Here is a 72089-nt window from a genome sequence, read left to right as displayed (position 1 = left end):
GTAAGCATTCCAGCCTGGGCAACAAGAGCGAAACTCAGTCTCAAAACAACAACAAAACGCTAGGCATGTTACCACTCTAAATAAAAACAGAGTACTTTTGTAGAAAAGACACCGTGGAGTATGAACAATTGGCTAGGTGTCCAACAGTGTGGGCCTCTTCCTGTTTTACAGGAAAAGCAATTTCCCCACTTTTCAGTTCCTGGAAGAGTATAAGCCAGCACCACGTTCCAAATATCTACTATAATCTGGATGGAGTTCCAGGTAGTGAGAACAGTGTGTACAGAATTTCTGAGTGGACATGAGAAAGAGCTTCCCTGTGGCTGGATCTCCCAGTGGGCGTTTGGGAGAATAATTGCAGGTGAAGCTTTGTTTGGTTCCTTTTTTTTTACGTAATTGTTCACATCAACATTGCCAAGTTTAGATTTGAAGAGGGTAGGAATTGTGACTGCTTAATTTCTGCATATAAAGCCCAGGCTGCCTGAGCCACATGCAGGCAGTTACTAACAATTGCCCCTCACAGAAATGGTAATAAATGACGTGAAGCCACTTGGTTGCTTTGTCCTTTCTGATTAACGCATATTTATGACCCACATGTGGGAGACTGGAAATAGCTGCCAGGCCCATCCAGATCTGTGCTGGGTAATTGAATGCAGCAGTGCCACAAATGGCGTCTCCTAAACTATGATTTTTGCTTTAGAGAAATTATAACGAAAAGTGAATAATCCTTTTGTTCTCTCCAGAGAAGTACACAATGTGTATTTAGTTCCTAACCCGTGACATTCCTAAGCATCTGTGTGAGCATGACTTCCTGCCTCCCAGAAAAGCAACAGGGCCTGTTTAGGTTCCTTTTGCTTCCATCCTGTGTCCTTTCTCCTCTCCTTGCCAAATGTAGTCTTCAAGTTGAGGCAGCAGCGTCACAAATGCTGGCTTGAGAGCAGAGTTACTCTGTATTTTTCTGTTGCTGGTCTGCATTTCCTATTGAGCCCGTGTTCTGCTGGATAGGGCTTGAGGTGCCTTGCAGGTCTCACACTTTAGTCCAGTCAAGTAATTTATTCAGATTCAATAATTTAAACAGGCTTTTGAGGTAAATGTTAAAGGCTTAGTCTTTCGGATTTCTGCTTCCCTTCCCTTCGCCTCTCCAGATGGCATCTGGTGCATGTGTGTGGGAGGGGGAGGGAGGTGCTTATGGCAGAGGAAGGGAAACAGGGTTACAGGGTTGATGCACATCCTCACTGGCCTCTGCTGGGGTCTGAACTGCCCTTGGGACAGTGACCACTGAGATGCAACTGTTCCCAGTCTTAAGTCTTCTCCGGAGGTTGCTGCTGAAACCTGAGACATGATCACAGGCTCTTGGGTTGGGCAGGCCTTGGGAATCTGCCCTGGACAACCCCAATGTTGCCTGCTGTGGCCACTCTATCTTTAAAAAAGCTCCCTCTGGCTGGGTGCAGTGGCTCAGGCCTGTGATCCCAGCACTTGGGGAGGCCAAGGCCGGCAGATCACTTGAGGTCGGGAGTTCGAAACTAGCCTGGCCAACGTGGTGAAACCCGGTCTCTACTAGAGATACAAAATTTAGCCGGGCCTGGTAGCAGGCACCTGTAATCCCAGCTCTTCGCAAGGCACAAGAATCGCTTGAACCCCGGAGGCGGAGGTTGCAGTGAGTCGAGACTCTGCCTCAAAAACAAACAAAAACTCCCTCCATTTTTTTTCTTCCTTCCTTCCTTCTTCCTTCCTTCCTTCCTTCCTTCTTCCTTCCTTCCTTCCTTCCTTCCTTCCTTCCTCTTTCTTTCTCTTTCTTTCTCTTTCTTCCTTCCTTCCTTCCTTCCTTCCTTTCTTTCTTTCTTTCTTTCTTTCTTCTTTCTTTCTTCTCTTTCTCTCTTTCTTTCCTTTCTTCCTTCTTCCTTCCTTCCTTCTTTCCTTCTTTCTTTTTCCTTCATTCCTTCTCTCTACTTCCTCCTTCCCTTCCCTTCCCTTCTCCTTCCTCCCTCCCTCCCTTCCTTCTCTCTCTCTCTCTTTTAGATGGAGTGACCCAGGCTGGAATGCAGTGGAGTGATCTTGGTTCACTGCAACCTCCACTTCCTGGGTTCAAGTGATTCTTTTGACTCAGTTCCCCCAAGTAGCTGAGACTACAGGTACATGCTACCACGCCCTGCTAACTTTTGTATTTTTAGTAGAGATGGGGTTTCACCACGTTGGCCAGGCTGGTCTTGAACTCCTGACCTCAAGTGATCTGCCCACCTCGGCCTCCCAAAGTGCTGGGATTACAGGCATAAGCCACCGCACCCGGCCCCCTCCATTACTTTCTATTTCCTTACCCTGCTTTCTTTATTACACTTATCTCTCTCCATCTATTTGTCTCTCAGTTAACTTCTGCTAAAAACTTAAGTGCCTTTGAAGATTATCATTTCTGTTTAGAGGTCTTCTATCCTCTAGAACAGTGGGGGGGTTATTTCCTTATCTCTCTCTCTCTCCCTGTCTTTCTCCCCCGACCCCCTATCTACACCTATATGTATCTATATCTATGTCTGTATGTATCTATATTAATCAAATACATGAACTCTAAAATTTAACTGCCTGGATTCAAATCCCCATTCTGTTACTTTTTAGCTCTGTATACTTGAACAAGTTGCTTAGTTTGCCTATGCCTTAATGTCCTTATTTGTAAAATAAGGATAATAGCAGTACCTGTTGTATAGGTTGTGATAAAGATAAAATGAGTAAATGTGTAGAAAGAGTTTAGGAAAGGGGCTGGCTCATGGGAAGCACCATGTAAGTATTTGCTGCTGGTATTATGATTGACCGCTTACTGTTACTATTATCCGCAATTAGAATACAAAGTCCACAGAAGCAGAAGCTTTATCTTTTTTTATTGTTATATTTTCTAGTCTTTAAGCCATGCCTAACACATAGCAGGCACTTAATAACTACTGTATTGGTTGAGTGAATAAATAAATGAGTGTATTGAGAAACAAACAAACAAAAAGAAAAACACAGTATGTTTCAAAAAAGATGACCACCCTTTCACACTCCCTCTAGTAAAAGTTTATGTTCCTCTCAAGGAACTTCTTTACTTCTGCTTAGGGCTCTCCTATCCCTAAACTAGTGAGAATTAGGTCTTAGGCTTTAAGGGATTTTTTTCTACCCTCAAACTACGCCACTGTAGGACCACCAAGCCCGTTGGGTGACCTGGTCCTGGGGAAAGCCTCACCTCCTAACTCTCAGAAGTTCCTTCCTTTTCCTTCTGTTACCTCTCAAGAATTCCTTCTCCTGCTCAGAACCCAGCATGTGGACAGTCGAGGGGTTAAATTTTTTTTTTGAGATGGAATTTCGCTCTTGTTGCCCAGGCTGGAGTGCAATGGCACAATCTTGACTCACTGCAACCTCCATCTCCTGGGTTCTAGCAGTTCTCCTGCCTCAGCCTCCCTAGTAGCTGGGATTACAGGCATGCACCACTATACCCAGCTAATTTTGTATTTTTAGTAGAGACGGGGTTTCTCCATGTTGGTCAGGCTTGTCTTGAACTCCCGACCTCAGGTGATCCACGTGCCTTGGCCTCCCAAAGTGCTGGGATTACAGTCGTGAGCCACCACTTCCAGCCCATGGGGTATATCTTCTATTGCCGGAGGGAAGGACTTAAAGAAGTCTTGCTTTTGTGTGCGCGCGTGCGTGCGTGCGTGCGTGCGTGTGTGTGTGTGTGTGTGTAGTTAGGGAAGGCAGATGATAATGAGCAGCTCTCACCATTTAAAAGCAGCCAGTTTCCCACATTCTGTATGACTTGAGAGAGAGCTGTCCTGTGCTAGCTCTCCCCACCGCACTGTGGCGCTCATGACTGTCCTCTTCTGCCACGCTAGCGGCTGCTACTAGCTGAAGGCTTTCATTCTAATTTATCTCCCCAAATATGTCCCAGGTCACCCCACTAGTGGCAGGAGTCACTTTTCATGGAAATGAGCTTCCCCCTTTGACAGGGGCTCTGAATTCAAAGCAATCGCTTTGAGTTTGAATCAGACTCGAAGCATGATGAGTTCTAGTATGGCCTTTCCTCCATCTTTCTTCTTCTGACTTTCCTCTCTCTGCCTCAGCACAGCACCCCACTTGCAGGATTAGATTCAAGACCTGACCAGGTGCGGTGGCTCACAACTGTAATCCCAGCACTTCGGAAGGCTGAGGCGGGTGCATCACTTGAGGTCAGGAGTTCCAGACCAGCCTGGCCAACACGGTGAAAACTTGTCTCTACTAAAAATACAAAATTAGCCAGGTGTGGTGGCACACACCTGTAATCCCAGTTACTTGGGAGGCTGAGGCAGGAGAATCTCTTGAACCCAGGAGGTGGAGGTTGCAGTGAGCCGAGATTGTGCCACTGTATTCCTGTTTGGGCGACAGAGCCAGACTCTGTCTCAAAACAAAAACAAAAACAAACAAACAACAAAACAAAACAAAAAAACTTGCATTCAAGATTTGGCTACTTAGTTTGAATATAGAGAGTTATAATCAGCCCCCAGGGCAAAGAAGTGAGTCGGGCATGTAGCAGGAGAGGGATTGACTATTGTTTAACCCCACCCAAGTAAAGTGTTAGGGCTCCATCCCTTTGGGCATTAAGGCCCTTAGTGTTCAGGGATGCTGGGGTACCCAAAGATGAGTTCATATATGACAATTTGAAAGGGCTCAGCAAAGTCTTGGGGCGTGGCTGCGTTTCCTTTTGCTGGAGAAACCACAGGCACCATGCAAGCCCCTATTGACAGAAAACCCTTCCCCCACAGCAAAGAAATGGTTAAATCAATTGTCCAACCAAGTGCTCCCACTGGTGTACACTGCTCTGCGGATGTTGACTTCGTGTTTGGGTCTATCTGGCCAGAGAGGAAAGTCCCTCTTCTCCTTGCCAGACCTTTTATTATTCATCACTTGGTTCAGTTTTTTTTTTTTTTTTTTTTTGAGACGGAGTCTCACTCTGTCCTCCAGGCTGGAGTGCAGTGGCACGATCTTGGCTCACTGCAACCTCTGCCTACCGGATTCAAGTGATTCTCCTGCTTCAGCCTCCCGAGTAGCTGGGATTACAGGTGTCTGCCACTATGCCTAGCTAATATACTTGTTTCTTTTTATAGGGTGGCGAGAGAGAAATCCTCTTTGGGAGAAAGATATATAAATATGACTGCAAATTTTTTTTTTTTTTTTTTTTTTTTTTTTTTTTTTGTGAGACGGAGTCTCGCTCTGTCACCCAGGCTGCAGTGCAGTGGCACGATCTCGGCGCACTGCAATCTCCGCCTCCCAGGTTCATGCCATTCTTCTGCACCCGCCACCACGCACGGCTAATTTTTTTTTTTTTTGTATTTTTAGTAGAGACAGGGTTTCACCATGTTAGCCAGGATGGTCTAGATCTCCTGACCTCGTGATCTGGCCGCCTCAGCCTCCCAAAGTGCTGGGATTACAGGCGTGAGCCACTGTGCCTGGCCTGCAATTTTTAATTTTAATTTTTTTAGAAACGGGGTCTCACTCTGTTATGCAGGCTGGAGTGTCATGGTACAATGGACAGCTCACTGCAGCTTCAAAGTCCTAGGCTTAAGTGATCCTCCTCTCAGCCTCCTGAGTAGCTGGGGCTACAGGTGTGCACCACGATGGCTGGCTACAATTTTTAAAATATATTTTTATCTTCTGAGGAATTATGCATGCTTGCTACTGTGTGATATTTCTATTAAAAATAGAATGGTGGTTATTTAATAAGATGTTAACTACAGTGGCTTCTCAGCCCTCTCCTTGGGATGTTGCTTTTGTTTTAAAAGTCTGAATGGTGGAGAATCCCTGATCCAATCTGACCTAGTTTTAGCAGGGGCTTCTGTGGGGAAGCTCTGTGGATGTGATCTGGCCACTGCGTGCCAAAGGACAAGGTGACTCAACTTTCTCTTTTAAAAGGAAAGTTCCTGTCTGTGGTAATACCCAATTTCAACTTTTCTTTCTTGATTTGAGGCCCTGAGAGGAGAACTTCTTCTACCTTCCAGTAGAACTGTTACCCTGCAGCAAGCATGAAGAATTCCTTAGAATAGAGAGAAATGGGTAAGTGACATTGCAAAACATTTTATATTTTTGTTAGTGTTTATATTTTGTTATGTTTTGTTAGAGATAGGAACTCAGGTGGCAATGTACCCCTTGGTGTGTATTGTAGGTGTTGGAAAGGTCAATAAAACCAGGGAAATAAAACTGAGAGCAATGGGGGAAAGAAGTCTTATTTTACACAGGGTGGTTGGGGAGGCCCCTCTGAGAGGCTGATATTTATGAAGAGACCTGAAGGAGATGAGGGGCTGAGCCATGGGAGGAGCATTCCAGACAGAGGGAATGAAAATGCAAAAGCCCTGGCCGGGTGTGGTGGCTCATGCCTGTAAATCCCAGCACTTTGGGAGGCTGAGGCCGGTGGATCACCTGAGGTCAGCAGTTCAACATCAGCCTGGCGAACATGCTGAAACTGCGTCTCTACTAAAAATAAAAAATTAGCCGGGTGTGGTGGCAGATGCCTGTAATACCAGCTACTTGGGAGGCCGAGGCAGGAGAATCACTTGAACCCGGGAGGCGGAGGTTGCAGTGAGCCGAGACTGTGCCACTGCACTCTAGCCTAGGTGACAGAGTGAGACTCCGTCTCAAAAAAAAAAAAAAAAAGAAAAAAAAAGAAAGAAAGAAAATGCAAAAGCCCCGAGGTGGGAGCCTGAGTTTTGGGGTCATTAGGAAGGTGGGAACATGACCTCTTGGCATGAACCCCACAGGCTGATGCTTCTCAGCAGGCCCTTTGATGTGCATGGCCTGCATTCCTGGCACCATCTCTGACCTCCTTTTGCCCCTCCCTCATCCCTTCCCCAGGTCTCCTAGGAGCAGGGGATGAGGTCACCTCCTTCTCTTCTTTCCTATCCCAGGCTCCAGTCCTTTGGTGTTAGCTCTGTGCCCTGCTCATGACTTCCTCCCTGGGCCTCATATTTTAATTCATAAACCACTTATGAAAAAATTTTAAAAAGCTTAAGTGGACTGTTTCCACTTCTTTTCATTTCAGTGATAATAATTTTGCTTCTGTGGGAAGCAAAGCAGATGTCTCCACCTGACTGTAGTCACATACAAGGCAGCTGGGTAGGGGAAGAAATAAAGAAAAGAGCTTACTACATTGGTTTTTCACCCTCCACCCACTTAGTCCCTGGAGATCTGCTTATATACTTTCAATCCCACAAAATTGTCTTCCAGTATTGTGACTTGTGACTTCCTAATTTCCAAAAGCAGTGGTTTTGTTCTCAGTACTCATCTTAAATAATTTATCTGCAGAACCTGGCACTGTGGCCACACAGTGCTTCCAGGAACTAACTGCTGTTACGGGTGGAGGGTACCCAGGTTCTTGGTGTTTTGAACAAAGAATTGGACAAAATGCACAAACAAAGCAAGGAAAAAATGAAGCAACAAAAGCAGAGACTTATTGAAAAACTGAAGTACACGCCACAGCGTGGGAGTGGGACTGAGCATAGGGGCTCAAGAGCCCCTTTACAGCATTTTCTTGGGTTTAAATACCCTCTAGAGGTTTCCCATTGGTTACTTGGTGTACATCCTATGTAAATGAAGTAATGGCCCGCAATCAGAGCAACCAATCAGAGACTGAAGTGAAGTTACAAAGGTTACACCCTACACAAGCATCTGATTGTGGAAAGCAACCAATCAGAGGCTGAAGTGAAATTACAAAGTTACTTTTTCTTTATCTGTTTTTTTTTTTTTTTTGAGATGGAGTTTTGCTCTTGTTGCCCAGGCTGGAGTACAATGCACAATCTCAGCTCACCACAACCTCTGCCTCCTGGGTTCAAGTGATTCTCCTGCTTCAGCCTCTCGAGAAGCTGGGATTACAGGCGTGCACCACCACACCTGGCTAATTTTGTATTTTTAGTAGAGATGGGTTTCTCTATGTTGGCAGGCTGGTCTCAAACTCCTGACCTCAAGTGATCTGCCCACCCTCAGTGCCCAGCCTTTTTTTTTTTTTTTTTTTTTTTGAGACGAAATCTCAGTTTGTCACCCAGGCTGGAGTGCAGTGGCATGATTTCTGCTCACTGCAACCTCTGCGTCCTGGGTTCAAGTGATTCTCCTGCCCCAGCCTCCTGAGTAGCTGTGATTACAGGCATGCATTACCATGCCTGGGTCATTTTCATATTTTTCGTAGAGACAGGTTTTCATCATGTTAGTTAGCCTGGTCTCAAACTCCTGACCTCAGGTAATCCGCCCGCCTCGGCTCCCAAAGTGTTGGGATTACAGGCCTAAAATTGCTTCTTGATGTGTCCAGCAGAATGATTTTCCTACTAAATGTACTACCACAAAGGGGTCAACTTGTTGGATGGGTTCGTTATTATTACTATTGCTATTATTCTTTTAAGGCAGAATGGCTACCAAATGCAAGTATCTTATTTACCATTATTACTGTGTGGCATATCTTCTGATAGTCATTAGTGACTGGATTAGAAAACAGAAGGGCCCAGAAAGCCATATTATTTGTAAAACGAAAATAATATGGACTAGCGTGCAGCTCTTTTTGATGCTCCTTAAACTGAAATAGAATCTGTCATGAGATAAATCCTATGACTTCTGTGATTGTACACACGGTACACACGGGATTATGATACAACCTCTAGGTGAAAATCATACTTGCCAAATTTTTTATTTGCACAGTGAATTCAACTCAAATAAACAACTGTTATAGGTATCATCTCATTGAACACTCAACCTAATTGGGAAGTAACCAGGTGGTTAATCCCAGTGTCGTAGGTGAGGTAACCAAGACTAGGAGGCTAAGTGACATGCTCAGTGTCAAACAAGTAGCAAGCAGCTGGACTAGGAGGAGAACTGGGTGCCCCTGATTCCCTGGCCACTGCTCTTGTTAGAATTTTTTTTTTTTTTTATTATACTTTAAGTTCTAGGGTACATGTGCATGACGTTTATATCATGTATAACTCCCCAATGCAATCCCTCCCTCCTCCCCCCTCCCCATAATAGGCCCCAGTGTGTGATGTTCCCCTTCCCGAGTCCAAGTGATCTCATTGTTCAGTTCCCACCTATGAGTGAGAACATGCGGTGTTTGGTTTTCTCTTCTTGTGATAGTTTGCTAAGAATGATGGTTTCCAGCTGCATCCATGTCCCTACAAAGGATGCAAATTCATCCTTTTTTATGGCTGCATAGTATTCCACGGTGTATATGTGCCACATTTTCTTAATCCAGTCTGTCACAGATGGACATTTGGGTTGATTCCAAGTCTTTGCTATTGTGAATAGTGCCGCAATAAACATACGTGTGCATGTGTCTTTGTAGTAGAGTAATTTATAATCCTTTGGGTATATACCCAGTAGTGGGATGGCTGGGTCATATGGTACATCTAGTTCCAGATCCTTGAGGAATCGCCATACTGTTTTCCATAATGGTTGAACTAGTTTACAATCCCACCAACAGTGTAAAAGTGTTCCTATTTCTCCACATCCTCTCCAACACCTGTTGTTTCCTGACTTCTTAATGATTGCCATTCTAACTGGTGTGAGATGGTATCTCATTGTAGTTTTGATTTGCATTTCTCTGATGGCGAGTGATGATGAGCATTTTTTCATGTGTCTGTTGGCTGTATGGATGTCTTCTTTTGAGAAATGTCTGTTCATATCCTTTCCCCACTTTTTGATGGGGTTGTTTGTTTTTTTCTTGTATATTTGTTTGAGTTCTTTGTAGATTCTGGATATTAGCCCTTTGTCAGATGAGTAGGTTGCAAAAATTTTTTCCCATTCTGTAGGTTGCCTGTTCACTCTGATGGTAGTTTCTTTAGCTGTGCAAAAGCTCTTTAGTTTAATTAGATCCCATGTGTCAATTTTTGCTTTTGCTGCCGTTGCTTTTGGTGTTTTAGACATGAAGTCCTTGCCCATGCCTATGTCCTGAATGGTACTACCTAGATTTTCTTCTAGGGTTTTATGGTATTAGGTCTAACATTTAAGTCTCTAATCCATCTTGAATTAATTTTCGTATAAGGGGTAAGGAAAGGATCCAGTTTCAGCTTTCTACTTATGGCTAGCCAATTTTCCCAGCACCATTTATTAAATAGGGAATCCTTTCCCCATTTCTTGTTTCTCTCAGGTTTGTCAAAGATCAGATGGCTGTAGATGTGTGGTATTATTTCTGAGGACTCTGTTCTGTTCCATTGGTCTATATCTCTGTTGTGGTACCAGTACCATGCTGTTTTGGTTACTGTAGCCTTGTAGTATAGTTTGAAGTCAGGTAGCGTGACGCCTCCAGCTTTGTCCTTTTGACCTAGGATTGTCTTGGCAATGCGGGCTCTTTTTTGGTTCCATATGAACTTTAAAGCAGTTTTTTCCAATTCTGTGAAGAAAGTCATTGGTAGCTTGATGGGGATGGCATTGAATCTATAAATCACCTTGGGCAGTATGGCCATTTTCACGATATTGATTCTTCCTATTCATGAGCATGGTATGTTCTTCCATTTGTTTGTGTCCTCTTTGATTTCACTGAGCAGTGGTTTGTAGTTCTCCTTGAAGAGGTCCTTTACATCCCTTGTAAGCTGGATTCCTAGGTATTTGATTCTCTTTGAAGCAATTGTGAATGGAAGTTCATTCCTGATTTGGCTCTCTGCTTGTCTGTTACTGGTGTATAAGAATGCTTGTGATTTTTGCACATTATTTTGTATCCTGAGACTTTGCTGAAGTTGCTTATCAGCTTAAGGAGATTTTGGGCTGAGACGATGGGGTTTTCTAAATATACAATCATGTCATCTGCAAACAGGGACAATTTGACTTCTTCTTTTCCTAACTGGATACCCTTGATTTCTTTCTCTTGCCTGATTGCCCTAGCCAGAACTTCCAACACTATGTTGAATAGGAGTGGTGAGAGAGGGCATCCCTGTCTTGTGCCAGTTTTCAAAGGGAATTTTTCCAGTTTTTACCCATTCAGTATGATATTAGCTGTGGGTTTGTCATAAATAGCTCTTATTATTTTGAGGTACGTTCCATCAATACCAAATTTATTGAGCGTTTTTAGCATAAAGGGCTGTTGAATTTTGTCAAAAGCCTTTTCTGCATCTATTGAGATAATTATGTGGTTCTTGTCTTCGGTTCTGTTTATATGCTGGATTACGTTTATTGATTTGCGAATGTTGAACCAGCCTTGCATCCCAGGGATGAAGCCCACTTGATCATGGTGGATAAGCTTTTTGATGTGCTGCTGAATCCGGTTTGCCAGTATTTTATTGAGGATTTTTGCATCGATGTTCATCAGGGATATTGGTCTAAAATTCTCTTTTTTTGTTGTGTCTCTGCCAGGCTTTGGTATCAGGATGATGTTGGCCTCATAAAAAGAGTTAGGGAGGATTCCCTCTTTTTCTATTGATTGAAATAGTTTCAGAAGGAATGGTACCAGCTCCTCCTTGTACCTCTGGTAGAATTCAGCTGTGAATCCATCTGGTCCTGGACTTTTTTTGGTGGGTAGGCTATTAATTGTTGCCTCAATTTCAGAGCCTGCTATTGGTCTATTCAGGGATTCAACTTCTTCCTGGTTTAGTCTTGGGAGAGTGTAAGTGTCCAGGAAATTATCCATTTCTTCTAGATTTTCTAGTTGATTTGCGTAGAGGCATTTATAGTATTCTCTGATGGTTGTTTGTATTTCTGTGGGGTCTGTGGTGATATCCCCTTTATCATTTTTTATTGCATCTATTTGATTCTTCTCTCTTTTCTTCTTTATTAGTCTAGCTAGCGGTCTGTCAATTTTGTTTATCTTTTCAAAAAACCAACTCCTGGATTCATTGATTTTTTGGAGGGTTTTTTGTGTCTCTATCTCCTTCAGTTCTGCTCTGATCTTAGTTATTTCTTGCCTTCTGCTAGCTTTTGAATGTGTTTGCTCTTGCCTCTCTAGTTCTTTTAATTGTGATGTTAGAGTGTCAATTTTAGATCTCTCCTGCTTTCTCTTGTGGGCATTTAGTGCTATAAATTTCCCTCTACACACTGCTTTAAATGTGTCCCAGAGATTCTGGTATGTTGTATCTTTGTTCTCATTGGTTTCAAAGAACATCTTTATTTCTGCTTTCATTTCGTTATGTACCCAATAGTCATTCAGGAGCAGGTTGTTCAGTTTCCATGTAGTTGAGCGGTTTTGATTGAGTTTCTTAGTCCTGAGTTCTAGTTTGATTGCACTGTGGTCTGAGAGACAGTTTGTTATAATTTCAGTTCTTGTACATTTGCTGAGGAGTGCTTTACTTCCAATTATGTGGTCAATTTTGGAATAAGTGCGATGTGGTGCTGAGAAGAATGTATATTCTGTTGATTTGGGGTGGAGAGTTCTATAGATGTCTATTAGGTCCGCTTGGTGCAGAGATGAGTTCAATTCCTGGATATCCTTGTTAACTTTCTGTCTCGTTGATCTGTCTAATGTTGACAGTGGAGTGTTGAAGTCTCCCATTATTATTGTATGGGAGTCTAAGTCTCTTTGTAGGTCTCTAAGGACTTGCTTTATGAATCTGGGTGCTCCTGTATTGGGTGCATATATATTTAGGAGAGTTAGCTCTTCCTGTTGAATTGATCCCTTTACCATTATGTAATGGCCTTCTTTGTCTCTTTTGATCTTTGATGGTTTAAAGTCTGTTTTATCAGAGACTAGGATTGCAACCCCTGCTTTTTTTTGTTCTCCATTTGCTTGGTAGATCTTCCTCCATCCCTTTATTTTGAGCCTATGTATGTCTCTGCATGTGAGATGGGTCTCCTGAATACAGCAGACTGATGGGTCTTGACTCTTTATCCAGTTTGCCAGTCTGTGTCTTTTAATTGGAGCATTTAGTCCATTGACATTTAAGGTTAATATTGTTATGTGTGAACTTGATCCTGTCATTATGATATTAACTGGTTATTTTGCTCGTTAGTTGATGCAGTTTCTTCCTAGCCTCGATGGTCTTTACATTTTGGCATGTTTTTGCAATGGCTGGTACCGGTTGTTCCTTTCCATGTTTAGGGCTTCCTTCAGGGTCTCTTGTAAGGCAGGCCTGGTGGTGACAAAATCTCTAAGCATTTGCTTATCTGTAAAGGATTTTATTTCTCCTTCACTGATGAAGCTTAGTTTGGCTGGATATGAAATTCTGGGTTAAAATTCTTTTCTTTAAGAACGTTGAATATTGGCCCCCACTCTCTTCTGGCTTGTAGAGTTTCTGCCGAGAGGTCTGCTGTTATTCTGATGGGCTTCCCTTTGTGGGTAACCCGACCTTTCTCTCTGGCTGCCCTTAAGATTTTTTCCTTCATTTCAACTTTGGTGAATCTGGCAATTATGTGTCTTGGAGTTGCTCTTCTGGAGGAGTATCTTTGTGGCGTTCTCTGTATTTCCTGAATTTGAATGTTGGCCTGCCCTACTAGGTTGGGGAAGTTCTCCTGGATGATATCCTGAAGAGTGTTTTCCAACTTGGTTCCATTTTCCCCCTCACTTTCAGGCACCCCAATCAGACGTAGATTTGGTCTTTTTACATAATCCCATACTTCTTGCAGGCTTTGTTCCTTTCTTTTTCTTCTTTTTTCTTTTGGTTTCTCTTCTCGCTTCATTTCATTCATTTGATCCTCAATCGCTGATACTCTTTCTTCCAGTTGATCGAGTCGGTTACCGAAGCTTGTGCATTTGTCACGTATTTCTCGTGTCATGGTTTTCATCTCTGTCATTTCGTTTATGATCTTCTCTGCATTAATTAGTCTAGCTGTCAATTCTTCCACTTTTTTTTCAAGATTTTTAGTTTCTTTGCGCTGGGTACGTAATTCCTCCTTTAGCTCTGAGAGGTTTGATGGACTGAAGCCTTCTTCTCTCATCTCGTCAAAGTCATTCTCTGACCAGCTTTGATCTGTTGCTGGCGATGGGCTGCGCTCCTTTGCAGGGGGAGATGCGCTCTTATTTTTTGAATTTCCAGCTTTTCTGCCCTGCTTCTTCCCCATCTTTGTGGTTTTATCTGTCTCTGGACTTTGATGATGGTGACGTACTGATGGGGTTTTGGTATAGGTGTCCTTCCTGTTTGATAGTTTTCCGTCTGACAGTCAGAAGGACTGTCTGTTGGTCTGTTAGAGATTGCTTGAGGTCCACTCTAGACCCTGTTTGCCTGGGTATCAGCAGCAGAGGTTGCCGAAGATAGAATATTGCTGAACAGCGAGTGTACCTGTCTGATTCTTTCTTTGGAAGTTTCCTCTCAGGGGTGACGCCACCCTGTGAGGTGTGGGGTATCAGACTGCCCCTAGTGGGGGATGTCTCCCAGCTAGGCTACTCAGGGGTCAGGGACCCACCTGAGCAGGCAGTCTGTCCGTTCTCAGATCTCAACCTCCGCGTTAGGAGATCCACGGCTCTCCCCAAAGCTGTCAGACAGAGTCGTTCGGGTCTGCAGCGGCCCTGCTCTTTCCCCTAATGGACTGCAGCTGTGCGCTGTCCGCAGAGGTAGAGTCTACAGAGACAGGCAGGCTTCCTTGAGCTGCTGTGAGCTCCACCCAGTTCGAGCTTCCCAGAGGCTTTGTTTACCTACTTAAGCCTCAGCAATGGCGGGCGCCCCTCCCCCAGCCTCGCTGCTGCCTTGCGGATAGATCGCCGCAGACGGCTGTGTTAGCAGTGAGGGAGGCTCCGTGGGCGTGGGACCCTCCCGGCCAGGTGTGGGATATATTCTCCTGGTGTGCCTGTTTCCTTAAAGCGCAGTATTGGGGTGGGAGTTACCCGATTTTCCAGGTGTTATGTGTCTCAGTTCCCCTGGCTAGGAAAAGGGATTTCCTTCCCCCTTGCGCTTCCAGGTGAGGCGATGCCTCGCCCTGCTTCAGCTCACGCTGGTCAGGCTGCAGCAGCTGACCCGCACCGATTGTCCGGCACTCCCTAGAGAGATGACCCCAGTACCTCAGTTGAAAATGCAGAAATCACCGGTCTTCTGTGTCGCTCGCGCTGGGAGTTGGAGACTGGAGCTGTTCCTATTCGGCCATCTTGCTCCGCCCCCCTCAGAATTTTTATTGTGGTTACATAATTGGGTCCACAGACAACTCTTAACTATGGAGTCAAAGATGGGACATACAATGATGGACACTGTCATCAATTTTCAGTGCTAAGAAAATCTGAAATAGTTTGCCTTGTTAGAGGATAAATTTAAAAAATTATTTATTAAAGGTGCAACAGTACTGTGCATCTATAAGAAAAGGAAGCTATGTGTTGATATGGAATAATCACCAAGAAATATTTATAATACGTTTTATTTTGATACTTCAAGACTCAGGAAATTTCAAAAACAGTACAGAGAGTTCTTGTGTGTCCTTCACTCTGCTTCCCCAAATGATAACATTATACATAACCATGATACATTGTCCAAGCCAGGAAATTAACATGGTGCAATACTATTAATTCAAATAAAGACTTTATTTGGGTTTCTAAAAATATTTTTAAATAAAAAGGAAAGGTGTTACACTGAGTGTATAGTTTGCATCCTATTTGTTTATTTTAAAAGAGAGGGGAAGGATGTGTGTGTATTTATTTCCATATGCCTAGAATATCTCTGGAGGGATATATAAGAAACTAGACACTTTGCTTCCAGGGAGAACAGTGCAGCAAGTTGCAGAAGAGGTAGAGAGAATTTTGCCTGGATAGTCTTTTGTACCAATCCATCTATTTAAAAAAAAGTGAATGTTGAATTTTCATAACATAATTTAAAAAAGTGAATGAGGACACTTTTCGTGTATTCATGCAAAATAATCTGTAAGTTATATTTTTGAGTGAAAAATGCAAGGTAAATAAGTGTCTATTCATCTCATTTACAAAGGAGGAGGGAAGAATGTATGTGCGTCTTTATTTCCATAGGCATAGTTATCTCTGGAAGGATATGTAAGAAACTGTTAACGTTGGTTTGCCTCCAGGGAGAAAAATAGGCAGCAGGGGCCAAAGTGGGAAGGAGACCTTTCACTATTTATTGTACTTTTTCAATTTGGGCTATGTGAACTTATTTCCTTTTCAGCAAAATAAAGAAAACTGAAAAAATTAAATCCAAAAAATGCTTTCACTTTGTAATTTTTTTCCCTCTAAAATATTCAGCAGCTTTCCAGCTACTCTCTGGCTCAGTTCCAAATTTCTTAACTTGACATTTTGTTTCTTTTTATAATTCGATCTCATTATTTCCTGACTGGAGCTTTCTGTTCCACCTAAAGTGTTTGACTGTCTGTCTTTTTTCTCATAATGGTTCACTTTGTGACATTTCTTCTTTTCCTCTTCTCCAGCCATCAGAAATCATCCCTGGCTCAGCTCTATGAAGTTTTCCCTGAACTCTTCAGCCTTTTGTGACTTGCCTCTCTCCTAAATTCCTGTAATATGTATTGTGTGCCTGACACTGGGCCCTAATCCTATGCTTTCTAGACTTATCAGGGGAATGTACACTCTGTCCCCAAAGAAGATTACCATATCCTCACCGGCAGTGGCTGGGTGTGACAGTTTTCTGAAATTCCCTTTTCCTCACAGAGCCTTACACTTGGTTGATGTCCCAGTGAAGCTTTTTGACAAATCTCTTTGTAGAAATTTTATTTCATACATATGCTTGCCTAGTGTGCTTAAGAGTTCCAGGCTGTATCCTGGCAATAAGAAATTGTTTGTCTGCTCAAAAACACCCTAGCAGAAAAAAGAGGACACAGTTAAGAGTTAAAACTCAATAAAGCACATGGTGTTTTGAATATTGATATATTTTAAAATCTAACACTTCAGAAAAACAAGATGCATGATAAAAATTTTCCCTCTTTTTTATTTGGCTCCTCTATTTGGCTGCATTTTGGAGACTAGGTCCTGTTTTCCTGGTAACCATGGCAAATTAATTAGCTTTTCTGATATGTTATCAACTGGTTCTCAAGGTCTTCATGTGAAGTAAATGGCAGAATTGAATTAAAATCTTTGCAGGTCTTATCTTAGATCCATGTGACTTCTGAGTTTGTGTTCTTTTCTTCAAGGCAAAAAATATTTGTAGGGTTTCCTCCATTACCTAGCACTGTGTTAATACCTAATGGAGATAAAATATAAAATACAGTCTTTGAGGGCTATATGCCATTATTCTTATATTACATATTCCATTTTCTTTCCTTGCCGCATATTATGGCTGTATGTGGTACATACATGTTATGGTGTATATTGCAGGTGCAGTCAGTTCCCGGGTAGCCTTAAGATGAGAGAAAAGTCTTTTGAAAAAGACTGATCTTGGAAATTGCAATAGTAAAAAGCAGGAAGCAAACAACAAACAGTAATAGTCATAGCTTACATTTGATTAGGTCTTTACTTAGCAAAGTATATTTCAGGCATATTATCTCTTTGTATATAATAAATGATGGAGGTGGGCGCTATGATTTCCCTGTTTTGCAGATGAGAAAAGGGAGAGGCTAAGCAATTTGACTGTGATCACACAGCTAAGTTATAGAGCTGGGAGTCAAATGCAAATCTTTTGGACCCTGGGTCCCTGTGCTGAATCTTGACTTTATGTGATTATTTTTCCAAAGATTAGTCATGTGGGCCAGTAACTTATTAATACACTTGTCTTCATCTCTAACTAGATGGTAAAATATTTAAAAGAGCACTGTGACTCATTTTCTTGTTTCTCCACACATAATAATCCATAGCACAGAAAGCTGAACATCCTTAGTACTTACTTTTCCAAAATAAATAAATTCATAAAGACAATTATGGCTTATAAACATGGTGTTAATAAGTCTATGATATTCATATCCCAAATTCAACAAGCCGGCTGGGTGCTGTGGCTCACTCCTATAATCCCAGCACTTTGGGAGGCTGAGGTGGGGAGATTGCTTAAGGTCAGGAGTTTGAGACTAGCCTAGATAACACAGTGAGAGCCTGTCTCTACAAAACCATTTAAAAAAATGAGCCAGATGTGGTGGTGCATGCCCATTGTCATAGCTGCTCAAGAGGCTGAGGAAGGAGGATCTGTTGAGCCCAGGAGTTGGAGGCTGCAATGAGTGTGATCATGCCAGTGCACTTCAGCCTGGGCGACAGAGTGAGATCTTATCTCACACACACACACACACACACACACCCCCCAACAAGCCAACTATGCGCCAGGCAGCATGATGTGGTACAAACAGCATGTGTTTTGGAGGACTTGAGATGATGGTGAAGTGCCTGGCACAGGAAGGTGCTCAATACATGGACTGTTTATTAATGCATTTATATTTTCTGATTTAATTCTTCTCATTCACAATCCTATTAGGTAGTGTATTAGTCAGCTTGGGCTGCCATAACAGAATACCACAGACTGGGTGGCTGAAACAGCAGAAATTTATTTTCTCACTGTTCTGGAGGCGTGAAGTCCAAGTTCAAGGTGCCGGCAGAGCTGGTTTCTGGTGAGGACTCTCTTGCTGGCTTGTAGACAGCTGCCTTCTAATTGTTTCCTCACATGGCCTTTTCTCTGTGCACGTGTGGAAAGAGAAATATTTTCCTATTGGATTAGGGCCCTGCTCTCATGACCTCATTTAACTGAAATTACCTATTTAAAGCCCTTAGCTCCAAATACTGTCACATTGTGGGGGTGGGTGTTAGAGCTTCAATATATAAATTTTGGAGGGATACAATTCAGTCTATAACAGGTAGTTACGCTTCCCATTTTGCAGATGTGGAAATAGATATTCAAAGGAGTGGTTTCTTTTCTTCTGTGAAGCCTGTCTGTGCAGTCAGAAATATCCAACCGTATTTCTCCAGGTTTCTTTTTTCCTTACCACCTAAAGAGTTCAACTATTTTATCCTCTCTAGGAGTGTTTTTTGTTGTTGTTGTTGTTATTTTTGTTTGTTTGTTTTGTTTTGTTTTTTTGAGACAGTCTCACTTTGTTGCCAAGACTGGAGTGCAATGGCACGATCTTGGCTCACTGCAACCTCTGCCTCCTGGGTTCAAGCAGTTCTTCCTGCCTCAGCCTCCTGAGTAGCTGGAATTACAGGCACCTGCCACTATGCCTGGCTAATTTTTGTATTTATTTATTTATTTATTTTTTGTAGTAAAGATGGGGTTTTGCTGTGTTGGCCAGGTTGGTCTTGAACTCCTGACCTCAGGTGATCCACCTGCCTCGGCCTCCCAAAGTGCTGGAATTACAGGTGGGAGCCTCCGTGCCCAGCCATATTTTTTAAAACAATACGACAGAACTGGTAGCACCCTTTCCTTGGATAGTGCTAGTGAAATCCTGACAGTTGATTCCCCACCTGGGTTTCTCACCTTGATGCCTTTACCTCTCTTCTGTTATTTTATAATTAGCAGAGACCATGGGGTTATAATGTACTTAATTACATATTCAATACTTGATGTACTAGTAGAGAACAATTCTACTTTTCTCTACATCAAAACAAAAACAAAAACAAAAACAAAAAAAAAGACAGGAATTGGCTGGGCATGGTGGCTCACATCTGTAATCCCAGCACTTTGGGAGGCCGAGGTGGGCAGATCACCTGTGGTCAGGAGTTCAAGACTAGCCTTGCCAACATGGTGAAACCCCATCTCTACTAAAAATCAAAAATTAGCCAAGCGTGGTGGTGTGTGCCTTAATCCCAGATGCTCGGGAGGCTGAGGCAGGAGAATAGCTAGAGCCTGGGAGGTGGAGGTTGCAGTGAGCCCAGATCGCACCACTGCACTCCAGCCTGGGTGAGATTCTGTCTCAAAAACAAAAAACAAAAAACAAAAACAAACAAAAAAACTCCCAGGAATGATGTCACAGCCAGACTTACCAACTTTGGAACATAGCTGGGGAATGAAAGGTTGCTCAGCATATAGCAAATTCTAGGGTGGGATTATCTTGCTGCCCAGAAAGCACATTATTCTCTATCCTTGTGCTTTGATACCACTATAACTCAGTATTCTCTACCCACGGTGGATTCTATTGCTTCACGTCTTCTAGTCTATCTGTCGAACTAGCTTCAGTAAAACGTATTTCTTTCTATCTTGAGTACAAATCTCACTTAGGGTGGATCTGATTGGTTCAGGTAGTCAGCACCCACCCCTTAGGTTCCCAGCCAGCTTTTGGTCTAATCATATGTGCCACTATAGTACCGTGAAAACAGGTCTCTTATCGATCACAGCTAAAGGAAAATATTCTTTGAGAACATACAAAGGTTTGTCTTCTATTTCTATGCTTATTTCTCACCTATAGGCGAAATAGTGTTATGGTTAACATTGAGGTTCTGCAGTAAGACTGCTGGAGTTTCCATTCTGTCTTTACCACTTACTAGCTATCTACATGACCTTGGACAAAACAAATTTACTTCACCTTCCCATGCCTCAGTTCCTCGTCTATAAAATGAGAATGATAATACAGCCCCTGCCTCACAGGGCTGTGAAGATTACATGAGTTGATGCATGTGAGGCCTTAACACAGTGCATCATACACTACTAGTAAACACCCAGGAAGTTAACATTGTAATTGGTTGCCTGAGTGTTCTTGCCCACCAGAATGAAGAATGCCAGCTTTTATTCTCAGGATATCTCTAAGGGTACAGTTACAAATAAGCATTTTAGATACCCACTTTATGGAAGATTAAGTGGCATGGTAAACTAAGGCTGTTAGTTTCTGATGAAATTCATTCACCAGTTCCACAAGTGTTACATACACAGTCAACGGGGATATGAAATGAGTGAGACGGAGTCTCTATCTGTAGTTTACTTGGGGGAGATAGTCAAGTATCTAAGTTAGCTTGAGATGGTAGCGAGAATAATATAGAGTAGGAGTCACCATGAAGGAAGTGCTCAATTTGCTCTAGGCTGGGGTGCAGGGTTAGGGGCAGGTCAGGGATGACATCTTGGAGGAGATACTTGAGTGAATCATAAAAAGCAAGGGGTATGGGAAGTCATTTCTGGCAGAAGTAACAGCAGAGATGAGACTGCGTGGTGCCTTCAGGGACCATGTAGGTTGTAAATGGATTTTAATCTTTTGTCCTAAAGACAATAAAGAGCCCTTGGAAGGTTTTATTTGGTTTAAAGATCTATCTACCTTTATTGTTTTTTATTTCTGATGACAAATCATATATGCTCATTATAAAAAGCAATGAACATATTACAAATATATACATTTTTTCTAGATACATATGTGGGTATGTGTGTATATATATGTGTATATATGAAGTAAAGTATATATACATATATAAAGATCTCCAGTAATTCCCTTCCTCATCTCCTGAGATAATTACTCCTATTGACAGTTTAGAGTACATTTTTTCTAGATTTCTTTCTATGCACATACTAACAACAAATATATCATAATTTCATTATTGTTATTTCTAATATAGGAATTGCTTATATGTATTTTGTTTGTTTGTTTTTTGAGATGGAGTCCTGCTCTGTCGCCCAGGCTGGAGTGCAGCGGTGCCATCTTGGCTCACTACAGTTCCAGTGATTCTCCTGCCTCAGCCTCCTGAGTAGCTGGGGCGCACGCCACCACACCCAGCTAATTTTTGTATTTTTAGTAGAGATGGGGTTTTGCCATGTTGGCCAGGCTGGTCTCGAACTCCTGACCTCAGGTGATCCACCCAACTTGGCCTTCCAAAGTGCTGGGATTACAGGCGTGAACCACCGCACCTGGCCATGCATGTGTTGTTGTTGTTGTTTTTTTTTTAAAATATCTTTTAATGATTTAGTACTGGAGGTTTCCTTTTTCTTTCTTTCTTTTTTTTTTTTTTTTGTGATGGAGTCTCACTCTGTCATCCAGGCTGGAGTGCAATGGCGTGATCTCAGTTCACTGCAACCTCTACCTCCCAGGTTTAAGCGATTCTCATGCCTCAGCCTCCCAAGTAGCCTGGGATTACAGGCACGCACCATCACACCTGGCTAATTTTTGTATTTTTAGTAGAGATGGGATTTCGTCATGTTGGCCAGGCCAGTGTCAAACTCCTGACCTCAGCTGATCCACCCGCCTCAGCCTCCCAAAGTGCTGAGATTACAGGCATGAGACACCACACTAGGCCATGATTTAGTACTGGAGGTTTTCTTTTTTCTTTTCTTTTCTTTTCTTTTCTTTTTTTTTTTTTTCTTTTCTTTTCTTTTCTTTCCTTCCTTCCTCCCTCCCTCCCTCCCTCCCTCCCTCTTTCCCTCTGTTCCTCCCTTCCTTCCCTTTCTCTTTCTTTTTCTTTTTCCGGGACATTAAGTTTAGAGGGAAAACTGGAAACTGGAGGGTCAAGGCTGAAGGTAAGGAGACCACCTTGATGTAGGGCATACAAGCCCCCAAATTGGGGCTTAGCCCAAGAGGGTTTTTGGCTTCACACAGTAAAGAAGTCAAGGGTGAGCTGGTGGTTTTAGACAGCAACTTTCACTGAAGCAGCAGTGTACAGGAGCAGCAGAGGTATTGCTCCTTCCACAGAAGGGCCAGTCCACAGGCAGCATGCCCAGAGTAGCAGCTCAGGAGCAGTTTCACAGTAATATTTATACCCAGTTTTAATTATATGCAAATTAAGGGGTGGATATTCAGAAGTTTCTAGAAAAGAAGGTGGTACTTCTGGGTTATTGCCACAGAAAGGGGAGGTGACTTCCAGGTGTTGCTATAGCAATGGTAAGCTGACATGGTACTTGTGGGCATGTCTTATGGAGAGGAGATTTTGCCTCTTCCCTGTTTCAAGTTAGTCTTCAATCTGGTCTAGAGTTCAAGCCCCACCTCTGGAGTCAAGTCCTGCCTCCTACCTCAATCTTGTCTCAACCAGATTAAGTTGAGTTTCTGGACCTGTAAACACTCATCAGGACCAACTATGCTCTCTGTGAAGTTTTTCCTGAATATTTCAGCTCACAAGATTAGCTCTCTCCTCTTAACACATTTAATTTTTTTTTTTGTTGATTCCACTCATTTAGCATTTTCTGGGTACTATCTTTTATCATTGACTATGATATTACTTATGGTGTATCTAATACTCTAAAATTGGCAAAGATCTTTAAAGTACACTTATTTTCAGAAGATAAACAGATTTAGGGAGGTAGCCCTTGGTAGCTCACTGGAGGTGTTTGAAAAGGGGAGTGACATGAGCAAAGCAATGATTTAAGCCTGATCTTAACTGTAGTGTATAGAGTATATAGCAAAGGTGGAGACTAGAGGCTGGTAGACCAGATAGCTTTCAGCTATTATAGTTTAGGCTATAAGGGCCTGAACTAGGAGGGCACATCAAGAATAGAAGAGAGGTTCTCAACATTTTTTCCTTCAATAAGAAATGTATCCAAGGAATATAACATACCTTTGGCCATTATAATGTTGTCTCCATTTCCAACTCTATGTGTGGGAATTACTGTAGAGGTGAATCTCTATTGTGAGGTAGGAGGCAGGACTGAGCTCCAGAGGCAGGGCTTGGACACTGGACAAAATTGAGGACTAGCTAAAACAGGGACAGGGTGGAAGCAGTTTCCCATAAGTCACGCCTCCCAGTGTGCCATGTGCCATGTCAGTTTACCATTGCCCTGGTAACACCGGGGAGCTACCACCCCTTTCCATGGCAGTGACCTGACAACCCAAAAGTTAGTACCTTTTCCCTAGAAATTACTGCATAAACTGCCCCTTAATCTACATGTAATTAAAAGTAGGTATAAATATGACTGTAGAGCTGCCCTGAGCTGCTATTTCTGCAGGAGCAGTCATGGAGCTGTAACACCTCTTTAATAAAGCTGTTTTCTTTTACCACCAGCTTGGCTTTGAATTCTTCCCTGGGTAAAGCCAAGAACCCACAGGCTAGGACCCACTTTGGGGCTCACCTGTCCTGGATCAAATCTACATAATTTAGACTTTGTGGAGGTCAAGGGGTAAGATTAACTCAGTGTGTTACACAAGCTCAAAACTTGGCAGTCATCCTTGACTACCTCTTTCAATGTTGCCCTTCATATTCATTTGGCCAACAAGTCCTGCTGAGTTCACCTTCTAAATGGTTTTCAAATTTACTCCTCTCTCTAGTTTTAACTGCATGGGGTTCCTCAAAAGTTCCCTGACTCCTCTAGGCAGTGTTAGTTGTCTTTCTTCTGCCTTTCTGTCAAATTTTGAGCATAACTTTATTGTGGGACTTAGTATATATATTCACATTACATTGGAATCATCTGTTTACTCATGTTTCTCCATTCAACCATGATATTCTTAAGGGCAGTTTAAAAAAAAATCTTACATCTCTAGTGCCTGGCATATAACAAGGCTCAATGAATGTTTGAGAAAGGCAAATGACTGGTATTTTTAGCCCAACTGGCAGGATAGTGCCACATTCACTGCATTCTTACTGTGTATCAGGTATTTGAATTAAAAAGATGAGAAAGAAACAGTTTCTGCATTGAATACATGGACACTAAGAAGGGAGCAATATACATGGCGGCCTACTTGATGGTGGGAAGAGAGTGAGGATCCAAAAACTACTTATCAGGTACTATGCTTATTGCCTGGGTGAAAAAATAATCTGTGCACCAAACCCCAGCAACATGCAATTTACTCATATACCAAACCTGCACATGCACTCCCTGAAACTAAAGTAAAAGTTGGAAAGAAAAAAAAAAAAAGAAAGAAATAGCTTCTGTTTTGGAGGAGCTCGGGTAACAGCAAGGGACCATATAATGATTAACAGCAACCAACTGTGTGATCTTTGATCAATTGTTTAATATCTCTGAATCTCAGTTTTCTTATCTGTAGAATGAAGCTATATATATCCTTACTAAGAATTAGTAAAATAAGCTATAATGCAGTGCAATCTTACAAATTCCTGTAAGGATTAAAAGAACTATTTTTCAGCACTTAACACAGTGACAGACATAGTAGACACAGGTTGTTATTATTAATGATGATGAGCCTAGCAGAAGAATACCATAATGCGAGGGGAATTTTTTTTCTTGTTTTTAAAGACATGGTCTCACTCTTGTTTCCCAGGATGGATTGTAGTGATGAAACTGCCACTGTAAAATTATAACTGAGATGGTGAAAGACATCTGACCTCACCAACTCCATCTTGCTCCTAACCTCCAAACTGTTCTTGTTCACTCCTGGGCATAGGCTGAACTAACTTTGGAAGTAACTTTTAGTTTTTAGCTTAAAACAAAGATGATAACAACCCTTTCCTAAAACAAATCCCCTTCTTGCCTAAAAAATATTTTTTTAATCCTTACAGGAACTTGTAAGATTGCATTGCATTATAGCTGACTTTACTAATTCTTGCAAGGATTTAAATATATATAGTAGGCTTCATTTTACAGATAAGGAAACTGAGATTCAGAGATATTAAATAATTGATCAAAGATCACACAGTTGGTTTGTGCTTTTAGTCATTATATTGTCCCTTGCTGTCCCAAAACAGAAACTATTTCTTCTTTATTTCTTTCCAATTTTTACTTTAGTTTCAGGGGGTGCATTGCAGGTTTTGGTATACAGGCTAACAGAGTAGCCAAAAGATTAGACATTATGGTTTAGGAGTCATGCAGCTGGAGGCTACAAGATCCTGACCCTCCCCAAATTGCTCCTGGGGATAACAACACTATTGTAAAGTCTAACTCAGTGTTTGAGATATTTTGCAGACCCCGCAAAATGGATCAGCTGGCACCACCCAGATCGGTAAACTGGTACATCTGATCTTGTGGTCCCAACCCAGGAACCAAGATTCTGACCCTTCCCAAATTGCTCCTGGAAATAACACTACTGTAAAGCCTAACATCGGTGCTTGAGATATTTTGTAGAGCCTGCAAAATGGATCAGCTGGCACCACCCAGATTGGCAAACTGGCTCATCTGATCTCGTGGCCCCAACCCAGGAATTGATCCAGTACAAGACACTACCACTCCCTGTGAGTTCATCTCTGACCCAACCAATCAGCACTTCCAACTTACTGGCTATCTCCCCACGCACCAAATTGTCCTTAAAAACTCCGATCCCCGAATGCTATGGGATACTGATTTGAGTAATAACAAAACTCTGGTCTCCCGCACAGTCAGCTCTGCGTGAATTACTCTTTATTGTAATTCCTCTGTGTTGATGAATCGGCTCTGTCCAGGCAGCGGGCAAGGTGAACCCGTTGGGAGGTTACATTGAGTGACCCAGTCACAGCTCACTGCAGCATCAAACTCAAGCAGTCCTCTGGCCTCAGCCTCCCAAATAGCCAGAATTACAGGCGCAAGCCACAGAGGTTAGCAAGGGGAAATTTTTAGGAGCACAGCCATTGGGCACAGAAAACTACTATGTACCTTCAGAGTGAGGCAGGAAAGTCTTAAAAGTCAAAGCCTTAGAAATGTTGTGCAGCCTTAAAAATCAATTAAGTCTTAGACCTGGGGGGTCAAACTTCAAATACCACAGCAGCCAGAAATTTATTACATCAGAGGTTGGGAATCACTTGGGGAACTTCAAAGGCAGATCAATGGCCAGTTCCCAGGCCCAAACTCATCAGAATTTCTAGGAATTCTAGTTCCAGCATGAGTATGATTTTACCTCTCCTAAATTGATTCTAATGTGCAGCCAGGGTTGAGAACCGCTGCCATTCTAAACCAATGAGGGCAAGATGGCCAAACAGAAGTGTCATTTCCTATTTAGTCTCCTTGATTGCTGCAATGGAATTTCTCAGCTTCAAAAGTCCAGAATTTCATGTGAGATTTCCCAAATTCTAAAATATTGGCAAGTAATTAAAAAAAAATTTTTTTTTAAAAGATTGGGATCAAAGAAAACATGGATTTGGGGCCTACTGAGTGTCACTTCGTAACCTTTCTTGCAGTTCAACCTCGGGTTTGAACAAACAACCTGATTCTGAGAAGTTAAATAACTTGTTCACGGTTACACAGCCAGTCAGAATAAGAGTTGGGACTAAAACCCAGTCCCTCTGAATTTAATTAATGTTCCTTTTATGTAAAGGAAGGAAAACCTGAAGATGCGCTTTAAGCATGGGTAACAGAAACGCGAAGTTACAACCAGCCATGATCGCAACCACGCATGCGCCTACTACTGGTAGCGCGGCGGAAGAGCAGCGAAGGTTAAAGGTGATGAATTACGACCTCTGCTGGCGACGCTCACGACTCCTGCCGTAAAGGCCGTGTTTGGCGCCTGCGCACTTCCTTTCCCTTTCGGATTCCCGACGAGGTGTTTGCAGTAAGGGGTTCTCCCTACGCCACGCGGCGGTCGCTATGGTGAAGCTGAGCAAAGAGGCCAAGCAGAGACTGCAGCAGCTCTTCAAGGGGGGCCAGTTTGCCATCCGCTGGGGCTTTATCCCTCTTGTGATTTACCTGGGTCAGTAGGAGAAGAACCGGGAAAGTGACTGGAGGGAAGAGGGTGGCGGAGACTGCTGTCCCATTTTTGGCCATCGAGGGAGGGAGAGAAAAACAGGGGACACCGCCGTGCACGGCCCCTGAGGCTGTCTAGTCAAGTGGGGCCGAGCTAACCTGAGTTCAAGTTCCCGTTCTATCGCTTTATAGTTGCATGGTCTTTAACCAGTCTTGCAATCCCTCCTTTTCTATTTTTGCATTCTTAAAGTGGAGGTCATGCTTCTCGGGATTGTTGGGAGGGTTGGATGACCCCAGTGGATGTAAAAGCGACTAGTGCACTCTTTAGCACTAGGTGGGTTCTCGGGGTGTTTGTCCTCACCTCTCCATGTGGTCCTAAGTGGAAAGAGGCCTGTTCTGGGAATCTAGACCCCTCGTGAAAGTACCACTGCCATGAAAGCATGATTATAATAATAATCGTTGGATGCCTCTGCTTTCTTACCTGTACAATGAAGGGTTTGGATGATTTCTGTTACTGCCCCCATTTTACAGGTGAGGAAACAGCCGTAGAGAAACTTTTGCCAAGGTCGCACAGCTATGCTGACTGAGGGAGTTATGGGCTCAGGCAGTGGGGCATCAGAGCCCATAGTCTTAACCACTATAGGGTACTTAAAGGATTTGGGTTTTTTTTTTTTTTTGTATTTGTTTTTGAGACAGAGTCTCGCTCTGTCACCCAGACTGGAGTGCAGTGGCGCTATCACGGCTTATTGCAACCTCCGCCCGCTGTGCTCTAGCGATCCTCCCACGGAGCTCAGTTTCTCAAGTAGCTGGGACTATAGGCTCGTGCCACCAGGCTCCGTCACTTACTGCAAAGATTTGTTAATATTTTTCAGTTAGGGCTGCAGACTGGGACCTATTCTGTAGTTTTTTCTCTTTTCTTTTTTTCCTTTTTTTTTTTTTTTTGTGGAGACATAGTCTAGCTCTGTGCCCAGGCTGGAGTGTAGTGGCGCGATCTCTGCCCACTGCAATCTCTGCCTCTTGGGATCAAGCGATCCTTCCCCCATTAGCCTCCCGAGTAGCTGGGATTACAGACTTGCAGCCACCGCTCGCGCCTGATTTTTATAATTTTAGTAGAGACGGGGTTTTGCTATGTTGGCCAGGCTGGTCTCAGACTTCTGGCCTCCAGTTAGCTACCGCCCCTCTCGCCGGCCCCCGCCCCGCGCGCGGCCTCCCAAAGGGCTAGGATTACAAGTGTGAGTCACCGCGTCCAGCCAGTAGTTGTTGTTTTTTTTTTTTTAATTTTACTGCCCCACTCAGGCAGTTCCGTGAAAGGGAAAGAGCGGGTTTTTCATCCCAGCTGTGTCAGTTTGATCATATAGTTTGACAATTCTAAAACTCAGTTTCACATTTTAAAATGCTGTGATTTTAACAAGGTGCTGCTTCCTATTTAATTTAGGTGTCATGCATTGTATAAGATAAAGTACACTCTGATTAAAGCAGCTGTGGTTTCTTTTTCTCCATGAGTTGCAAGCCAGCTGATAATCTGGGATTATAGGACTTAAAAAGATGTTTTTCTCCCTTATTCTGGGTGCAATTTTTTTAAAAAAAATTGCTTTTCTAGATTTTAGTGACTTTGTGTGGGTACCAAGAATTAGAGTAAATATGACAGTTGTGTTGTCCCCACTATTCTTGCAGCACCTCCCCCCACCCACTTCTTTCACTTAATAGAAGGGCCTACTCTGGCTGGTCAAACACTGGGACTAGCTCTCCTTTTAGCTAAGAGAGGTGTGGAAGCTTGATTCTTCCCTTTCTTTGTGCCACCTTGTTTTCATTGTGTATGCGAGGTCCTATTTTAGTGTGCTCTTGCTTTTTGTGTTCCTGTGGTTCTTTGCTTCTCTGTAAGTCTTTTCATCTACTGTTCCCTCCTCCTCCCTGTTTTGAAATTCCGTTTCTATTGCTAGAAAGCTGTAGCTGGTTGCTGCAATCTACATGCCAGGGGCTTTCGTCTTAAGAGTTGATAATGCATTCCTTTTCCATACTACAGTTTATTTTTCTTTTTATGCACACTGGCTCTATTCCTTTTCTAGGACTACCATTATGGTGATTTTCACCCCAACATTCAATTCAAGTTCTATGAGATTGATGTTAAGGTTGTCTTTCCAGTACTTGTTTATCATTGTCTTTTCCCTTATGCTGTGTATTTAATTTTATGTCTAAACCAGTTCCCACGTTGAAATAGAGACGGGGGCTTGCTATGTTACCCAGGCTGGTCTTGAACTTCTGGCTTCAAGTGATCTTCCGATCTTGGTCTCCCAAAGTGCTGGGATTATAGGAATGAGCCACCACACCTGGCTCCAGGTTGTTCTTTTACTTCCTCCACCTCAACTCTCACTAAAACCAGCAAGTGCAGATTTAACTTTGTATGTAATTTAGATTCAGTCATAACTTTCAGAGCTTCGGAGAGTATAGTGCTGTAAAATATGACAAGCAGTGACACGATAATAGAGAATCTGTCTGGACATCTACTAACAAGGTTTTAATGAGCCACTTGTTGGAAGGCAATTCTCCATGGTCTCTCGCATTTCTGCACATCTTATAAGCAGAGGCTCTGATGACCCTTTGTTTCATGTTATCTTTTGAGGGCGTTTGTAGAACAAACAGCCTTGGAAAATAGTATCTCCAGACAGAGCAAAGGGAGATGCGCTTGCAGCCCATTATAAAAGATTCTGGTTCCCTAAACTCCAGTTAATATCCTGCAGTGCAGTCCACCACATGTGCAGGTGTCATCCGGACCTCTTTACATGGAAATTGGGAGTTGAGAAACTGAAGCAAAAGTGATGATACTTTCACAATCTATTGCTGGAAGTAATAAAGTGTTCTTTGTTTCTGACTTAGAATATTGTCTATACCAGCTGGGTGCAGTGGCTCATGCCTGTCATCCCAGCACTTTGGGAGGCTGAGGTGGGTAGATCACCAGAGGTCAGGAGTTTGTGACCAGCCTGACCAACATGGATAAACCCCGTCTCTACTGAAAATACAAATTAGCTGGGCGTAGTGGTGCATGCCTGTAATCCCAGCTACTCAGAAGGCTGAGGCAGGAGAATAGCTTGAACCCGGGAGGAGGCGGAGGTTGCAGTGAGCTGAGATTGTACCACTACACTCCAGACTGACAACAGAGTGAGACTCCGTCTCAAAAAAAAAAAAAAAAAAAAAGTTTATACCAACATCTGTGAAACTGGCAGGCCAGTTTGTTATCTTTATTTATTTTAATGGTCTAAGCCACAGAAGATTTTTTTTTAAATATTAACTTTTATTCTCTATTACAAATACTATTTTTTGTTATCTTTTAAATAAGATAAAATTGCAGACCCCTCATAGTTCTTGAAACCTCCCTAACTTAATCAGTTACTTCAGCAAGTGAGCATATATGTCATCAGGTTTGTTTATAAATATATTTTAAACGGTAAAAGATAACCATACTTGTAAAGAGTATTTAGGTTGTTAAATAATAAGTATTGGATGATCCATCCCCTGCCGTCCCCCGCCTTCCACCCTGTCCCTTTTCTATCATTGGTCGTTGTTTTATAAAAAGAGAGGTTTATGAGGGATAAAATTTCCTCAGCTGTGTTTTTTAAAAAGTTCAGTAGTTTTTCCTCCAGGCATGGTGGTTCATGCCTGTAATCCCAGCACTTTGGGAGGCTGAGGAGTCTGATCACTTGAGCCCAGGAGTTCAAGACCAGCCTCAGCAATATAGTGAAACCTTGTCTCTAAAAAAATTTAAAAGCTTGGTTGTGTGTTTTTCCAAAAATCATTTTGCTCTTCATAGTCTTTCATCCAGTATAATTTGGGAGTTGTGGTATCTTATTTCTGGGTAAATGACTAATAATGAAAGATAGAACATGCTAAGGGCAACTGTGCCAATTGTGTATATAATAGGAATAATGACCATGTGCAGTGACTCACTGAGAAAGTTGTTTGTTTTTGTCTGGGCATGGTGGTTCACACCTGTAATCCCAGCACTTTGGAAAGCCGAGGCAGGTGGATCATTTGAGGTCAGGAGTTTGAGACCAGCCTGGCCAACATAGTGAGATCCTGTCTCTACTAAAAATACAAAAAAATTTAGCTGAGCGTGGCAGTGTGTGCCTATAATCCTAGCTACTTAGGAGGCTGAGACAGGAGAAGAGCTTGAGCCTGGGAGGCAGAGGTGACAGAGGTTGCAGTGAGTCGAGATCATGCCACAACACTCCAGCCTGGGTGACAGAGTGAGACTCTGTCTCAAAAAGAAAGGAGTAAGATAGCTTGTTCTTCCTACTGATTAGTCCTGGACACAATTTCATACTCTAATGAAGATTAGAGACTTCTGTAGTGCAGGTAAATTTAGATAGTGCTGGTTGGTCTAGATACCATTCTAGCTCTCCTAGGTTGGATTACAAAGAAGAAGAAGTCTTGATTGTAAATGTTTTATTTGCTGGGGGTTTAATTAATACTTTTTTCTCTTCTGTCTTCCTTGATTCAGGATTTAAGAGGGGTGCAGATCCTGGAATGCCTGAACCAACTGTTTTGAGGTACTGCTCTTAAAACTAAACATTTCAGGGCAAATGTTCATACAGTAGTACTGAATCACTAAGATGTAAAAGGGTAATAGTGGCAGGCCTTGAAATGGAGCTTTATCAGTCAGTATAGTTTTGGGTTATTGGAAAACTGCAACTACTTTCTCTTCCCCCTCCTAATGTCTATTTACTGTACCATGTTATAACTACAACGAAGCACATTTTAACAGAAAAAGAATTTATTATCCTACCACTTTAAAATGCGAACTGTTTTAAATTTCCCATATTCCCATCTTGTCCTCATTCAGATGAATATAACCTTTTATGTCATTCTGACAAGGGTATGCAGGATTTTGTTTTCACTTAAAATTTGAGTTGCTATCCCATGTGTTTTCCAGTTGTGGTTTACCTAGGTTTTTCAATTTTTAAGTATTTTATACAACAATATAATTAACATTTGGGCAGGGTGTGGTGGCTCACACCTGCAATCTCAGCACTTTGGAAAGCCAAGGTGGGAAGATCGTGGGAGGGTTGCTTGAGGCTAGGAGTTCAAGACCAGCCTGGGCAATATAGCAAGATCCAACTCTACCAAAAAAAAGGAAAAAAGTAAATAATTAACATTTGTGTATACATAGCTTTTATAGATTTTGATTTCCTTATAAATTGTCATGGGATTAATAAAGTATATGAACATTTATGGCTCTTGACTGTCAAATTCCTTTCTCAGAAATGATCTTGCTGGTATGTGTAAGCACTCGTGAAAACGTCACACACACAGTATACATATTCATATACACATGTATGCATATATGTGCATACTTGTGAAAATTATATGTATACGTGTAATCTCAAACAGGCAGGTTTGCTCTGGAGGAAGGACTGATATTTGTGGCACTATGATGATCGTGACTACTGCACACTAGTGAATGGAATTTCTGCTTGATCCTGTGTCAGACCTCTCTTGTGGGTGCCCTCACAGACTTTTCACTGACTGTTCTAGGGCTTCATTCATTTTCTTCGAACTTTTACCGTAAGCCACGTTTTTCTAGAGTGGGCAGAAAATGCGTTATTCACTATCACCTACAATGTGTCAGCCACTGCTTTAGGTGCTTTTTACACCATGTGTCTAGTTGTCACTTCAGTCCTTCAGAGCAGGTTATACAGTAAGTAGGTGGTGGAATATGTTCTATTTCCGAAGCTCACATTCTTTCCGCTGGGTCCATGTGGCCTTCCCCAAGTAATTTTACCTCTTCCTTTACTTAGCACAATGCCATCTGATATGAATTTCGTCCACCACATCTGCCTTGCTGCTCTGTTCTTTTTCAGAGGAAGGTCTTTTTTATTCTCAAAGGGTACCACAATATGTGCCTTCAAATTGTTCACTTCTGCAGTTATTCTCTTTTCCCTGATAAAGTTTTTCAACAAATGATCTTCACACACTACCTTCCTCTCCTCCCTCTCTTCCTTTAACTATTTATGGCATGACTTTTAAGAACTGCTTTCAGAGATTCCCCACTAAGTCCTTTTTTCTTAGCCCTCATTCTTTGATCTATCGTTTCCTTTTCTGTAAAATAGGGATTGAGGCAATATATCTGCTGCCTACTAGTTGAGTGGCCTTGGCCTTAGACCAGTTATTTCCTTAGAGAAACATTACCTTGGGAAGCGTGAGAGAGGACTACTGAGTCAAGCTGTGTGGCATTTCCAAGTACTGGAAATTATCATCAAATACCTTTCTCCAAGAAGCCATTAACCATTCTAAACTTCATCTCTGCTTTTTATCAGTTGGGGATAATAATACCTACTTAATAAGGTAGCCATGAGCATTGAATAAGAATATTATATATAAAGTATTAGTACTTGTCAAGTAATATGTGATCAGTAAACTATTAATAATAATTTTTAATCTTTTCAGTGTCATCTTTTTATCCTCATTTCCTTATCCTATGAAAACAGTGCTCTAGCTATATGATACTGCATGCTAAGTCCCAGAATAAACTATGTATATTTTTATGCCTTTGCCCCTATGCTTGTGCTCCCTCAGCCTGGAATGCTTTTCCCCCTTAGTTTCCACTGGATGGAAATCTGCTTCTAGAAAAGCCCAATCTCAAATGTTGCCCCTTCCGTAAATCTCTTCCTTCTTTCCTCCTAGCTAAAACTATTCTGTTTTTTGTGTTTCTATAGTTTCTTTTTTTCTTTTTAATTTTTATAGAGGCAGGATCTCACCATATTGCCTAGTCTGGTCTCAAACTCCTGGGATCAAGTGCTGAGATTATAGGCATGGGCCACTGCGTCCAGCCCCGTAGTATCCTTTTGTATCTGTCATTCTCTGCCTTGTAGCTATATTTTGTCTCATAAGCACCTAAAGTAATTGCTCAGCAAGTGTTGAATTAATGACCCTCATCTCTTGATTGTCTTCTGTGGGTTTTTTATATTTTATTTTAGTTTTTTTTGTAGAGACAGGGTCTCACTGTGTTGCCCAGTCTGGTCTTGAACTTCTGGGCTCAAACAATCCTCCCACCTGGCCTCCCAATGTGCTAGGATTACAAGCATGAGCCACAGCACCTGGCCGTCTTGGTGGTCCTTTGGACAGGAATTGACAAAGCATTGTATCTTGTACACATTTTAGGCTGGACCAGCATGCTGGGAAATAACATTTTTTTGTGCCCTGGGTGATGTAGGATACAGAAGTGGGGAGAGAATGTGTCTTTCTGTTGTCCTTTTTTGAGGCTGCATTTATCCCAACAAGATTTGAACCTTCAACAACTAGATGAAGCATCCCTGTCCTACCGCTTTTCATTTCTTCATCTTACTGTCTTCTCAGTGCTTCTCTCCTTCCTGACGCTAATCCTCTTGATCTTTTCTGTCATTAAGAACATCTTCTGGTTTCCTTCCAGAGGCATTTGTGTTTTAGGAAAGAATTGAGTGACTGCCTGCTGTAAAGGGTTACTCAGTTAAGGAATTTCATGTACTGTGCTCCCCGCACTGGGAAGAGTAACTAGAGAGATCTGAACTGCCTCATCTGTAGTCTGAAAGGAACAGAATTATACCTGCTATGGTTTTTATTAACATAAAATTTATTGTTTATTAATATAAAGTCTATTGTTTCTACATATATTTATTGTATATATAATACTTATGTAAATAATACAGTTAAGGATCTACTAGTTTGTTTCCCTTGCCAAGTTGTTGGGTTCTTTGAGATTAGGACCACTTTCATCTTAGTATCCTCTTTCACCCAGGATGGCTCATTGTATGTGGTCAGCAAATGTTGGTTGACATGAATGCCTTATTCAAAAGTACTTTAATATATAAGGGGCAATGTCTTAGTGAAATATTTAGGCAAAATATGTGAATATCAAGGTTAAGAGAATCATTTCCATTATCTGCATAAGGCTGAGCAAAATTTCCTTTTTATATTTTTGCTGCCCATTACCATTGAAGAAGAGACCTTTATAGATCTTTTTTTTGTGTTTTCTTCTGTCACCCAGGCTGGAGTGCAGTGGCGCAGTCATGGCTCACTGCAGCCTTGACCTCCTGAGCTCAGGTGGTCCTCCCACCTCAGCCTCCCGAGTAGCCAGGACAGCAGGCACGTGTTACCACGCCTGGCTAATTTTTTTTTTTTTTTTGGAGTTGGAGTCTTGCTCTGTCGCCCAGGCTGGAGTGCAATGGCCCAATCTCGGCTCACTGCAACCTCTACCTCCCAGATTTAAGCAATTCTCCTGCATCAGCCTCCTGAGTAGCTGGGATTACAGGCATGCACCATGAAGCCAGGCTAATTTTTGTATTTTTTTTTTTCTTTTTTTTGGTGGAGACAGGGTTTCACCATGTTGGTCAGGCTGTTTTTTTTGTTTGTTTGTTTTGTTTGTTTTTTGAGATGGAGTCTCGATCTGTGTTGCCCAGGCTGGAGTGCAGTGGTGCGATCTTGACTCACTGCAACCTCCGCCCCCTGGGTTCACTGCATTCTCCTGCCGAGTAGCTGGGACTACAGGCGCCTGCCACAATGCCCAGCTAATTTTTTGTGTGTGTGTTTTTGGTAGAGACGGGGTTTCACCATATTAGCCAAGATGGTCTTGATCTTCTGACCTCGTGATCCGCTCGCCTTGGCCTCCCAAAGTGCTGGGATTACAGGCGTGAGCCACTGCGCCCAGCCTTTCTTTCTTTTTTTTTTTTTTTATTTTTGTTTTAAGAGACAGGGTTTCACCATGTTTCCAAGACTGGTTTCGTACTCGTGGGCTCAGGCAATCCACCCGCCTCAGCCTCCAAAGTCCTGGGATTACAGGCATGAGCTATCATGCCTAGTCAGTAATTTATTTTTGTATTTTCACTGTGTGCAAAAATACTTAAGAGTTTAAGGGGAGATTTTAATACACAATGAAAATTGGAAATAGATGTGTGTTTTCTTCTTAGGCACAGGGAAATTTCTTTTGTTTTTTTTTTTTTTTTTGCGACGGAGTCTCGCCCTGTCACCCAGGCTGGAGTGCAGTGGGGTGATCTTGGCTCACTGCAAGCTCCGCCTCCTGGGTTCATGCTATTCTGCCTCAGCCTCCTGAGTAGCTGGGATTACAGGCTCCCACCACCATGCCCGGCTAATTTTTTTTTTTTTGTATTTTTAGTAGAGTCGGGGTTTCACAGTGTTAGCCAGGACGGTCTTGATCTCCTGGGTTCGTGATCCACCCGCCTTGGCCTCCCAAAGTGCTGGGATTACAGGCATGAGCCATTGCGCCTGGCTGAAAATAATTTTTAAAAATAAACTACAAAACTGCATTGTCATTTAATAATGCAGTTTTATTCAATGGGCCACATTTTAAAGCAGCCGGATTTAGAAATGAAACCATCTCTTTCCTCCTTCTTAGACTCTATTGGAGTCAGCAAATGATTTGGGAGTTGGGCTTCTTAGTGACTGGAATGTTTGGGGTAAGAGTTAGTTGAGGTGGAAGTGGAGGCTAATTGCTCCCTAGGAACCTAATGGTTGTAAGAGCACTTAGGCCACATCCCACTCTACCCTCTTAAATGATATAACTATCTCAGTTCCTCAATTTCCACATTAAAATAGGGATCGTAGTTGGGAGTTGTGAACTTTCCTTAGTGTCTAATGCACAGAAACCATTCAATAAATGTTATTTTAGTATTACTGATGTTGCATCTAATAATGAGATAGCTTTGTTTTCTGGGTTTATCAGGCTTACCTGTTAATATGGAAATAAGTAATCGTTTTCCTTTTGATTGACTTCATTTTCTGTCTGCTCACATTTTTGTGTTTGTTTATGCTAGGTAACTGCGCTCAAAAGTAACTAAAGTGTATTTTAATACAGTTCTGTATGTTTAATTTGTTTGTTTTGTGGGATTGATCCTTGTCTTTTCATAACTCTGAATTTGATAGATGAGGAAACAAACATAAATGTATAAAATTTTCCAGGTCTTAGGTTATGTGTAGAAGATTTTTATTTTGGAATTTAATTTCTTTCTCCTCTTCACAAACATTTTAGCCTACTTTGGGGATAAAGGATTATTTGGTCTTCTGGATTTGGAGGCAATCAGCGGACAGCATGGAAGATGTGTGCTCTGGCTCGGATAAGAGATGGGACATCGTTCAGTCACTAGTTGGATGGCACAAGGCTCTTCACAGATGCATCTGTAGCAGAGTGGAACTTGTACTAACTTATGATAGAATGTATCAGAATAAATGTTTTTAACAATTTATGCTTGAGTCTTTTTTGAATTGAACATGCTAGGATTATCAGGTAAAAATTAAGCCTTTTGGTACTTTTTTAAAACAGGGAATTTGTGTATATACCTAGGTGCTATTTACACCTGTAAATCCCAGCACTTTGGGAGACCAAGGCGGGTGGATCATGATATAAAAAAAAATTTTCCAAGTTAATTCCTGCCCATTGACCTAACATATGGATTACAGTTTCCCTTTGCAGTGAATTAATAACTCCTAGGGTATTCCAAATGTAGTAAGAATACAGATAGTTTTCAGTTTGTGACAAACCAAACTGTCACTTCCTCCTCTGCATTAAAGTTCTGAGCGCAAGAAATAAAGGTCCTGGTGGCTCTGTTGCACTGGAGAGTTGTGTGATTTATTTGTAGGTTAAATGTGAGTCTAAAGTTTCCCTCAGTTATATTGGGAAACTAGAGCTGGCTGGCAAGAGCCCGTGGAGAGCTACATGGATTAGTAGCACTGTTTTCTGGTAGAAAGAAAGGCAGCTAATGAATGGAAACTAGTTTTCAGTTCTAGATACTGGTTTCCTGCGACCTTCACCTCTATTTGAATCCTACTTTTAATTAGTTTTTTCCATTCTTCTAACAAAATAGCATTATTTACTACGTTTGGCCATTGTTACTAATACGAGAAAGCAGAACCTGAAACAGTTTGGAAAGAGCCTATTGGGTTGAATATTTTAAGCATCCAGTGTTTAGGCATGATCATGACTATAATCCCTCTCAGGTGCTGGGAGCTGCCATCACCAGAAAGTTCTTATTTCTAATGTAAAACCCTCTTAGCTATTTAAGCCTATTTCCTCAAGGCTTGTTACTTTTGCCATGGAGACGTAGAAGACTATTGTGGTGTCTTGTTGCATAAGGGGATTTTAAAGTGGAATTCTTGAGACCTAACTGCAGGAAATCAGTTTGGTAAGTACTTAATGTAATTGCTTCAGTATCTCTGTGAATCTAGGCATGTGTAATTTTGCTGAAAATTGAGCACAGTATTAAAATTCCATGGAATTGCTTAAGTTTGTGGTTCCCCGCAATCCTTTTTGCCAAGTGCATTGTCAGGGAACTTTTGTTTAGTGTTTTGTTTATGTTTTTCTTCTGTTTCTCACTTGGGATTTTCAGAAATTGAGAAAGCTGTGTCAGGTATCTGTTTTGATTAAATAGTAATGTGAATGGTAAACATAACTGGTTGTGGTTTTTTTTTTTTTTGAGATGGAGTCTCACTCTGTCGCCAGGCTGGAGTGCAGTAGTGCGATTTCAGTTCACTGCAACCTCCGCCTCCCTGGTTCAAGTGATTCCCCTGCCTCAGTCTCCCGAGTAGCTGGGACTATAGGCACATGCCACTATACCTGGCCAATATTTTGTATTTTAGTAGAGATGGGGTTTCACCGTGTTGGCCAGGATGGTCTTGATCTCCTGACCTCGTGATCTGCCCGCCTCGGCCTCCCAAAGTGCTGGGATTACGGGTGTGAGGCACCACGCCTGGTCTGGTTGTGTTCTTTTAAGGATGACCTTTGTGAACGCCAAATGTCTGAGACAGGTTTCAGTCAATTTAGAAAGTTTATTTTGCCAAGGTAAAGGACACTCCCATGACACAGCCTCAGGAAGTCCTGAGGAGGTGTGCCCAAGGTGGTCGGGGTACGTAGTTTGCTTTTATACATTTTAGGGAGACATGAGACATAAATATGTCTAAGATGTACATTGGTCTGGTCTGGTAAGGTGGGACAACTCGAAGTGGGGGCTTCCTAGACAAAAGATTGCATTCTTTTGAGTCCTTGATCAGCCTGAATACACAATTTAGTCTGGCTCAGTGAGTCTGCATTTTTACATAAATAGCGCAGAGGACGCAATCATAATGCATGTGTCTCAGGTGAGTCTCAGAGGGATGACTTTGAGTTCTGTCTGTCCTTTGTCCACAAGGAATTTCCTGTGGGCAAATTGTGAGGGAAGTATGTAGCTTCTTTTCTTTGTGGCTGTCTCATTTAGGAATAAAGTGGGAGGCAGGTTGGCCTGACAGTTCCCAGCTTGACTTTTCTTTTGACTTAGTGATTTGAGGGGTCCTGAGATTTATTTTCCTTTCATACCTTGTAGCTGTCTATAAAACCTCAGAAATTTTAAAATAAAGCATCCAGAATTAGGAAGGAACCAGGTCCCTGATCTCACATCTAAGGAAGCTAAAGAACAGAGTTTAAGCACTTCTTCAGGGTACAGCCTAAGAGCTGAGACTAGTACACAGTTTAATGTGTATATATATATTGTAAAGTTTGTGAAATGTTTAAGCTCCCACATTTTATGAGTTTTAGTTTTTAGGACAATACAATTCAAGCATTTATTGATTTCTGTTCTGTGTTAGACACTAGAGAGTCATTATGACTGAGATTATTCCTGACCTTGATTAGCTTATGGAAAAACACTGAGCTGGTAGGACCTGATTTGAGTCCTGGCTCTGTCAGTTCTAGAACCTTTGGTGAAATCACTTTTGGTTTTTTTATTGGGAGAACAAGGCCTCTGTGTTGCCCACGCAGGTCTCAAACTTCTGGGCTCAAGCTATCCTGCCTCTGCTTCCCAAAGTGCTGGGATTATAGGCGTGAGCCACCGCACCTGGCTGAAGTCACTTAATCTTTAGGTTCCTTCCACAAGATAGGAACAACAATACCTGCCCCAGGATATTATTTTCTAAACTAATGGTTTTCATAGCTGATCCCAGACTAGCTTCCCCTGGAAACTTGTTAAAATGCACATTTTCAAGTCTTACTCCAGACCTGAATCAGAAACTGGTGTGAGGCCCAGCATTGTGGGTATGTCTGTGTGTGTTTGATTTCCTCAAACATTATTTTAAGCATATTTTGAGAAAATTGTAGAGTTGTATACAGTGTAAGAAATGATACAGAAAGATCCCTGTATCCTTTACAGTTTCCCCCAGTGGTAATATCTTGTGTGAACCCCAATTATCGGAGACGGATCTCAATTAGGAAGTTTATTTTGCCAAAGTTAAGGATGTGCACACACCTGTGACACAGCCTCAGGAGGTCCTCACGGCATGTGCCCAAAGTGGTTGGGGCACAGCTTGTTTTTATACATTTTAGGGAGACACAAGACTTCAATCAGTGTATGTAAGATAAATATTGGTTTCGTCCAGGAAGGTGGGACAATTCGAAATGAGGTATGGGGGCTTCCAGATCACAGGTAGATAAGAGACAAATGGTTGTATTGTTTTGAGTTTCTGATTAGCCTTTCCAAATGAGTCAATCACATATATGTTTATCTCAGTGGACAGAAGCATGACTTTGAATAGAATGGAAGGCAGGTTTGTCCCAAGCAGTTCCCAGCTTGACTTTTCCCTTTAGCTTAGTGATTTTAGTGTCCCAAGACTTATTTTCCTTTCACACTTGCAAAACTGTGGTCAGCATCAGGATATTGACATTGATGAAGTCAAGAAAGAACATCTGTCACCACAAGGATCCCTTGTGTGGTGGCATATAGTCAACCTTTCTCCTTCTACCCTGCCCCTACCCCTAACCCCTGGCAACCAGGAAATCTGTTGACTACTTTTATAATTTTGTCACGTCAAGCAAGTTATATAAATGGAATCAGACAGCTTTTGGGTTTGGCTTTTTTCAGTCAGCATAATTCTCTGTAGATTTATCAAAATAGTTTCTTCCTTTTTATTGCTGAGTAGTATTCCACGGAATGGATGTACAAGGATGACATCTGGGCTCCCAAGTTTTAGCTGTTACGAGCAAAGCTGCTGTGAGCATTCATGTACAGGTTTTTGTTTGATTAATCTGTGATTTAACAAATCACAGGTGCTTCTGATGCAAGTCAGGTTTGAGAACTTCCCCAGACTTGCAGAAGCCTTCTTGCTCTCACCTGTGTATTACAGTGTGCTCTCAATGGAACATCCAGAGTGATCCTTTTAAAAATAAGATCACATCACATCCTGATCAAAGTTTTCCAGTGATTTCCCATCTCACTGGGATTGAAATCCCAAGTACTTACTTTCCGTGACCTACAAGACCCTATATCATCTGACCTTCTGCACCTTTGGTCTCTTTGTTGCCTATGATTCATCACCCACATTTGCTTGCACTCTTGCTGTTTTGTTCCTATCCAGAGAAAGGCCAAGTATAGTCTCACCTTGTAGTCTGTATTACCTATTCCCTGCTGGAACTCTCTCCTCCCAGGTATCTATATGGTTGGCTTCCTTTCTTCCAGTCTGCCTAAATGTCATCTTGTTAGAGGGCTTCCCTGATCCTTTAAAATAGAAGACCCTAAACCTGTGTTGCAGATGCAGAATTTTTTTGCTCCTTAGTTAGCTAAATCCAGGTTCTTGTATCACGACCAGGAGAAATCAGGCACGCAGACACATTGAAGGGTGAGGAGAGCTGAATTTATTGGGTGAGAAGGAAAAAAGGAAAAAAAAACTCTCAGCAAAGTGAGAGGGGGTCCTGCTAACATAGGGAACCCCTACCACCTCCCAGATTGAATAGCAGGCCACCACACACATTGGCTGAAGAGAACAGGCTCCTCCCCACTGCACAGGGTGAGAACTTCCCGTGGCTCCACCCCGTTCCCCCAGTGTGCATGTGGGCATTATTCAGAAAGAGTCAGTTGGGAAAGGGCGGGCAAATGGGCAGTTCTCCCTGAGGGTCGAGGATTTCATCTGGGACCAGCAGTCCAGTCCCTCAGACTTCCGGCTGTTTTAGGCTTGACGGTGGGGTTTGCCAGGGACTGTTGACTGTCTCCTGTCTCTATCATTCTCTTCTCTAAAGAAGTACATCTAATTGCTGTTAGATAAGGGTAAGGATGAGGACAAAGATCAATCTTAACTGCTTCCTTCTGGCAGGGGGCGCTGTTTTGGGAAGACAGCAGTCAGAACTCCTGCAGAGGCCTATCTAAGGGTCTCTGGCAAAAGGGGCCATTGTCTGAGGCTCTGGTTGTATGACCATTTAAAGTTTGATGTCCTGAAGGCAAGAAGAGACAAACTGGGTTATTAGAACACATGTATCAAAACAAGGGGAGTGTAAGGACTGCCCAAAAATCCTGAGGCTTTTTATCAGTTTGCATAGGGATAGGGAAGCCAAAATCTGGCTGGTTAAAAAGACAAACAAACAAAAAAACTTAACCCTTTTGCTGGCATGTGAGGCTTCTGGGTTCCCTTCCCCAAGCCCAGTCCTAAGTCAACCAGTTTAAGGTTTGGGAAATTAACTCTTCACAGTTTAGAGGATGTATCTAAGGGAAGCATCCCATAGTACGGTGACACAATTACATATCTGTGAAGTAAGAAGAGAGGAGGAAAAAGGAAAAAAAGTGTTTTTTTCAAAGGAGTCCCAGGGGTTCAGTATGCATTTGAAAGGGGTACAGACTGAAGATGAATGGCTACTCATTTAGAAAGCAGGGACTGAGGCATCCCAGGTTCCCTTATCTTCCTAGCAAATACCCATGGTACGTGAGGGAGAGAAAGTGAGGTGTTCCTCTCCTCTTTCCTCCAACCTCGTATCCCTGAGTCCTGGTGACTGTGACAGTGTGTTGCCCGTGGGTGCTAAAATGGCTTTTACTCATGTTAACAGGGGGGCCTAGGGACTGGGAGTATTCACTCTTACCCATGTATGCCCTATCTCCTGTGCTGTCAGTAGCCTTTTGAATTCCTTTGAATCCATGAAATGAGAAGCTTGGATTAATTGGCAGGAATCAGTCACGCTAACCTGCATTGTGTCTTTTAACTTTTGTTGTCTGCCTCTGGATCCCTCAGATCCAGTTTTCTTTCTTAGGACATTGACCTGAAGCTTGGAATTAAGTTTGGGACAAAAATGTGTCTTAGGGGCGTTGCATGGACTACTTATCATAAGCTGAATACTAAGGTGAAGCTGTGGAATTGAGTCCTCCTCTAACGAGGGAGAGAAAAGGATGTATTGTGACATACCCAGATAACTGGTAGCTGTAGTTATGCTTGCTAAGATTTGGGTGCATGTGGCTTGTCTTTGGTTAGCTCCCTTGGTCTTTCTCCAAAAGGAAACCTCTGGGTGATGGGCACCCTATTTATTCCTGTCACCTGGCAGGGTCTGCAGGATAATTGCTCAGTGTTAAAATATTGATCCAGATTTTTACATTATCCATCCCATTTTGTTCCTTCTGAGCTATAGTTGGAGATCACTGGAGGATTCATAGGAATTAGCAGGGTCAGTCTAAAATGTAGGCAAAAACTTAAAAACAACTAATGAATCTAGAACTTAATGACAAATGTATGATAAGTTTTGAAACATAATTTCTCTCTTTCCCGTACTCATTTCTGTTAAAAACAAACCATGATAAGACTGAGTTGTTTGCAGAATAGACTAGTCTTATGCTTGGCTTGATTGTTTGCATAAAGTACAGCAAGAAGAATTATTTTTACATAGGCTTTGTAGATTGGCTTTGATGGAACTCTGATCCATAATAAATCTCAGGACTTTCTAAAACCGAGCCTAGCCATTAGTTTGTACCATCAAATACCTGTAAGTTGGGTGATCCTCTCCTCTTAAGGTCCTGAGATAAAGTTGGAGCTCTTGGGCCTGTCAGAAAGTGACATTCTTTACTTATCACAGGTCAGGAACTCTGTACAGGGACTGTGTAGACAAGATGTGAGGCCAGTTTTCCCAAGGCGCTTTTATTGGCTCTACAAGTTGAGTTTGACTCCTTAAAGGGAAACACACCCTTCCAGTCAAAACCTTGGTAAGACAACCAGTTTCTACAATTGTGTCATGTTGCAAAAGAAAATGGATTCTTACTGCACTGATGCAGATAACTGTATTGCCATTTCAAGTTAAGAATACACACAACTAGTTTCCAAATTCTGGAGAAGCCAGGCAGAAGGAGAGAGAGAGAAATATGCTCCAAATTTTGTTCACAGGAGTTTACCTTACTCAATTATTAAAGGCTGTAAATAGTTCAAAATAAGCTTCCTTGAGTCTGAAAAACAAAACAAGAATCAGCAGTGTTCCAGGCAAAAGTAGAAAGGATTACTTCAGTTTTCTATTAGTTCAGTCCTTTCCATTAATTCTTGTTTTGCTTGATATTCATGAACATATCAGCTCTTCATGAGTCCTGTATGTTTTTCCTTTATTCCAGTGTCACAATCTTCAAAGGTATCAGAAACCTGCATTTGAGAGCACCTGTTAAAGTTCTATAGCTGATTAAACACCATCTTTGGAAGAAGATCAAAACAAGACAACAATTGTCTGTAAGTAACAAAATGTCCAGGGTAGTTACAGTCAGAAACATGATTGACAAAGAAATTTGGTTTATTTCTGTGGTTTACAATAACTTAACCACCTTAATTGTGATTGATAGCATATACTCAGGCATTAGAATTTTAGAAATCCCATATAATTTTGGAACATATATTAATATTCACTAAACCCATATTAATATAGGTAATTAATATTAAGAAGCTGTTAATTACCTATATTAATATAAATATTAAGAAGCTGTTAATTACCTATATTAATATAGGCAATACAGGTTAGTGAATATTAAAATTAATGTTAATAAATATAAATAATAATGATAATATTGATATCAGTAATATAATATCAACATTAATATATAACATGTCAACATTAACTTTAACATTGTAATATCAACATAATATATTAATATATCACCATTAATATATTAACATAATATGAACATTAATATTAACAATATCAACATTAATATATTAATAGTAATAATATCAACATTAATATATTAATAGTAATATCAACATTAATATATTAATATAATATTAATAATATCAACATTAGTATATCAATATTCACTAACCTAAAGAAGATTAAACAACATTTTGGCAATCCCATGTACCTAGACATGTCTGGTAATTCTGTTTACCTCTCTTCTGGATGTTGCAGGGGCCCTCTATAGCATCCAAAAGCCAGGTGTCAGGAAAGACAATTTTGAAATAGAAGTTTGCTTTTGGGAAGCCTGTTAAATGTTAGAGGTTTAAAACACTTGATGCTATGAAATAGAATTCCAGATTACCATAACTTACTTATTTTGCCAAAATGATGACTCAGAAATGTAAAAGCAGGGAGGGCATGGTGGCTGAAGCCTGTAATTTCAGCATTTTGGGAGGCCAAGGCAGGTGGATCCCTTGATGTCAGGAGATCGAGATCAGCCTGGCCAACATGATGAGACCGCTGTCTCTACTAAAATTACAAAATTAGCCAGGCGTGGTGGTGGGTGCCTATAATCCCAGCTACTCAGGAGGCTGAGGCGGGAGAATCGCTTGAACGCAGGAGGCAGAGGCTGCAGTGAGCCGAGATTGTGCCACTGTACTCCAGCCTGAATGACAGAGTGAGACTCCATCTCAAAAAGAAAACAAAAAAGAAAGAAATTTGAAAGCAGAAACCTTTTGTAACTTTTTACAAATTTTGCTAAAGAGCATATTGGTGCTGAGTACCTTGTGCTTTTATTTCAGTGTTTAATTTACAGAAAAGCCATATTTGAATTTAGCCAGTATGTTCACACACAGAATTTCTTTTGCAAGATTAATTTTTACATTCCTTTCACAACTTGTTTGAACTTTTAGCTTTATTTTATCTAATTCAAAACAATCCTTTAACCTTAGGCAAGAATTTTACATTTCCACACCTTCCTATAATCTTTTATTAAAAACACATTTTACTGTTCTTATACAACTCACATGTATTTCTCACAAATCTATTTCCAGTAGTCTCAATTACATGTTACAATGGTAACTCCTAGCATTTTTTAACTTTAATGTAAAACCTGGTAAGTTGTTGTTGTTGTTTTGAGACAGAGTCTTACTCTGTCGCCCAGGCTAGAGTGCAGTGGCATGATCTCGGCTCACTGCAAGCCCCGCAGTGAGCTTCTGACTCAGCCTCCCGAGTAGCTGGGACTACAGGCACCCGCCACCACGCCCAGCTAATTTTTGTATTTTTAGTAGATTTGGGGTTTCACCGTGTTAGCCAGGATGGTCTCGCTCTCCTGACCTCGTGATCCGCCCATCTTGGCCTCCCAAAGTGCTGGGATTACAGGCGTGAGCCACCGCGGCTGGCAAGTTGTTTTAATTATGTACTAGGTACAGCCAAGTTTTGACTTCTGGCATAATTAAGGGTGTGGTTAATTCCACATGTCCCAGACCTTATCAGTTTTGAAGCAGGCAAGTCGAACAGTTCTCAAAAACCACAAAGCAGTTTATAGCCTTAAAGCATTTTGTAAACCTAGTATCTGATCTGAATAATTTTGTCCACCTATTTACATTTTGGTGGCATTTGCATTTTACCAATAATCTTTAAGGCTATTTTTATTTCTCAGAGACTAAAGTCATGTGAACTAAAAGTTACCACAGTTTTTATCTTCCCTTTAAACAATATTTGATCCAAGCATTAATCCTTCTTTCAGTCAATTAATTAGAGCTCTTTTTAATAGACATCACACACAACATATATAACTACACAGACAGGCAAAGAAAACCCAGTGCCCATAAGACTTTTCATTTGCAACCTCCTAATTGGATTATTTGCCTCTGGGTGGAGCCCTTCAAGAGCAAGGCTAGGAAAACATGCAGTTTTTAGGATCTAATAAACAGGTACAGCTGGAAGGCAAAAATAGATGTTGAGAGGGATCCATGAGGAAAACAGAGGTCTCTCTCTTCGTGTGTATTAAGAGTGGCAAGGCAAAGTAGAAATAATTCAGTCGGCTGAGATAAAACCCTAAAACCCCTTTCCAGCAAAACAAGAACCAAGAAGAGAAAAATATAAAGGCCTTTTTAATATACCTATAACTTGGATATCCACTTTTAATTAAGCTGAATGCTCTTTAAGAAAATCCTTTTAAATCCCTTGTTACCCAATTTTAGCTGGGCCAAGTGGCCAATATTTCTGGCTTTCAAACTTTACTAAAGGTGACCTCCCAGGTGCTCAGAGAAAGGAAAATCCAAGGTGATTCATGGAGAGAAAGAGAATCAACAAATGATAAAGGTAATGCAGATATCAAACTAGAAAAGACTCATTCCCTCAGCCAGGATTGAACCTGGGCCACCACTGTAAAATGGCAAAAGCTAAAACAAAGCAATACCATGTGGTTACAGGTCACACTTCCAAGGATGTAAAGCAAGATGGAGGCCTGCAGCAAAGTTTGCTACTGACCATATAGAAAGACATGCAAAGCACACCAGATTGGATACAGCTTAAGACCAACCTCACAAATCCTTTTTCATAATTAAAAGTTGACAGATAATATAAACTGTTAGTTAGGGGCTTGGCCTAGTAAAATGTCTTCTAAAAGGAAGAAAAGCCTCTTGCATTAAAGTTAACTCCTGACCTCGTGGAGAAAAGAAAAAAAAAACAGCTTAAATGCAGGGCTGTGTTAACTGCTGACAGGGTGGAGAAAAGAAAAAAGAAGTATGGAGAAGAACCTCTTATGCAAATAGGTTCCTCCAACAGGGAGACTAACTTAATTGCTGTCCGACAGAGCTGGACCCCCTGGTCAGGGGAGGGGAAGACACTGTGGATATGTGATGGTGAATGCTGGCCAGTCTGCCTCCTGGCACCCTTGGGCCATGTGCCTCAGCCCCAGCGGGGAGGAGAAGGGGGCTGGGGAGCTGCCATTTGCCCATCCATCTCATGCATGCCTGTGGCTATTGAGGGGCAGGTGGAATGCAGTTTCCTCTACCCTGAGAAGTCCTAGGATGAAAAGGCTTAGAAGCAAAAGGGAAAAATATTTTTTTTGTTCACATCTTACTCACCCTTCCTTGATTCCCAGATGGGCCACCAGAATGATGCAGAAGTTTTGCTCCTTAGTTTAGCTAAATCCAGGTTTTTGTGTCACGACCAGGAGAAATTAGGCACATGGACACATTGAAGGGAGAGGAGGACTGGATTCATTGGTGAAAAGGAAAAAAGAAAAAAAAAAAAAACCTCAACCAAGTGACAGGGCATCCTGCTAATAGGCCCCTACCTCCCAGGTTGAATACCAGGCCACCACACACAGAAACTGAAAAGACCAGCCTCCTCCCCTGGCATAAGGCGTGAACTTCCCATGGCCCTGCCCCATTTTCCCAGTGTGCATGTAGGCATTATTCTGAAAGAACCAGTCAGGAAAGGGCAGGCAAACAGGGGCAGTTCTCCCTCAGGGTCGTGGGTTTCATCTGGGACCAGCAGTCTGGTCCCTCAGCCTTCAGGCTGTTTTAGACTTCAACGTGCGGTTTTGCCGGGGACCCTTGACTGTCTCCTGTCGCTATCATTGCCTCCCCATCATTCTCTCCTTTAATCTCACTTTTTCTTCAGAGATGTTTTACCCACCTGATATATACATGTAAAGTTATAATTTAACATATGTATATGTGTGTATATGTATATATACATATATATATTTCTTGTCTCCTGCCTGTAGAATGTAAGCACCATAAATACAGGACAGTATCTTCTGCTGTAATTTTGGAGCCTAGCACAGGTCCTGGCACATGGTAGGTGTTCAATGAAAATGAACGAATGGATTATAGAATTATACATATTAAGTATAAAATGCTTTGTGAACTGGATACTGGCATAATGTGAATCATAAAGGGCCAATATTTTTCACTATGTTAGTCATAATGGGTAATTGCAGTCCTGGCCAAGGACTTGACATCAAAGGATGCTGGGAGGAGGTGACATGGGAGAGAGAATGTTTACTGTGACTTGGCAGTTTATTCATTTAGTCCCCACAGCAACCCTGGGCATTATCTCTATTTTGCAAATCAAACAGCCATGAGTAATTTTCTCCAAAGCACAGGAAAAACAGATTTGGACCCAGTCTGCTCACCAGATGCTTATGATCCTATTACTGGTATGTGCTATTTTTCAAAATAATTTATACAATGGATGAAGGCTGGGCGCAGTGGCTTGGGCCTGTAATCCCAGCACTTTAGGAAGGCAAGGCAGGTGGATCACTTGAGCCCAGGAGTTTGAGACCAGCCTGGCCAACATGGTGAAACCCTGTCTCTAAAAAATACAAAAATTAGCTGTGTGTGGTGGCAGTCGCCTTTAATCCCAGCTACTCAGGAGGCTGAGGCAGAAGAATTGCTTGAACCTGGGAGGCGGAGGTTGCAGTGAACCGAGATTACCTGCACTCCAGCCTGGGTGACAGAGCAAGACTCCGGCTCAAAAAAAAAAAAAAAATTATACAATGGATGAAATGGTATACAGACAATTACAAAAACTAAATTTCAAGTTCCATAGAGAGAGCCCATGTACCTTACCCAATAGTCAGTGCCTTATATTATACACATGGAATAGTCAAATTTATATCATAAATTTAACTTCTTTCTCTCTCTCTCTTTTTTTTTTGAGACGGGGTCTTGCTGTATCACCCAGGCTGGAGTGCGGTGGCATGAACATGGCTCAGTGCAGCCTCGACCTCCTGGGCTCAGGTGATCTGTCCACCTAAGCATCCCGGGTATGCTACCATGCCTAGCTAATTTTTTATATTTTTTGTAGAGACCGAGTTTCGCCATGTTGCCCAGGCTGGTCTTGAACTCCTGAACTAAGTCATCTATCCGCCTCAGCCTCCCAACATTTTGGGATTACTGGTGTGAGCCACTGTGCCTGGCTGTAAATTTAACTTCTTTGAAATTAATGTGTTAACAATAGTAAACACTAAACATTTATTTTTCTGATCTTTCCTTAAATACTACATTTTTGTTGTGTCTATTACATGCAAAACAATGAACAGATCTTTTTTTGTTTTTTGAGATGGAGTCTCACTGTGTCGTCCAGGCTGGAGTGTAATGGAGTGATCTCAGCTCACTGCAACCTCCACCTCCCCGGTTCAAGTGATTCTCTTGCCTCAGCCTCCTGAGTAGCTGGAATTACAGGTGTCCACCACCACGCCCAGCTAATTTTTATATTTTTAGTAGAGACAGGGTTTCACCATGTTGCTCAGGCTGGTCTCAAACTCCTGACCTCAGGTGATCCACCCACTTTAGCCTCCCAAAGTGCTGAGATTATAGGCATGAGCCACCGTACTCAGCCACAATGAACAGATCTTAAATGCACATGCAATTTGTTGAGTGTTGCCAATTGAGTATATCCTGTAACCACCACACCAAGATGGGGACCAGGATCTTCTTGAACCTCGTATCCTTAGTGTACCATACATGGTAGATGCTCAATAAATATGTGATTTTGGTTTTTCGCTGCTGAACAGTCCAGGGGGATTTTTAAATTAAGTATTAAAAACATTGATGTTGACATAGATAAACTAATATGGGAAATTTTAGCTGATGCTCTCCTTTTCTGTCAGAAGCAAAGTTATAAGGATATTAAAAGGTGAATAATAATCTTGGAGTTTTACTCAAAACTGAATTAAAAAAAAGTGCACAGCAGCACTTTCTCTTCTTTTTCCTCCTGCCTCAAGGATAGCCCAGATGAGAAAATAAGGAAAGGGGCATGGAAACAGGGTGAGAAAAAACACTTTTCTTCTCAAGAAAACTTACACTTGCACCATTAATATGGTTTGTCTGTGTCCCCACCCAAATCCCATCTTTAATTGTAACTCCCACAATTCCCATGTGTCATGGGAGGAACTCAGTGGGAGGTGGTTGAATTATGGGGGTGGCTCTTTTGTGCACTCTTCTCATGATAGTGAATGAGTCTCATGAGAACCGATGGTTTTAAAAATGGGGCATTCTATATACAAGTTCTCTCTCTCTCTCTTTTTTTTTTTGAGAGGGAGTCTCAGTCTGTTGCCTAGGCTGGAGTGCAGTGGCACCATCCTGGCTCACTGCAACCTCTACCTCCCGAGTTCATGCGATTCTCCTGTCTCAGCCTCCAAGTAGCTGGGATTACAGGCATGCATCATCATGCCCAGCTAATTTTTTGTATTTTTAGTAGAGATAGGGTTTCACCATGTTGACCAGGCCGATTTCAAACTACTAACCACTTTGGCCTCCCAAAGTCCTGGAGTTACAGGCATGAGCCACCGTGCCACCCCACAAGCTCTCTTTTTGCCTGCTGCCATCTATGTAAGACATGACTTGTTGCTCCTTGCCTTCCACCATGATTGTGAGACTTCCCCAGCCATGTGGAACTGTAATTCCAATTAAACTTCTATCTTTTGTAAATTGCCCAGTCTCAGGTACGTCTTCATCAGTAGCGTGAAAACAGACATATACAGAGTAGGGCACTGCTGAAAAAATACCCCAAAATGTGGAAGTGACTCTGGAACTGGGTAACAGGCAGAGGCTGTAACAATTTGGAGGGTTCAGAAGAAGACAGGAAGATGTGGGAAAGTTTGGAAGTTCCTAGAGACTTGTTGAATGTCTTTGACCAAAACGCAGATAATGATATGGACAATAACGTCCAGGCTGAGGTGGTCTCAGAGGGAAATGAGAAACTTGTTGGGAACTAGAGCAAAGGTGACTCTTGTTATGTTTTAGCAAAGAGACTGGTGGTATTTTGCCCCTGCCCTAGAGATTTGTGGAACTTTGAACTTGAGAGAGATGATTTAGGATATCCGGCAGAAGAAATCTCTAAGCAGCAAAACATTCAAGAGGTGACTTGGGTGCTGTTAAAGGCATTCAGTTTTAAAAGGTAAACAGTGTAAAAGTTCAAAAAGTTTGTAGCCTGACAAGGCAATAGAAAGAAAATCCCATTTTCTGAGAACAGATTCAAGCTGGCTGCAGAAATTTGCATAAGTAACGAGGAGCCAAATATTAATCACCAAGACAATGGGGAAAATATCTCCAGGCATGTCAGAGACCTTTGCTGCAGCCCCTCCCATCATAGGCCCAGAGGCCTAGGAGAAAAAAGTGGTTTCATGGGCTGGGCCCAGGGTCCCCGTGCTGTGTGCAGCGTAGGGACTTGGTGCCCTGTATTCCATCTGCTCCAGCCATGGCTGAAACGGGCCAACATAGAGCTCAGGCCATGGCTTCAGAGGGTGGAAGCCTTAAGCCTTGGCAGCTTTCATGTGGCATTGATCCTGTGAGTGCACGTAAGTTAAGAACTGAGGTTTAAGAACCTCTGCCTAGATTTCAGAAGATCCATGGAAATGCCTGGATGCCCAGGCAGAAGTTTGTTATAGGGGTGGGGTCCTCATGGAGAACCTCTGCTAGGGCAGTGCAGAAGGGAAATGTGGGGTGGGAGCCCCCACACAGAGTCCCTTCTGGGGCACCACCTAGTGGGGCTGTGAGAAGGGGGCCACCATCCTCCAGACCCCAGAATGATAGATCCACTGGCAGCTTGTACCATGTACCTGGAAAAGCCACAGACACTCAATGCCAGTACATGAAAGCAGTTGGGAGGGAGGCTGTATCCTGCAAAGCCACAGAGGCGGAGCTACCCAAGACCATGTGAACCCACCTCTTGCATCAGCGTAACCTGGATGTGAGACATGGAGTCAAAGGAGATCATTTTGGACCTTTAAGATTTGACAGCCCTGCTGGATTTCAGACTTGTGTGGGGCCTGTAGCCCCTTTCTTTCAGCCAATCTCTGCCACTTGGAATGACTATATTTACCCAATGCCTGTACCCCTGTTATGTCTAGGAAGTAACTAACTTGCTTTTGATTTTACAGGCTCATAGGCAAAAGGGACTTGCCTTGTCTCAGATGAGACTTTGGACTGTGGACTTTTGAGTTAATGCTGAAATGAGTTAAGACTTTCAGGGACTATTGGGAAGGCATGATTGGTTTTCAAATGTGAGGACATGAGATTTGTGACAGGCCAGGGGTGGAATGATATGGTTTGGCTCTGTCCCCACCCAAATCTCATCTTGAATTGTAACTCCCACAATTCCCATGTGTTGTGGGAGGAACCCGGTGAGAGGTGATTGAATTATGGGGTCAGGTCTATCATGCGCTGTTCTCATAATAGTGAATGAGTCTCATGAGATCGATGGTTTTAAAAATGGGAGTTTCCCTATACAAGTTCTCTTTCTGCCTTCTGCCATTCATGTAAGACATGACTTGCTTCTCCTTGCCTTCTACCATGATTATGAGGCCTCCCCAGTCATGTGTCACTGTAAGTCCCATTAAACCTCTTTCTTTTGTAAATTGCCCAGTCTCAGGTATGTCTTTATCAGCAGTGTGAAAACCGACTAATACAACCACTAATGAAGAGTGAGCTATGGAAGGTCGGCAGCTCCCTGGCGCTCCCTAATGCCTATTTAAGATGAGGCCACAGAAGATAGTGGACAAAAAACAACCTCAGAGAGCGAAAGTAGAAGCCTCCAAAGGATTTTCCCAGAGAGCACAACTGAAGGCCCTAGATACTGCCTGGGAAGGAAGTCACTCTTCCTGCCCTATAAGATTTAATATTGCTGCAGATCAGTGACTATCGCAGGCTTTCCTTTCTCCCCTTTCCTGGTGGGCAGTTTCAATGTTTTAATTTTTTTTTTTTTTTCTGAGACAGAGTTTTGCTCTTGTTGCCCAGGCTGGAGTGCAATGGCGTGATCTCGGCTCACTGCAGCCTCTGCCTCCCAGGTTCAAGTGATTCTCCTGCCTCAGCCTCCCGAGTAGCTGGGATTACAGGCATGTGCCACTGCACCCAGCTAGTTTTGTATTTTTAGTAGAGACGAGGTTTCTCCATGTTGGTCAGGCTGATCTGGAACTCCTGACCTCAGCTGATCCACTTGCCTGGGCCTCCCAAAATGCTGGGATTACAGGCATGAGCCACCGTGCCTGGCCTCAATGTTTTAATCTTGCTCCTACTCCACCTTTGTATGTTGGGTAATTTGGGGGCAGTTAACTCATTTTTAAGTTTTTTGATTGCTGGACCATGAGGTGCTGTCTGTACCACATGGAAGGTACACATTTCCCAGAGTTCCTGAACTTTGACCTAGGTGCAGTATCTGGATGAAATTTGAGAACTGTATCCCTGGGAGAGATTCATTGTGTTCTGTATATGAGAAAGTGTGTATCAATATTTGGCAATCAAAGAAGTAGACATGGCAGAGAGTGTTAATTGCTAAATCCATTTCTGTTGCTCTCTTGCAAAGTGTCACTTTTAGCTGGTTATGTGGCAACCAAGCTACAAGGTTCCAGGCTTGCTGTTAGATATAGCTCTATAACTAATATTTGATCATTGAGATGTAAGCAGTTGTGTGGTACTTCGGGTAAGTCTTCCTGAAAGGGAAGTATGTTTCTTGAAATGGATGTGAAATGACTGGGTGATAGCTGTCTTGGATCAGCAGGAGAAAGGGCGGACTCTAGGAATGGCAGAGTGATGTATGTTTGGGAGTGTAGATCTCTGAAAACTCTAGTGAGAGCCCCTTTTGTCCATACCTTTGCAGACTCATGTGTTATCAAACTTAATGATCATTCCAAACTGATGAAATGTGGTGTTTTATAGATTTAGTTACTATTTTTCTTTGAGTGAGATGGATAATCTTTTCATATATTTGAGAACCATTGTGTTTCCTTTATTGCATTTTCTGTTGGCATGTTGGCTTTTTTCATATTGATGTATAGGTCCTTTTATTTATTTATTTTTTAAATAATAGAGATAGGGTCTTACCATGTTGCCCAGGCTGATCTTGAACTGCTGGACTCAGGCAATCCTCCCACCTCAGCCTCACAAAGTTCTGGGATTACAGGTGTGAGCCACCACACCCAGCATGTAGATCCTTTTATATTTTACAGAAATTATATCTGATATGAGTGGTTGGTATTTTTCCAGTTTGTCTTTTGACTTTGATTAGAGAAAATTTTTTTTCAAGCTTCTCTTGGTATATTTTGTTTTAAATTTTTATTTTATTTTATTTTTAAGACAGAGTCTTGCTCTATTGCCCAGGCTAGAATACCCAGGCTCAAGGGATCCTCTCATTTCAGCCTCTTGAGTAACTAGGATTACAGGCACATGCCACTTTACACAGCTAAATTTTTGTGTTTTTTGTAGAGATGGAGTTTCCCTATGTTGCCCAGGCTGGTCTTGAATTCCTAGGCTCAAGGGATTCTCCCACCTTGGCCTTCCAAAGTATTAGGATTACAGGTGTGAGCCACTGTGCCCAACCAATTTTTTTTTTTTTTTTCCCCAAACAGAGTTTTGGTTTTGTTGCTCAGGCTGGAGTGCAATGGCATGATCTTAGCTCACTACAACCTTCACTTCCCATGTTCAAGTGATTCTCCTGCCTCAGCCTCCCAAGTAGCTGGGATTACAGGCGTGTGCCACCATGCCCAGCTAATTTTTTTGTATTTTTAGTAGAGATGGAGTTTCTCCATGTTGGTCAGGCTGGTCTCAAACTCCTGACCTCAGGTGATCTGCCCGCCTTGGCCTCCCAAAGTGCTGGGATTACAGGCATGAGCCACCGTGCCCGGCCATAGCCAAGTATTATTTTACATCCCACTCCCACCTACTTTTTCTTATTAGAAAAAATAAGTTGCCTGGGAGAAAGGAGAATAAAAAGAGAAGTGAATGAGGGGAGTATCTCCCAAATAATATATTTAAGGTGACTTATTTTTTCTCTCTGTGTTTTATTTTGGATATATTCCTTTGACCTGTCTTCAAATTAATTAATCTTGTTTTCTTTTGCACTGTGAATCCAGCTGATCAATTCTTAATTTCTGATATTGTATTTTACAAGTATTGAATGTCTACTTAATTCTCTTAAAAAAGATTCTAATTCTCTGATTTTATACTTCATCTTTTCATTTTCATTGTTAATTTTTACTTCTCTTTAACATATTAATTATAGTTATTTTGAAGTCTTTCTAGCTAACTTCAATATCTGGATCATTTCTACCTGCTTCCATCTCTTGGCTACTAGTCACTTAAAAAAATAAAATTAAAACTTTTTTTTTTTTTTTTTTTTAGAGGTAGGGTCTCGCTCTGTGATTCAGGCTGGAGTGCAGTGGCACAATCATAGCTCACTGCAGCCTTGAACTCCCAGCTCAAGTGATCCTCCTGCCTCAGCCTCCTGGGTAGCTGGGACTACAGCTGTGTGCCACCATGCTGGCTAATTTTTTTATTTTTGTTTTTTGTAAAGGTAGGGACTTGCTGTGTTGCCCAGGCTGGTCTGAAACTCTTGTCCCCAAGCAATGCTCCATCTCAGCCTCCCAAAGCACTGGGATTACATGTATGAGCTACTGTGCCTGGCTGGCTATTAGTAACTTTAACCAATTTCTTGCCTGGTAAACTTTTCATGCTAGATATTATGAATGATATTTTATAGAAACTCTGGATTATGTTAACTTCCTTCAAAGAATGTTGAATTTTGTTCTGGCTGGCAATTAAGTTATTGACAGATAATTTTGATTCTGATGAAAATTGGATTTAGGCTTCCTTATGGTGGATTTACTTCAGTTTTGACCTTACTCCTCAGGTGTAATCCCTACTCTTAGAAGGTAATTTATATTCTTAGGACATGACCTTCCTTACTTTGTGACTCTTCTGGAGGTCTGGGAATTCACCAATATCTCTTTACCCTGGCTGGATTAGAACTCCACTACATTCCCAGCACTGTGTGACCTCTGAGATTTCTGTTTAGCTCTCCAGCCTCCTAGCAGCAGCTATTCTCTGCTGGACCCTATGTGTCTTACCCTACAGTCAGGTCATATGGCCTGGGCTCAAGGACCTGAGAAGAATGTCTATACACTTTCAGGGTTTGATCTCTGAAGTCCTCTTCTGTGTGATTCCCTGCTCTGCAGCACCTGGCTTCCAAATCCCAGCCACTGTGGCAGGCACAAATTCTGATTTCTCTTTCCTCTGCCCTATACAAATGCAACTTTCCACTTGGACTCAACTTCTCAAGCAGGGGAAGACGTGAAGCTCATTTCATTTGGTTTCTTTCAAACATCATAACTATTTTAACTGGTGTCCAATCCCTGAAAATTGTTTTTTCTATTTTGGCCAGTTTATGGTAGGAAAGCTAAGTCTAATACCACTTACTCTGTCATGGCTGGAATGGGAAGTTGGAGACAAATTCATTCTTTTCTTTTCTTCTTTTGTTTTCTTTTTTTTTTTTTTTGAGACAGAGTTTCGGTCTGTCGCCCAGGCTGGAGTGCAGTGGCCGGATCTCGGCTCACTGCAAGCTCTGCCTCCCGGGTTCACGCCATTCTTCTGCCTCAGCCTACTGAGTAGCTGGGACTACAGGCGCCCGCCACCTCACCCGGCTAGTTTTTTTGTGCTTTTTAGTAGAGACAGGGTTTCACCGTGTTAGCCAGGATGGCCTTGATCTCCTGACCTCGTGGTCGGCCCATCTCGGCCTTCCAAAGTGCTGGGATTACAGGCTTGAGCCACCGCGCCCAGCCTCTTTTGTTTTCTTTTATTTCCTTCCCTCCCTCCCTCCCTTCCTCTTCCTTCCTTCCTTCCTTCCTTCCTCCTTCCTTCCTTCCTCCTTTCTTCCTTCTTCCTTCCTCTTTTCTTTTTCTTTTCTTTTTTTCTTTCTCCGTCCTTCCTTCCTTCCTTCTTCCTTTCTTTTTCCCTTCCCTCCCCCTCCTCTCCCCTCCCCCTCCCCCTCCTCTCCCCTCCCCCTCCCCCTCCCCCTCCCCCCCCCTCCCCCTCCCCCTCCCCCTCCCCCCTCCCCCTCCCCCTCCCCCTCCCCCCTCCCCCTCCCCCCCTCCCCCTCCCCTCCCCCTTCCCCTCTCCCCTCCACCCTCCCCTCCCCCCCCTTCCCCCTCCCCCTCCCCTTCCCCTCTCCCCTCTCCACCCTCCCTTCCTCTCCCCCTCCCCTCCCCTCCCCCTCCCTCTTCCCCCCCTCCCCTCCCCCCCTCCCCCTCCCCCTCCCCCTTCCCTTCTTTCTTTCTTGCTCTGTTGCCCAGGCTGGACTGCAGTGGTGTGATCTTGGCTCATTGCAACCGCCGCCTTCTGGGTTCAACCAATTCTTCTGCCTCAGCTTTCTGAGTAGCTGGGATTACAGGCAGGTGCCATCACGCCTGGCTAATTTTTATATTTTTAGTAGAGATAAGGTTTCACCGTGTTGGTCAGGCTGGTCTTGAACTCCTGTCCTTGTGATCCGCCTGCCTCGGTCTCCCAAAGTGCTGAGATTACAGGTGTGAGCCATCATGCCCCGCCCAAATCAATGCATTTCTTAAATGTACTTGATTGCTGTTTCATGACTCCCTAAAATATATAAAACCAAGCTGTACCCGGACCACCTTGGGCACATGTTCTCAGTACCTCCTGAGGACTGCGTCACTGGCTATGGTCACTCATACTTGGCTCAGAATAAATCTCTTACAATATTTTACAGTGTTTGACTCTTTTCATCAGCACTGCTACAACAGAATACTACAGACTGGGTGGCTTAAATAAGAAATGTATTTTCTCACAGTTCTGGAGGCTAGAGGTCCAAGATCAAACCAGTCCAACCAGACCTGTTGACAGTTTTACTTTCTCTTGAAGTGTCTTTCCATGGCTTGTAGGTGGCCATCTTCTCACTGTGTCCTTACCTGGCTTCTCCACTGGCACATGCATCCTTGGTATCCTTTTCTATTTTTCTTTTTTTTTTGAGATAGGGTCTTGCTCTGTTGCCTAGGCTGGAGTGCAGTGGCGTGATCTTGGCTCACTGCAGCCTCAACCTCCCAGACTGAAGCTATCATCCCACATCAGTCTCCCAAAGTGGCATTACAAGTATGAGCCGCTGCCCCCAGCCCCTTCCTCTTCTTATAAGGACACCGGTCATATTGGAATTAGGCACACCTATGTATCTTCATTAGCCCTATTACCCTTTTTAAGACCTTATCTTCAATTATAGTCACATTCTAAGGTACTGTGTTAGAACTTCAACACATAAGTTTTAGGATGATTCTGTTCAGTTTGTAACAGTGATCTTATGTAATCCCCTCGAGTGTGGGATGGATCTAGTCACTTGCTTTTAATGAATCAAATATAGCAAAAGTGATGCTATGCCACTTTTGATATTAGGTTACAAAAGACTGTGACTTCTGTCTGATTCAATCTTTCTCCCTGGCTCTTCTTACTTGCTTGTTCTGATGCCAACAAGCTGCCATGTTGTGAATTGTCCTAAGGAGAGAGCCACATAACAGGGAACAGAGGGTGTCCTTCAGCCAACTGGCAGCAAGGAACTGAGGCCCTCATTCTGACAGCCTACTAGGAATCCTGCCAACAGCCACGTGCATGAGCTTGGCATCAGATTCTTCTGCAGTTAAACCTTAAGATGACTATAGCCTTGGCTGACATCTTGGTTGCAGTCTGATGAGAGGCTTTGAGCCAGAGGATCCAGCTAAACTGCACTGGCATTTCTGACCCACAGAAACCATGAAATAATAAATGTTGTTGTTTTAAGCCACTGAGTTTTGGGGTAATTTGTTACACAGCAATAGATAGCTATTATTATTGTTTTTTATTATTATTTATATTATTTTACTGTTATTTATTATTGTTGAGAACAAATAATAGTTACCACTTATGAATAAAGTTGGTCCTTTGTATCCATGGGTTCCACATCCATGTATTCAACCAACCATGCATTGAAAACTACAACAAAAACCACCCTCAACAATAAAAAAAATGCAACGATGAAAAATAATACAAAATTTTCTAGGCTCTCAGGCCTCCCTGGTAAAATTTTAAAAAACCCAACAAATTAAAAAATATAGTATAACAAATATTACATAGCATTTACATTGTATTTGGTATTATAAGTAATCCAGAGATGATTTCAAGTACATGGGAGGATAGTACATAGGTTATGTATAAATATTTTATATAAGGGACTTGGGTGTCCATGGATTTTGGCACCTGAGAGGGTCCTAGACTAATCCCCTGTGGATACTGAGGAATGACTGTATTTATGTATAGTACAATGCTATATTTTTCCACATTATTTCCTTAATCTACACAACAGTCTTTTAAAATTCTGTTTACAGACAAGGAAACAAGTCTAAAATGTATCAGCTGTTATGCCCTAGTTCATACATCTGAAAATGATAGATCAGGGATTTGAACCCGTAGACTGACTCCAGACCTGGCACCAGGAGAGTCTACATAATTTATAGGGCCCTGTGAAAAAAATATGGGGCTCCTTGTTTGAACATTGTTAAGAATTTCAAGTTGGTGACAGCAGAGCATTAAACCACAGTTAGGGTTATTTTGAGTACAGGGCTCTCTGTGTCTGCACAAGTTGTTGCCCACTGAACTTGCCCTGCCAGCACTCTCGCTTGCTATGCAATATGGCCTCCCATCTATAAATAGGAAAATACTTCAGATGAGGACCCTAAAGTCAGTTGGACAAAATGACAGGCTCAGGTGTCCTCATTCTAAGCCTACAATTTATTTATCTGCATCACACTGCCACTCTAGGGCAGTAAACTCATGATCTACCTAACACCTTACCTGGGCTTGAACCTCCTGCGAGATCTTCTCACTGATGGACTCTTCAGCCACATTGCTAGGAACACTGATACCCTTCCTGCTTGAATGGCCATATTCTAGCACATGTTCTACTGAGGGCATATTGCCTGCATAGGGAAGGGGCACACAGCACCAGGGAGCACTACACCCAATTCCAATATCATCTGGTGAGCTCTTTGCTATCTAGGCAACTATTTCCTTGATGACTTCCTGTCAGTAAAGGCAGGCAGGATGGCAGATGGCAGTAAAGAGTTAACGCAGCAGGCCTGGGTTGTCCAAGCACCACATATTCCAAATGTCTTTAGGACTGGACCTTGACCACCTGCTGATAAGCTCTAAGCCCTTGCAAAATCCCACCATAAGAGTTTATTTGTATACCTGAGGCCATGGGCCATTCTGGATATTATATATTAACAATGTAATTTAAGATGAACACCTGTTTTTGTTGTTGTTTTTTGCCTGAGGGCCTAGGCCATTGCCTTATCAATTTGACCTCTGAGGGCAACTAGAGACTTACTTGTTAAGGTTAGTCATGTGGTTGCTCCATAAAAGCCCTGGATACCAACCTTTGAGTGAGCTTTTGTAATAGGCAGCACTTCACATCTATTGTCACACATCATCGCTGGGAGAATTTAGCACTGTCTGTGCAACTCTGTTGGGAGAGGACAACTGGAATCTTATACCTGGTCTGTGCCCTTTGTTAATAATGACTGAGATTTTTTTTCAGGATTAATGAAAGACATCAAACCTCAGGTTTAGGGAATTCCTTTGCTGATTTTAAACTCTATGCTTGCCATGTGGGCCTCTGCATAGGATAATTCACAGCGTGGCAGCTTGCTTGCATCAGAACAAGCCAGCAAAAAGAACCAGAGAGAAAGAGAGGGAGAGATTTAGCAAGACAGAAGTCAGTTATAGTCTTTTGTAACCTAATATCAAAAGTGGTATATCACTTTTGCCATATTTGCTTCATTAGAAGCAAATGACTAGATCCATCCCACACTCAGAAAGAGGGAATTACACAAGGTCATTTTCTCATGAAAATGAGAACAATGACTTCCAAGCTCTTTAAATGCTGGACTGGAAACTGGAAGTCCCCATTACACTACTAAATTAATACACATTAGCTTCTTTGTCTTGTTAAAGAAATATGGATTCTGAGTGGACTCTTCCAGCTTTCAACAATGGGAGAAATATTTGTTATGATGAGCAAAACAAAACACAAGAATGCAACATGTTTATATTTGTAATTTAATTTTTTTAGCCCTGAATTCAGAGCTTCAAATGTAATAGAATCTTAACATGTTTCTTTAAAAAGCACAGAAATAAAACTAGAAGGAAGTATTCTCAAAGATTAACAGTGAGTAAATATTGATCTTAATCTTGGTATACTGGAGGATATTAGCTCTTCTTTCTTTTTTTAAATTTTTTTTACAAATAATAAAACATACAAAGGATGCTGTTATTTTTGGTTTTATTTTCTACATTGAGCATATATGACTTAAAACTTCCAAAAACTGGAAAAATATGTTTTCCCCTGAAGTTGTCATGGAATAAGGAACCAGGCATCTTAATTTGGGAGCATATGCTTAATGAAATGGCTTATTTTATTTTATTTATTTGTTTTTAGAGACAGGGTCTCACTCTGTCACCCAGGCTGGAGTGCAGTTTGTAATCATAGCTCACAGGCTATGATTCTGGCCTCCAGTGATCCTCTGGCCTCAGCCTCCAGAGTAGCTGGGACTATGGGTACATGCCACCACACCCAGCTATTTGTTTTTATTTATTTATTTATTTAGTAGACATGGAGTCTCACTATGTTGCCAGGGCTATTCTTGGACACCTGGTCTCAAGTGATCCTCCTGCCTTGGCCTCCCAAAATGTTGGAATTATAGGCATGAGCCACTGTGCCCAGCCTGGCTTATTTTAATATGTGGTAATTATTGCTAACAAGTTAGGAAGTATGCTGAAGAAATATGAGCCTCGTCCTTGTTGTTATAAATTGACCATTCCCTATTGTGTTTGTCTTTGTTACCTCTAATCAGTGGAGTGAATAGCGTGATGATGTGAAAAGGTTTGATCTGTACTGGCTGTTTCCCAATCTCCCTGGAAATACCAGCAAGATAAATTTCCCATTGTGCTGGATGATTGTGAGTGAGCTACAAGCAGAACTTGATATGCTGAAACATAACACAATTTGTAAGACATTGTTGAACTTCTTAGTCAAAAGCAGATATCAAATTATATGTTGATTAAACACATATTGCTGAGATTTTTTTCCCCTGAAATTTACCTTCCCAGATGATAAGTAATTGCATCACATCTCCTACTAGTGCCCTGTTAATTCTAGAAGTCTGTAAGAGACATGCTTTGTGTTACTTCATCTCACTGCTTCTATCTTTTTGTAAATTACTAAAGATCACTGTTAATTTGAGCTTATGACATCTTTCTGATATTTTCCTTTGGCACATGTGGAACTGAGTGATAAATGTGGTTCTTTGTCATGAGCACTATAGTTGTAATACCTTCCATTTACATTTGTCCCTTTGATCTGTTCTTTCCCCTGTGCATGCTGAATCACTTCAGGCTCCCATTTCTCTTTGGCAATCATGATTCTTTCCTGTATTTGCCTCTGTTCTCCCCATCTCATGCCAGCCTTCACATTGTCTTTGGTAAACTTCCTCAGACATGCTATTCACAAAGCTAGATGGCTGCACACTGCCTGGCTGTCACGTTCAATCCCACAGAACGCTATGGTGTCCCAACCTGTCATCTTAACCCCATTCTCCTGTGGCACCTCATTGCAGGCTGCGGTCAAGCTGGAGTTCTTCATATCCCCAGAACCATCATTCCTCTGCATTGTGGCCCTCACTCTTTCCTGAGTCTGGGAGGCCCTCTCCTCATCTCTGCTTACTGAAATCTTACTTGTCTTTATGACCTGCTGCAGCATGACACACTCATGAGGTCATCTGTAATTCTTGCTCGACCCTCTACCTTAGGCAGATCAAGTTTTCTTTTCTCTTCATTCCTCTTATTCTTCTTATTTATTACCATTATGCCAGTCAGTCTCCTATTTGAAGTGCAGTTATTCTCATGCATGCTTATTTCATCCACAAATTTCCAAATCTCCACAAAGATCAAAACTACCATTGTCATCTCTGTCTCTTCAAAGTGCCAGACAGGTGTTGTCATTGATGAATTTAATTAGCATAGCACTTAATGATTTCAGAGTGCTTTGACAAACATCTGTTCTCTTATCTGCCCCAGCCAACTCTCACAGGTAGGCTGGGCAGGTATTATTGGAATTACATAGATGAAGCCACTGGGGTGCCGAGAACTTAGGTGCCAATCGGTGGGGACAATAACAATTGGATGCCTGCAATTTATCTCATTTAATCTTCATATCAACTGTATGGGGTGGGTATTGTCATCTGTGTTTTACAGTTGGGGAAACTAAGGCCCAGGGACACTCAGAATAACTTTCCTAATACCTTAACTAGAATGTGACAGAATGGGGGCTCAGAGCCAGTCTGCCTAACAGGTGGCACCTACCTTTTTCCACTGAGGGGTACTCCATTTCTCTAATTTGGCACTGAAGATAATTAAATATGATTAGCAAGTGTGGCTTCTCTTTAATGTTTAGTCTACACCTCTTGGGGCAAACATGGGTGTCTGATCATCTGGGTACTGTGGACTTTGGAAGCATCTCCCCAGGACCTCAGTGTCCAGCAGGGGGAGCGGGAGCTCAGCATCTGTCTAGTAAGAGGTCTGAGCTCCTGTCCTGGTGCTGGTGGCTTTGCTGTCTTAATATTTCACTTGGCTTCCGGCTGATAGTTCATCAGTGATTTGCCATTGTTTTCCCTTGGCTATGAGGATGGCCTCTGCCGTTACTGTTGACCTGTCTTAGATGATGCAGGAATTGATGTCACAGAGAAACGTTGTCTTTGGTTTCCTGTGCTTCGTAGGGCAAATAGAGTGAGAAGCCACATGGCTTAAGAAGCCCACCTGAGAAAACATAGTAGGACTATAGTATGTGTTGTCTTGTCTTTTCTGGAACAAGGGCAAGCATAAATAAAAACAGAACATGGGAGACGGTATAAACTAGTGGGGATACTGGGCCCCTGACAGGCAGAGTGTAGAAGGCAGATGGCGGAGGTGGGCCAGGGGAGGGGCATGGAAGGCTCAGGAGGCAAGTGGTGAGGCCATGAGGGTCCAGGTGGGTAACGATGGGCTGAGTGACTGAGCAAGTGGTACTGCATGCCTTGGGAGCTGGTGGGTTATGTTTGGCCTGCAGAGATGACATTGAAGCAGAGATGGCAGGGATACAGTTGTGATTGAAAGCTAAGACTAGCTGGGTAAGGAAACTAAAGAGCTTTTGCACAGCAAAAGAAACTACCATCAGAGTGAACAGGCAACCTACAGAATGGGAGAAAATTTTTGCAACCTACTCATCTGACAAAGGGCTAATATCCAGAATCTACAAAGAACTCAAACAAATATACAAGAAAAAAACAAACAACCCCATCAAAAAGTGGGGAAAGGATATGAACAGACATTCTCAAAAGAAGACATCCATACAGCCAACAGACACATGAAAAAATGCTCGTCATCACTCGCCATCAGAGAAATGCAAATCAAAACCACAATGAGATACCATCTCACACCAGTTAGAATGGCAATCATTAAGAAGTCAGGAAACAATAGATGTTGGAGAGGATGTGGAGAATAGGAACACTTTTACACTGTTGGTGGGATTGTAAACTAGTTCAACCATTATGGAAAACAGTATGGCGATTCCTCAAGGATCTAGAACTAGATGTACCATATGACCCAGCCATCCCACTACTGGGTATATACCCAAAGGATTATAAATTACTCTACTACAAAGACACATGCACACGTATGTTTATTGCGGCACTATTCACAATAGCAAAGACTTGGAATCAACCCAAATGTCCATCTGTGACAGACTGGATTAAGAAAATGTGGCACATATACACCATGGAATACTATGCAGCCATCAAAAAGGATGAGTTTGCGTCCTTTGTAGGGACATGGATGCAGCTGGAAACCATCATTCTTAGCAAACTATCACAAGAAGAGAAAACCAAACACCGCATGTTCTCACTCATAGGTGGGAACTGAACAATGAGATCACTTGGACTCGGGAAGGGGAACATCACACACTGGGGCCTATCAGGGGGAGGGGGGAGGAGGGAGGGATTGCATTGGGGAGTTATACATGATATAAACGTTATGCACATGTACCCTAGAACTTAAAGTATAATAAAAAAAAAAAAAAAAAAAGATGCAACAATGTACAAAGCTCAGAACTGTGGCTGGAATTGGGCTTTGAGGCAGGAGCTGGAAGTCTGGAAAGTTGAAGTGGGGCCTGACATTGAGCTTGTCAGCATGGGGTTAGGGGAATGCTTATGGCATGGAGGAGGGGATGTACTCATAACCCTGAGAAGTCAGGCTGATGCTGGCAAGCAGGTAGTGGTGAACACCTAAGGAGGATGGCACTAGAGATGGCACTGACATGGCTTGGCAGAACTTGCTGCAGGAGTCCTGCACCTCTCTTTTCAAGGTGCCCATCTGGAGTGCTTTCTGAATCCGGCTCCCCACATTGTTTGTCCTCTGGTGGGCCTGCAACCAGTTCTGTTCTGTAATTACTTGCTTAGTGAAATTTTGGTTGATGACACATTATACTTTGATGGTGGGAGTAGGGGCAGTAAATTTTAGAATGAAAAATTCTTCCAGAGCCAAGGAAATACAGCTTTTTTGGCCAGTGCCTGGATGGAAGGAGCAGACACAAGTGCACAACAGTGTCATGTACAATACCTCACAGAGGAGGTATTTTGAGATGGGAGCCATGCTTTACGCCCCCTCAAGTATGCCTTGCTAAGCATCCTGATTACTCAGAAGATTGTCATCTGAAGCTGAGGGGTCCAAGATTCCTGGTGGCCACCTTGACTTGTCTCCCAGTAAAACCGTCTTTCTTTTTAATTTCCCAGTCTTCAGCACAAATGCATTCTTCTCTTGATTTGTGACAGTAGGAGGAGAAATCATTAGGTTTCTGTTCCTTCTGTTGTTGACTGGGATTCAGATGGGCATAGGTTTGAGCTTCTCTGATGACCTAGGGAATAGTTCTAATTATTTAGTGGAAATGAAGCAACTGTTTCAACATGAAATCCACAGAACTTAAGAAGACATAGTGCCAAGAATTCATTTCCAAGTGGTTAGGGAAACTGTTAAGCACTTTTGGTTACTGATGCCAAATTAAGAAACTCACTTAAGCTAAGGCTCATTGTTGGCTTATCAAAATCGTAGTTTTGAAAACTCAAAGTATTGAAAAAATGTTCTTTATTAAAACCAAATAGAAGAAATATGTCTAAATGAATTTTTGTGATGCAAAATCATGATGTGTATTTAAAAATAACATCCTCCCCCCAATTTTAAAAGTGGTGAATGCTCATGGTAGAAAAAATTGGGAAATATGAAACTAAGAAATTAAGAATATAGCATCTGTAATCTTCTACTTAGAAATGACCACTCAAGATTTTAGTGAATTCATTCTGGGCTTTAGTTTTCAGTTGTGTGAACAGGTTTTTTTTTTTTTTTTCTCCCGATAATGCTATGTAGTGAGCATTTTCCAATGTCATTCAGATTAATTACAAACCTTTTAAATGGCTGCATAATCATGTGTGAATGTGCCATTATTTAATTTTTTAATTTTAGAAATTTGCATCTTGAAATAATTTGTCTCACCCAAAGTTGCAAAAATAGCACAAAGATTTTTATTATACTTTTCAGCCAGCTTTTGCAAATGTTAATATTGTGTATAATCATATACAATGATCAAAACCAGAAAATTAACTATGATACAATATTTTAATCTCCAGACCTTACCCACGTTTCATGAATTGTTCCACTAATATCTAGGACCATGTCATGCATTCAGTTGTAGTGTCTCCTTAGTTTTCTCTGTTTGGGGATAGTTCCTTCATTTTTGTCTTTTATTACCTCAGTTTATTTTGTAGAGTGTTCTTCAGTGTGAGTTTGTTTGACATTTTCTCGTGATTAAATTCAGGTTATGCATTTTTGGTAAGGATACCACAGAGATGACGTGCCCTTCTCTGAATCTCAGCGCATCAGTTCAGAAGGTGATGTACCATAATTTATTAAGACATTTTTCTGGACTTAAACATTTAGGTAGTTTCTGATTTTTTAATGTAACTCTGCATCTTTATATCTGATTCTTTTCTTTTCTTTCTTTTTCTTTCTTTCTTTTTTTTTTTTTTGACAGAGTCTTGCTGTCACCCAGGCTGGAGTGTGGTGGTACAATCTCAGCCCACTGCAACCTCCGCCTCCTGAATTCAAGTGATTCTTGTGCCTCTCAGCCTCCTGAATGGTTGGGATTACAAATGCACACCACCACACCCGGCTAATTTTTATATTTTTAGTAGAGATGGGTTTCACCATGTTCCCTAGGCTGATCTTGAACTCCTGACCTCAAGTGATCCAACTGCCTTGACTTCCTAAACTGCTGGGATTACAGGAGTGAGTCACCACACCCGGCCTATATCTGATTATTAAGAAGTGATTCTTAAAAATGGAATGAGTCAAAGAATGTAACTTTTTTTTTTTTGAAACGGAGTCTCGCTCTGTTGCCCGGGCTGGAGTGCAGTGGCCGGTTCTCAGCTCACTGCAAGCTCCGCCTCCCGGGTTCATGCCATTCTCCTGCCTCAGCCTCCTAGTAGCTGGGACTACAGGCGCCCGCCACCTCGCCCGGCTAGTTTTTTTGTATTTTTTAGTAGAGACGGGGTTTCACCGTGTTAGCCAGGATGGTCTCGATCTCCTGACCTCATGATCCGCCCGTCTCAGCCTCCCAAAGTGCTGGGATTACAGGCTTGAGCCACCGCGCCCGGCCTTTTTTTTTTTTTTTTTTAAGAGACAAGATCTGGCTGTGTCACCCAGACAGGAGTGCATGTAACCTCAACCTCCTAGGCTCAAGCAATTCTCCTGCCCCAGCCTCCTGAGTAGCTGAGATTATAGGTACAAGCCACTGCATCTGGTGTAAACATTTTTAAGGCTTTCGCCAGCATATTTCAAAATTTTTTTCCTGAAAAGTTTTATCCATTTACTCTTATGAATAGAATGCCTCTCTCTCTGACCTTGCCATCACTGAATGTTATTAGCAACAAAATAAAAACTCTGTTAATTTGATTATATGGAGGCCAATCAGCTTTACATGTATTTCTTAACCATTTTTCATTCTGATTTTATGACATACCTAAAACTCTCAAACTCTTTTGCACAGTGCTAAGTGCTTTGCATATACTGTCTCATTTAATCCTTCTAACTACTCCCTGAGGAGAATATGATTACTATTTATATTTCACAGATTAGAAAAACATGGGGGGGTCAGAATATTTAAATAATGTTTAATTTTAATGTTTAAATTCAGATAGCTATTAACTGATGGAGACAGAATTAGAACTCAGAACTTCTGATTTAAAAGCATATACACGTAACATTTATGCTATCATCTCTTTTTGTGTTACAAAGTATTTTCTTTAACAATGACAGCTTTTATGTTTAATACTTCCAACATCTTCAAAATGGTAACAGAAAAATCTGTGCTGAGTGGTTTAATGAATGTGAAAAGCTCTCAGAAAATGAGAACTCAGGAGGGTTTATTCTTTTCATTTAAAACCTGTGAGTTGCTGAATTTCTTAAAATTGATACTGAGCTCTTTAAAAATAATTGCAGTAAAATAGCTCCTTTAAAATTTTTTTGGTGTGTGTAAAACTCTGTTTTAAAAATGTAAAACTCTTCTAATCTTGCCTCCTTCTGTTTTAGGAATGATATCCTCATGAAAGCACAGAAAAGAAATAGCTTTTTTTTTTTTTTTTTTTTTTTTTTAAATTGAAAAGAGACAATAGTAACTTCAGACATTGGTTTCCCTCTTTCATTTTCAAAATGCTCATAGTTGAATTACCTACCCTGTGAATAAGTGAGGGCAAGTTTTTCTATCTCCTTATGGAAACAGAAGCTGAGAAAGGTTCGGTGATCTCTATAGTCATACAGCTAGTTTGTAGCAGATTTGGTACCAAAATATAGGCTATGTATATATCAGCTCTTTCCACCATATAAAAATAACTTAGGAATGAGGTGTGAAACACTGAGATTCTAAATACTCCTCAAACTTTTATGTCTTTTCTAAGTAAGAAAATAATATCCATTCTGGATATCTTAATTTTGGTACCTCACAAATTATCTTAAGAAATATGTCAAAAATGAGTTTTATTTTTCTCCCTAAATCTATTTTCTCAAAATGTCAGTGAATGCCCCACCATCTTTCCATTTGCTTAAGCCGAAAACTTGGGAGTCATCCTTAGCTCCTTTGCTCTTTCATTCAACCCTCAAGCTCTGTGGTTTTATCTCCTGAGAACACTCTTATTCCTTTCCTTAGTTTCGACTATTACAGTATGGAGTTGACCCTGCAACAAAGTGAGGGCTAGGAGTGCACAGTCTAAAAACCCTCATAAAACTTTTTGCTTCCCCCAAACTTAACTACTAATAGTCTACTATTAACCAGAAGCCTTACTAATAACATAGACAGTAGATTAACACATCTTTTGTATGTTATGTATATATTATATACTGTATTCTTACAATAAAGTAAGCTAGAGAAGAGATATATTAAGAAAATCATAAGGAAGAGAAAATATATTTACTATTTATTAAGTGGAAGTGGATCATCCTAAAGGCCTTCATCCTCATTATCTTCATGCTCAGTAGGCTGAGGAGGAAATGGAGGGGTTGGTCTTGCTGTCTTGGGGTTGCTAGAGGCGGAAGAGGTAGAGGGAGCAGGAGAGGTAGGCACCTTCGGGGTGACTTTATGGAAATACATCATAATTTCTGTTAGACTTTTGTGCTTTACATTTATTTAAAAATGTTTCTATATGATACCGATCCTTCTTCCACTGTTTCCTTTTGTTTTAGTGCCTGTAACATAGAAGAGTCCATGTCTTAAAAGAAGTCCAAAGCAGTCTTGAATGATCAGAACCCTTCTGCCAGATTGTCTAATGTCAGTTTGTTTCCCGGCACTGCTTCTACAACTTCCTCATATTCTGGCAATGGTTTGGAAGCACTTGTCTCCATCAAACTGTCTTCTGTTAATTTCTCTAGTGTGGTGTCTATTTGCTCTTAAATATTTCCATAGTCTCTATCTTGAAGCTCTTCACCGCCTACCCCCTCCACCCCACTGTTTTTGCCATATCCAGTTTGTTTCATGATTTCCTTGATTGGCTCTGTTGTTAATCCTGTGAAGTCATGTACAACTTCTGGATGGTTTTCTCCAGTAGGAAGGTATTGTTTTGGGCTTTTTTTTTTTTTTTTTTGTAATTTCCACTCCATCACAGTCTAATTCTTTTGCAAAAGACAATAAAAATAAATTGCTAGAAAAATTAAATGAAAAGAAAACATACAAAATTAAAGCCCATTTATTTTATTAGATTAGTATAGACATAAAATTGTATTTTAATAAAAATAATCAGAACAACCTCATATAGGAAAAAAGAGATATAAAACTGCACATACTCAATATGTATACATACATTTGATTAATATGGCAATTGCTGTACCTGCAAATTCTGTTCTTTGCCATCATAACTAAACACAGTTATAAGGGAAATAATGATTTGTGGTTTTGAACTTACTTTTTAAAATTCAAACATCACTTAGGTTTCAGCGTTTAGGTGGTTCCATTACTTCCTTAGCTTCTACAAATAACATCCAGGGGTTTAGCACTTGACCATAACTTATATCTACAAAATCAAACAAACCCAGCATTTGAGGGATCATATTTTGAGAAAAACAGGTACAAACTCTTTTAACCTTTTTCTCTTTGGAATCATTCCCATTGTCATCATTTAGTCAACTACTATCACTACATTCAGAAAAAGTGTGTCTTCTTTGAGCAAAAATGTCCAGTGAAGCTTATTTTGCCATCTGTTTTTTAAAAGGGCTTGACCAATATTTACATGGGTGTGAGGGGGTGGAGTAGGAGTTTTAATGTACACAAGTCTCTTAATCCCTGAAGACTGGAGACTCCAGGGCTTGGAGAATGCGTTTCTTAGATCAAGACATCTAAACTTCTCAAATGCTGAATTACTAAGGATTACTCTGCCAACTGTTGACTTGCGACTTATTATTTAGTTATTGTCAATTTGTGAGTCATGTGAATATATCAATACATCTTAACATCCGAAAACTGATTATTCATCTAGCTAATACTGTACGCTATTGTAAATTATAAAGTGGAATTAATCTATTCCACTCATATAATGAAAACAAAATATT

At 41.7% G+C, this 72089-nt stretch overlaps 1 protein-coding gene across 1 annotated transcript; it reads left to right on the top strand.

Annotated features, from left to right (window-relative positions):
- The first annotated feature begins 26994 nt into the window (after positions 1-26994).
- Positions 26995-37414, top strand: TOMM7 (translocase of outer mitochondrial membrane 7). The gene is made up of 3 exons (XM_033192872.1): positions 26995-27192; positions 31681-31729; positions 37201-37414. Exons 1-3 carry the CDS (start codon positions 27090-27092, stop codon positions 37214-37216), a joined length of 168 nt encoding a protein of 55 aa, XP_033048763.1. The 5' UTR covers positions 26995-27089; the 3' UTR covers positions 37217-37414.
- The last annotated feature ends 34675 nt before the right edge of the window (positions 37415-72089 follow it).

Source organism: Trachypithecus francoisi, unplaced genomic scaffold (assembly GCF_009764315.1).
Source record: "Trachypithecus francoisi isolate TF-2019V2 unplaced genomic scaffold, Tfra_2.0 Lachesis_group4, whole genome shotgun sequence".
NCBI lineage: Eukaryota > Metazoa > Chordata > Mammalia > Primates > Cercopithecidae > Trachypithecus > Trachypithecus francoisi.
Note: the sequence above shows the minus strand (reverse complement) of the source record. Positions and strands in the feature narration are given on the sequence as shown.

Bases quoted from the DNA above. Each gene is read 5' to 3' on its own strand.
- TOMM7 (XM_033192872.1), top strand. From the start codon at position 27,090: ATGGTGAAGCTGAGCAAAGAGGCCAAGCAGAGACTGCAGCAGCTCTTC. The intron at 27,193-31,680 runs GTCAGTAGGAGA...TCCTTGATTCAG, and splicing joins CCCTCTTGTGATTTACCTGG to GATTTAAGAGGGGTGCAGAT.